The sequence below is a fragment of the Mytilus edulis genome, chromosome 7 (assembly GCF_963676685.1).
Source record: "Mytilus edulis chromosome 7, xbMytEdul2.2, whole genome shotgun sequence".
Lineage (NCBI taxonomy): Eukaryota > Metazoa > Mollusca > Bivalvia > Mytilida > Mytilidae > Mytilus > Mytilus edulis.
The window spans coordinates 27768627-27840715 of NC_092350.1; the positions used below are offsets into that span (position 1 = coordinate 27768627).

At 31.8% G+C, this 72089-nt stretch overlaps 1 protein-coding gene across 1 annotated transcript; it reads left to right on the forward strand.

The window, feature by feature from the left end:
• The first annotated feature begins 3082 nt into the window (after positions 1-3082).
• LOC139481174 (neuropeptide S receptor-like) lies at positions 3083-59030 on the forward strand. The gene is made up of 2 exons (XM_071264328.1): positions 3083-3128; positions 57139-59030. The coding sequence occupies exons 1-2, from the start codon at positions 3103-3105 to the stop codon at positions 58457-58459; spliced, it is 1347 nt and encodes a 448-aa protein (XP_071120429.1). The 5' UTR covers positions 3083-3102; the 3' UTR covers positions 58460-59030.
• The last annotated feature ends 13059 nt before the right edge of the window (positions 59031-72089 follow it).

Sequence of the window (72089 nt, forward strand, 5' to 3'; positions counted from 1 at the left end):
GTAGGTAAGAGCCTTTTGTGTACGGATGTTACTGTTTGTTTCACTTTATGTCTCTTTTTTTTTCGCTGATCACAATTAAACGAACATGATTCATAGCCAAACAATACTCCATTTTATGAGCTTGATATTTTCCAGAACCTCGTCAATGTTTGTTCTTAATTACATCTTTCGATTATGAGTACTTCTGAGAATTTAGTGGTGGTGTCGTATAAATTATTATATGTTAATGTATTCACAATAGCTGAAGACTTATGTGTATCGCTAGATATCAGATAGTTTTTGCTCGTGTCATTTGTTTGTGATTTGGGTAACATTGGGGAACATCTATCATCATAATGCTTTACTTCTACTCTATTTTACTTCTAACATGATTCCAGTTCTGGTCTTGCCTAGATAAGTGAATGTTGTCTTACACAAACATATCATAAACTCGGTCAAAATAAACGTGAGAAAATATCCTGCATTTTGTTTTCATTTAAATGTTTGGGGATAATTGATCTTGATTTATGACCAAGAGATGCATTCATGTTGTATAAATACGTATTTAATACAGCTTTCATCGTTAGATACCAGCAAAGTTGTCTGATCTGTAATTAGATACACATGCATTTTCGTTTTTCGAAGCATTAACTGTTTCATTGAATTAAAATAAGATAAGAAAATATCATCAAAGACTCTGGGCTTATAGTTGAGTATCCAAGGCGTGTTAAGTCTAAATTAGATTCAGCAGTATCACTGGAAAGAAACCCGTATACAATAGTGTTGTAGACATTGCTGTCTCTATATAATCTGTTTCAACTCTTCAAAGATATATCGTCAAAGATATCCTAAATCCTAGGCTTTATACATTATGTTTCTTTTATTCATGTTAAGGACATTAAATTGAAATGTTAAGAAAGCGGTAAACACTCATGAAATTTAGTCAGTAGTTCTGTGCCGATATATCATTGATATGATTATAATTTGAAATCATCTGTTTACAAAACGTTGTACTTTTCGAAATACTGCGAATTATCTACACAAAGTATACATTATCTTACATGCATGTTCATGGCAAACATTTTGGAACTTTTGGTCCTCAAAGCTCTTTAACTACTTATTTCCTTTGTCAATTCTTTTTTTATTTCATCGTCTGGCGTACAACATTTTGATCTTGGTATCTAAGATGACTTTATGTATTAAACTTATTACATTTAAATAATTACATTAGATGTATGTTTCATTATAATACTTTATTCTGATTAGCTAACAGCACATCACGTGTTATTCCGTAAGCAATTGTATCACTCAATAAAACTTTTCATTCATGATAGCACGTGGTCCCACAATAAAGTGCACAGGTGAATTAAATAAAAACAATATAAAATTCGTTTTTTCTTGATCATAGCTAAAAAAATGTAATTATAAGTATTGAATGCTTCTTTTTGTAACTTTATAGGGTTGTAAAAGCGTTGACCATGCGTACATTTTTAGAATGAAGCGCTTCCGCGCTTCATACAAAATGTACTTCGGTCAACGCTTTTACACCCCAATAAATTTACAAAAAGAAGCATTCAATTCCTAATTACACTTTTATTCACACCATTCAAAGTTTCAACCTAATGATAATTAATAATCAATCAGTTTATATTTTTTCAATACTCAATATACACATAAACCTGTGTACCAAGAGTACATGATTGCGTCTTACTCAGGAAGATATTGAAAAAAATGCGACTCATCTTTTCAATTTTGCTCCTCGGTTAAAGACTGATATTTGCCTTGAATGAAACAAAATTGCTTCAAAAACTGCCTCAGCCACTATAACTTGAAATCCAGAAAAATACATATTTCAGACACCAGAACTTTAATTATGCTGTATACCATCCATTTTGTAGAGTTGCAAACGTTTAAGTTAAAAATAAAGCATAATCATATACAGGAATTGTTTAGCTTTTAATTCAGTGAAGAAGCAAACAAATCATTTGCAACATTAACAAATGAATGGAAAAGATACCTTTCTACCTTTAAATTGCAATTGCATAATCAGAACAGTTGATTTTGAAATTCACGGCAGAGTCTGTCTAGTTTACTCCTACCTGTATGTTTAATATGTAATTTTTACTATTTCCAAAATTTGGTAGATACACTTTTGGGAAGAACTTCGATGAATAATACGCATAGTACACGCCTGAATTCCTTTTATTTACACACCTGTTGGACGGAAATGTTCAAACAAATGAATCTGAACAACTGTGTCATTTCAAGTATAGCAGATTTTAATTTTAGATGTAGTTATTCATGCTATACTTGCAACATATTTACGTACTTGTTTTACCAACTGATTAATTCTACAACATTCTTAACCTCATTATAATTTCAGTTAAATAAAGTTATATATTTATTATTATTATATTATGAAAATTAATATATTTTTTTTTAAATGATCGTTTAAATGTGAATGTAGTGCCCGAGTTATTGAAGGTATTGGTTCATTCCAACGATGATGGAAGTGTAAAACGCCATTAAATGGCTTTGCAGCCTTCTCACGGTCTGTATGTTTCTCTAACATTGACAATAACGTCAATTTATCTGCATCTGTTTTATTGTGGACGTTTAAGTTTTTCAACTTACTAATTAGTGGGCAAATTCATCTTCTTACGTCGTTATAAGCACAACACTACCACAAAGAAATGTCTGAGCCAATTATATTTTGACGTACTGTCGATCATATTAGGAACACAATAAGTCTTTTCCACTTGTAAGGTTCAATCTAATACCAAGATGTTTCCGTTATAAAACATCTTCAAATCTTACCATTGTCAAAGACATTAATTTGATATTTGCAAAGCTGTCATCTTTGTTGACCTAAAATCTATTGACATTGTTCCTATTGGTAATTGTCTACTTAACGTCACTTACACAGATATTTGAATATAAATTCTGTTTTATAAGATTAATACAGTTGTCACTCATACATAAAGTCGATCTCTAAGCAAGTCTGCTGAAGTTTGCATTATGACCAATGATTAAGAAGTGAAAACTGCTACGTGTTGATTAGTCGATACTTTTGTTGCCGTAGAAAGAGTAATTTACGTTTTGATATTTTATGAACGGGAACTGATGATACTACACAATTTTGAAGCAAGGTAAATATGTTTTTGTATTTTTGACCCACTTCCCTTATAAAATGGTATTTTATTTGTCAACGCCATTATAAGATTTGATTATACGAACTAAATGTATTATAATCTTAAAATTTAAAAGAAAAATTAAAGCAAAATTGTCTTATAAAACTTTGTTTATATAAATATCATTTAGCACCTCTAAGACCTTTTATTAGAACGATAGATTGTCTACAAACTATTCTTCAATAATAATGTCATTGTTCTTGAAATATATGTATTACTTGTATCATTGTATAAAAAAAAAACATATCTTCTTTCGTCTCGGATGCATTTGTTGACATTCGAAAAAGAGGACAAATCTTTAGGTTGCAAGGATTAAGCTAGACTTTCTTAATGATTCCTACTGTTAATAAACTTGTTTTGATAAGTTAACAGTTCAACGTATTGTATTCCGATTGATGCTTTTCAAGACACTATTTTCGAGTATGGTCTTGATAAACGACGATAGTCAATCGGAAGAGGACGATTAATGGCTGCCTTTTGTTAAGAAAGAACCGTATCTCCTGTATGTAATTGACACCTTTGTAGTTTTCGAAAAAGAGCAGGATAATGCCATAACAAGGCAACATTTACACCCGCGAAGTGGAAAGGGATTAATATAAATTGGAATAACTTGATTCTCAATCCACCATAAAAAAATGTGTTTAAACTTATATTTGTCACCGACTTTATATGGATAGATAACAGGGAATCGAAAGTTACAAAAAGGAACATTCAAACTCATAAGTCAAAACTAGACTGGCAATGCCATGACAAAAACAACAAAAAAAATATACAAAACCTAAATACATAAAGACTGAGCAATACGATCACGCCAAACATAGGTTGTATCCATCTTGTATAAATAGTTAATGTTTATGAGGAAGCACTAGTCTCATGTCCGCACTTCATGTATGGTAGATGCACACAGGTATTCCATACCTCATTTAGAACATTTATAGGTCTCTTTATGCATTTAATTTGTATTTATGTAATATATGATATTAATTAATTTTTTAACATTATTTTTCTAACTAGTCAACAAGTTTAAACCTATCTAATTTGTCAAACTGATTCATTTATAGTCTTTTTTTTTCAATTTAATGTTTAAAACCAACAAGATTCAAGTATTTAGTGAATACTGAAACAATGCCGAAATGTAAAGGTTTTAACCACTCTGTCTCAGTATAATGCTTATGATGTCATGTCAGCGTATGACGACTGTCTTCGCTGAACAAGAAAATCATTTTCACATTATATTACATGTTTTCACGAAAATTTTATATGTTAATGGCTTCAAATGACATTTGGTCATATGTAAGGACCACCATACATTTGTAAGTATGTGTATCTGACCATAAACATCAAAGGAGTAGATAGCGTAAAGCCTTTGAGTTTGTCACGTATGTTGCAAAAAAAGTAATATTATGTAAGCTCTTTAAAATTGAGTTGATATATTTGAAATGCATGTATAATCTTGACACTTTAGTTCATCAAGGTCACTTGTAATGTCACCATAACGTCATGAATATGTCAAACTGACGCATTGGTCATTTCTGGAATACTTTATGACTGTTATCTTAATTATTCCACATTTTTCGTATTTAAAGTTCTTATTCTAGACGTATATTTATTTATATATATCATTCTAGCCCAAAGTGCCACATCGATATCACAAAACAACTAAACGGAACCAATATAAAACTAATCAATACTATCGAGATGGCGTAAATAACAAATGAATCTAACTTTACACAGTGAAGAAAGGCAAATACGACATGAAATAAGCATTCAATTAGAACATTGGTTTATAAGCCGTCATACGCACCACAAAATCACTTTCAACATTCAAAAATGTTTTATTGTCTTTTGTTTTTAATTCGTCCGTATCTTATCAACGAAAAAGTTATGTCAAGAAAACTAATAAAAACGCCAAAGACATCTAAAAGCAAGTGATTGGAAAATTGTATATGAAATATATTTCTTAAGACCAGTATGAAATAGTATGACCTTATCAACTATGAGCGAAACGACTGTTGCCGGAACGCCTGCTTCAGAAGCGTATTATAGTCTAAATATTTGTTGGTCTGGGCCTTAAAAGAGGGAAGCATTATATCAAATGGATTTTTCTTATTGGTCAATGAGAAACTAACAACCACTAAAACAACACAAATCATAGACAACGTAAAACTCAGCTTGTTGTACTGTACACCCTCGTTGTAGTCATCTCCTAAATTGTGTCTTTGTGTTCTATTTTCTAGACATTTTTTTTTTTAATCGATCATATAAAATGGCGGTTTTCGTATCTATAAGAGATAGGGTTCCATTTTGAATGTGAATCTTCTTCATAACAACTACTTGAAAATGTTGAATTCATTAAAAAAAAATGAATTGTCGATGTTTATAAACAAATCCTCGTGTTAAGGGTTGGTCTTCTAAGCATTAAACGTATTTATATTCAAGTAAATGAAATCGAATTATACTCATTATGCTAAAATCTAGGATAAATCTACATAAGATAGGTGGCAGATACCAAGATTAGAAGCGACATGGAATCATTATATAAAAAACGAATAAGTAAGATCAGAAAAACAATTCAATATACAGAGATAGAAAACTAAAGACTGGGTGACACATACCTTAGTATAACTTCGTAGGTACATTTTTAGATTATAATATTTTAAATTTTGATTACCTTAGCTTTTACTTTAAGTTTTAATTTAAGTTATATGCAGAAACAAATAGCAAACATTTGATAACCTCACATAATATAAAATTGAAGGACAAACGAGCGTCCAAGTTTAAACACGTTAACCCGATAAGTTTAACTCGTAATCACTTAGTAAAAGATAAAGTCCTGATTCATTCACTCAATTCATACTAATAGTGTGACCTATTCTAAAATAAAATACATGATAATGTGTGCTAAATCTACAAATATTTAACTTTTTAATGTCAAAATACATACCAGTTCAATTTAAGAACTATGTTCTGATGCAGTAGATAACTATTTACATGTATATTGTGTTCATCATTAGACAAATGGAGGTTTTCAAAATCACATGAAAAATTATACATTTGGTATTTTGGGTGAGTTTTGGTCATAATAAAATAAAATATAAAACCTCATAACTTAATACACTTTACATGATAAAGTCTGTGTTATAAAAGCACATTGTATGCTTAGATTTACAAATTTTACTCAGCTATTTAAATGTGTCCGCAATTGTACCTGTCAAATTCTTTGGATTGTGTTCATGCAAGTTAAATGATAGACCCAGTTGGTTTAAAGTACGTCTTCTGAGTATAACACAATTGATGAAAGGATGTTATATATATCAGGCACGAACTAGTGCACTTACTTTTGAGGTGTTTTGCTCAAGGTTATGAAGCAGCAAATTATCCCTAATCGACTTCTGATTTGCTATTAGATTTTATATAGCTTAAGGCTATACATTTAATCAGATAAATGCCTCGGAAAAATCTTCAATTGAACATTTGTCCATAACTTACGATGAAAATATAAAACGTTGGATCTAGTTAGGTTTAATTGACAATTTTTGTAAATTATAGGAAATACGACGAAATAATTTGAACTAATTTAAGAGCCACTGGCAGTTTAAGTTATATTTTGTTGTTGCTATATTTCATCTAAATAATGAATTTAAACACAAGTAAGACATTTCATTTTGGAAGTCACGTAAATTATGAAGTAGGTTAATTTATGTTTTGTAATTTAAAGTAACAAGAAATTTTTAGTACATCAACTTCAAATGTTGAATCATTGTTTGAAGGTCTAATACTATTAGCCAGATTTTAAACTCTCTCAAACTCCATACAAGACAATAGCAAGAAGAGAGGGACGAAAGATATCAGTCAAACTCATAGATAGAAAATAAACTGACAACGCCATGGCTAAAAATAAAAAGACAAACAAACTAATAATAGTACAGAAGACACAACATAGAAAACTAACGACTAAGCAACACGAACCCCGACAAAAACTGGAGGTGATCATATGTGCTTCGGAAGGGTAAGCAGATTCTGCTCCATATGTGGCACCCGTCGTGTTGCTTGTTACAAACTGAAATTAGACTGTAATACTCTCAACCAACTATTGTCTTCCAACGATTGTTTTACCAACAGTTGGATTGTAAAATTAGTCCTATCAAAAAAAGAATCAATATTTTAAAATTATAACTTCTTTTATATAAGTTGTTACGAATATCTCAAAGTACTATCAATTCCCATATGAATATATTGAGAAAGTCGCGACACATAAATCTTTGCAAAGAATGTTAGAATAAAGAAAAAAGTATAAATGCAATAATTTGGTTAACATAATCACTTTTCTATGATTTGAACTGTAATTCTCACAAAACGATTTTAGTATTGAAATCATTGAAGAAATAATGAATACCAGTTTCTCACATGAACATCTCTGTTGATAGTATTTCATTGCATTGTGATTTATTGTTACTACTTAATTCAACGGTTTAGTTTGGTGTGATGTAACAACTTATTCCAATAATTTCATTTTATTGGTCTTTATTTCTTCCTGATACCAAAAATTAATGTAACAACTGAGCGCTTTTGCTTTACGGATTTATAAATGTTATTTTTTTTTTATTGAACATTTGTTTAATAAATTTTTCTAGTTTGATAAACCAGTTTCAATAGAGATTATTGATAATTTCTGAAATTCTATCATTGGTTTTAAATCGATGAGCCAACATATTTTTGTCAGCAATTTATTACTACGAATTCCGCAAGTAAAAAAAACGGAATTTGAAACTTGGGTCTCCTCTTATATGAATACGTAAAAATGGAAATTGCAAAACAATAATTGCAAATTCCACTTGAAAAAGAATCAATATCTTAAAATTATATCTTCTTTATAAATTTATTGAGAAAGTCGCAAAACATAAATCTTTGCAAAGAACGTTAAAATAAAGAATGTGATGTATGGTTACTTCTTTATTCAACGGTTTATTATGGTGTGATGTAACAACTTGTGCCAATAAATTCATTTTATTTGTCTTTACTTCTGCCTGATACCAAAAATTAATTTAACAACTTAGCGGTATTTTTTTATGGATTTATAAATGTGATTATTTTTATGGCACATTTGTTTAATTAATTTTTCTAGTTTGATTAACCAGTTTCAATAGAGATTATTGATAATTTCTGATTTTCTATTTTCGGTCTAATTTGATGAGCCAACGTATTTTTGTCAGCAATTTATTACTACGAATTCCGTAGAAAAAAACGGATTTTGAAACTTGGGTTTCCTCTTATGTGAATACATAAAAAAAGGAAATTGCAAAACAGTAATTGCAAAGTACTCTTGACAGGGTTATACGCTAAAAAGTATTATAGAAAATAAAGTTGTTTACAGCATAACAAGTCCGAAATAGTCAATTGAGGTGTATAGTAAAGCGGAAAAGTGTTTAGGTACAATGGTAATTGTGTTCTTATGGGAAGAAAAAGGCGATAGACTCTAATTTAACCGAACTGTTACGAGCTTCATTAACAGTACATCAATCAATGTGTTCACTGAATTGAAAATGTACAACATGATATCAATCCCTCCGTGTGTCATTTTGCGATTTAGTTTAACTTTAAAAAGACCTTTTCAACATCTCTCGACACCTACAGTTGAGAACGACTACGACAGGTAAAATGTGAAGGGTCGTCTCAAAAATCAAAAATAATTGAGATCATTATTGATTTTATTGCTTTCAATCATTGACAATAATAAAAACTTTCCTACAGAGTCGAAATGACATGGGTTTTTTTAATTTATTATAAAGAAAATGATAGACTTTAAGTCACATTTCATCTTTTAGACGTTTAGCTTCTAGCTGTTCTGATTGAATTTGGAAAACGAAAAGAACAAATCATGTTTTATTGTAGTTGATATTTATTAGACAATGATTATGTCGGTTGACAAGGGTGGCACATGTCTGTTAGTTTTGGCCTTGAATGCCTCCACAATGTACTCAATACTTTGTATCATTCCAATTCATCAATTTGGTGTTCCACTTGGATTCTGTATATACCAATCACTGCTTAAATGTAACATTAAAACGAGGGGTCAATTATATTTTTTTTCAAAATTCATGAAGGAAAAACCTTACCTCGAACAAGATATCTTGAAGCGGAGAAGACCGTCGTTGATAAAAAAAAAAACAAAAAAAAAACAACAACAAAAAGACGTGATATTTTCCTTTGACCTAAAAAATCAATATGTAATTATGTAGAAATTGAATATGCACATCAACTAAGGTGAAGATCGGTGGAAAAACACAACGTTGGTCGTGTTCACAAGTGTGATACAGACGGACGGTCCAGTATTCTATTTCATTTTTGAAAAAAATCATAAAAGCTTTTACACCAACAAATTAAATCGTTATTGGCATGCGGCAAATATTTGGCGAAAGACTCACATAATCACAAAAGTGAAGAGCAAATGGGTTAGGATTCTGAATGATTGGAATATTTGTTTAATCAATTTAACATGAAATGTCGTGCAGATACATACGAAATAAGAATATTATATGACAGCGACATATGTATGGTGGACGGATGCGGACGTTTCCCCTTTTTGTGTTTTCGGGGAAATCGAGAAATCGAGAAAGCGAAATCGAGAAATTGAGAAATCGGGAAATCGAGAAATCAAGAAATTGGGAAATCGAGAAATAGAGAAAGCAAAAACGCAAAATCGAGAATTAATTTCGCGTTTTCGCGTTTTCGTGTTTTCTCTTACGTGTTTTGGCGTTTTTGCTTTCTTGATTTCTCAATTTCTCGATTTCCCGATCTCATCTATTTCCCAATTTCTCGATTTCCATATATCTCGATTTCCCGATTTCCCGATTTCTTAATTTCTCGATTTTGCTTTCTCGAATTTTCGAATTCCCAATTTCGCGTTTGCAAAATGAAAGGAGAAGTTACGAAAACACGAAAAGGCGAAATAAATGGCCGCATCCGGCCACCATACATATATTTATTTATTTATTTGGTTGATATATATTCTTAAACTATATAGTCAAAACAGTATAAAACCGCCAATCCCATATGTTACGTAATGATAATCATGATGGTTTTTTGTCTTTGAGACGACCCATCCATTTTACCTGTAAACTGTAGGTGTCATTAGTCGGTGTCGAGAGATGTTGGAAAGGTCTAATAGCACTACAACATTCGTGAATGTATAACATTTAAACTATTCGATACAAAACATAAATGTACATCTTTTACAGTTTGTTTTGTGCTATTAGATATGTCAATAATTGTTTTTAGTGTTACAAAATTAGATTGATCATATCGCTCTCATCCAGAATTGATGACCCTTGCATGAAAGATGAATACACCAAAATCTATAACAGTGCTTGGAATAATGTTTTCCGTTAGACCATTCATCTGAAGGTACTTTGTTGCCTTCATTTTTCTCTACAATAACTTTCCAAAACTGATATTTTATAGCACGTCTTTCCGAAAGACAGTTCATCAATTACGCATGAATATTAACTTGATTTAATGGCATTGAACCTGTAATAGGTACGTTCATTTTTGTATGATATAGAAGCAACAGTAATAAAACTATGTTTGAATGGAAATGGGAATATAATATTTCAAGGAATAGTATTGTCTTCTTTAAGTAATTGCAACCACGACTACTGGTTTAATTGTGTCACGCATTTGTTCCAGGAGATATTTTTAGGTCCAATATACGCTTTGCTGTGAATTACTGAAAATCATTTATACATGTAAACGTGATGTCAATTAACTTAATATTTATTAACATTTAAAAAAGTACATAATGGTATGTTACACAATTCAGCTTAACAGTTCGTATTAAATACATAATTGTGTTGGCTTACACCAAACACTTGCTACAGTATCGACAATATAACTGTTTTGCCTATTTTACATTAATTCCAGGATATTTCTATTGATCAGAATTTTAAATGAAAATTCCTTATAAAACACTAACAGTCCTATCAACAGGTGATTTATTATGAATATTAAAACAAGTTTTGGGTTTTCGCAGTGTTGTAGGCTGACATATAGTGGCTTTAGTCCGGTTCATTATGGACACTGTTGGATATTTGTCTCTTTGGAAATCATATCACCACTCCTTTCTTTCTATTAGAAATAATACAAATCGATAATTTAAGTTGTAGTGTTATGATTATCAATTCATACGTTTTAATGACCAAAAATTAATTTAATGTTTACGAGTTATTTTTAATTTAATGTTAACTTATCTCTGAATATTTTTTGGACATAAATCTCTCTAAGTTGAAAACTTAATTTAACAAAATAGTTATTAAAAAGAGGGGAATTTAGGTAAACATACATGGAACTCATTTTAAGCCTATTTCAATAAACCTTGTTAACTTTACACTTTTATTGAAAAACAGAAATAAATACGACAATCCTCTTTATTCCTATATTAATAGTTTATTGTTTCGGAAATCCAGAACACTTCACCATAGCTTTATTTGTCTGGAGAATCCTTATGCACAAGTTTTTGCCATATGTGGAAATGACCAATGTAAGATGAAGACTTGTTTTAGGTTTCGAGAGTTTTAACTGATAAAATTGAAGTGTTTACGTTAAAGATGAGATACTTCATTTATTTTAGGCTAAAGCCAATTTAATTCCTTTATGATTTCATTCATTTCTGTACTTTCATCACAAGTGTTACAAAAATAACCACCAAGACTTGATCTGTCTATTTTGTAAACAATTGATTAAATAATGAAAAAATCTTATACAAATTTATATATATATATATATATATATATATAGTAAAGCTTACTTCAATTGGATTCTCATTTTTTTAAACAAGCATTCTGATGGTTTCTTTAAATGCAAGTACTCTTATGTCGGAATTTGATGTCTATTGTTTTTGTGTTTGATGGGTTTTTTTTCTGTTTCATTCCCATTCCTTATGTTATACTTATTTTATAATTTGTGTTACACGACTGTCTCAGGTTAAGGTTTCCGTACATTATTTGTTTCGAGTGTTTTATAGTCAACATCGCATTGTGGGTTTGTTACTTTACCGGGGTTTATAATAGATCACTACTTCACAATTTTTACTCTAGTTGGTTGTTATTTCATTGGCGATCAAAGTTTAACCATATCTCTCACTTTTATTTGATGTGTTCAAAAATTATCATGAAATCAAATGATTTTATGTACTTTACATTAATTATACATTAAAATATTGAAGGCACAGACGATCGTTGTATAAGTTACAAATTATATATCAACCGAGATTACAATATTTTTAACAAAATGAGTTTGTATATACCAAAGTTCTCCTTTTATGTAATCAACACGCATTACAGAAAGCAGGCAAAAAAAAGGAAATGAGAATATAGAAAAAGGTAATTCCATCCCTTAAATGTAATTACCAAGGAAACATGTACAACATGCTGGCAAGCAAAACAAATACGAATACAGGTTAAACACATACAGGTACAAATACCATAGTATACACATCAACAATAACAGATAATTATAAAGTGCAGATATTTGTGGAAGATGACTTTTTAAAAGATCTTTACCACAGGTACACTTGTGATTAAACTACTCCAGTGTTGTTTTATTTAAAGAAGCATTATGTTTGAAACTTAAAAATAATGAATAATCGATTGTAAAAAACTGAAGAAAAAAAAACCGTTCCCCAAGAGCGATTTGATTTTAGAAGATTTAAGGTTGGTAAGGCTACTTCAAAAACTAGAAGTTTTCCTTTTTCTATAATTTTTATTTATCAATATTAAATTATAGTGACGATTTCACCTTAAACCTGTGTCACACGGTATGCTTTTAACATTCCAATTTTCAACTTTCTAGGTAGTAACATACCCTCTGCCCGTCGTATGACGTTCATGTCTCTTAGTTGATACGTTGAACTCTTAAATATTCAAACTTTACGGTCTTAAGTAATCGGGATCTACCTCTAACAGAAACCTGGTCTGATAGAGAACTAATAAAGTTAACACTTCATAAATTTTAGGATTACCATCATTACGAATTGATTGAAATGGGTCTGTCTCATCTACCAGTTGACACGTTTACGTGGTCGTGCATTACTGGTTACATGATCTATTATACATTTATTAGTTCTGTATTTTCACTGGCGTGACAACGTTAAATTGAGAAAGGAAATGGGGAATGTGTTTCTTTTTGATATATTCGTGTGCTTAGAAGATTGGAAAACTACTGTTGCCTCTAATGTTATTATTCTGTTTCTGCTCTTAAACGTGTTACATGTTGGTTTCCAAAATTATGTTTCGAGTGTACCTAATAAATAAAAATATGTGTCTTGATCAGAGAAACCGGTGTTTTATGAGTTTTACCCCTTGTTTGATGTTTATTTACCTCCAATTAGGTTTAGGGAAATTGTTTACTTATAAGTTTCACCACTCGAACAATACATTGTTAAAATCCAACTTTGATCGAATGTCTCATATGTTGCATTTACGTTTTTGATTATCTACAATTTGACACTTTGTATCAATATGAGTGTTAAATTAAAATTTAGTTTTTTGAAATTTTAAGAATTTTGATATACGTGAATGGATTGTCAGACTTTGTACTTTAAATTTGGTAATACGATAATACAATAGTGATTTCCACTCACTTAAACATTGTTAAACTATAAAAAGTTGTTTTTTGTGTGAGTGTGTATGTTTCTATGTTAATCAATTCAGAAAGACCTTCCGTAACATAAGAGTGCTTAATAGCACTTTGATATACTTATAACACGTCTACTGACTGACTGTACAATAATAATTACATCAGACTAACCATTTCCTTGTTAAATGCATTTAGTCATTCAACTGGAAAAAAATGGACAAAGACAGGGAAAAGACATAATATCAACATCTAACAATAAAATTACTCCTGACAAGAGTGACAAATGACTTTAGCATTGAATCAATAGGATGTTTCAGCGGTTAAATTCTTTTAAGAAAGCATAGGCGGAGATTTTGTAATCCTGAATAAGTATGTTGTGCATATTGGGATTGATCGATCATTCGAAAAATTGTGCAGAAGTGTAAACAAGACTTCTATTACAGTTAAGGTGAATTATGCTTTATATCAAATAATCAGTTTTTTTCTGGTGCTCACTTGCGCCCTCCCCCCAACAAAAAATAATTAGAAATTCAAGATTTAAACAAAAATATATATAACTTTGATTGTAGTTATTTTGATGTAAATATGAAATAAAAACAATCAGAAGACAGCAACAAAATATGCAACTGTAAAATCAATTGATAGGTGGTAATTAAGCTAAAAATAAACGAACTTGACATTCACATAGGCATGATACCAAAATGTTTGCATTTGCTTGCTTCAAACGTTTTTTTCCAGATAACTTTAAATTAATTAAAGCTAAAACGATATGATAAAGAATATTTTCATAACGAAAATTTAATATGGTGTGTCTATGTCTTCATTTTTGTCTCTTTGATCTATAATGTTATATAGAGAGTTTAATTTTTTTATGAATCTTTAAGACGTGTTACGGTACTTGTCTATCCCAAACTCATGTATTTAGTTTAAATGTTTAATGTTATATTTGTAATTCTCATCGGATTTTGTCAAATGTGTTGACGTCTTTTCTATTATATTTATGTGTTATGGAAACAAAAATTAATCACCGCCGTCATTTATTAGATTTAGGTTTGGTCAACATAATCTGTACGATAATTTACGTTTGAAGTTGGATTCATAACAAACTGTATATATTATAGTTAATTGCTATTAATAAGTATTGCAATATGCATTGTGTTTAAATGCAATATCAGTATTTAGTTTTATTTTAATCTTTAATCAATCCTAATTCTATCTTACTTTTGAGATATAGTTTTTCATATGTGACGTAATTTTTCTGGTGTTTCAAAAATTTCATATATTCAAATGTGACGTAATTTTTAATGCCTTTTCACCATCGTATGTGACGTAATTTTTTAAAATGCCTTTTCACCATCGTATGTGACGTCATTTTCATAATTTACTGCGTTGAGGCCTGGACTGAGTCGGGTGTGTCTATTCTGTGTTGGTCATTCATTATGTATTCGTGTTTGTTTTATGAAATGAGTTAATACTTCAGTTTCATTATGTATATCTGTTATATTTATTTGATAAAATTTACTGTTTGCAATAGCATTACTTGTTCTAAATAATTAGGATGTTCTTATCCCAAGCATACAAACTTAGCCGTATTTGACACAACCTTTTTCAACTTTTGATCTTCAGTGCTGTACAACTTTGTACTTTTTTTCGCTTTCGATTTTTTATATTTGGGCGTCACTGGTGAGTCTTGTGTGGACGAGGCGCGTTTTTGGCGTATAAAATTTTAAACCTGATGCTTGTTGTTATTCATTAATCATGTGTTTTTTTGTCTAATACGTTTTCCTATTTATTTGTATTGTAGCCCTGTAATACTATGTTGTCATTTCTATGTTATATTTAACATTGCCATTAAAGTGCGAGGTTTGGCATGCCACAAAACCAGGTTCAACCCACCATTTTTTCCTTTAAAAATGTCCTGTACCAAGTCAGGAATATGGCCATTTTTATATTATAGTTCGTTTCTGTGTGTGTTACAATTTAACGTTGCGTCGTTTGTTTTCTCTTATTTTTGAGTGTAAATTGACATTGCGATAAGACGTGTCACGATACTTGTCTATCCCAAATTCATGTATTTGGTTTTGATGTTATATTTGTTATTCTTGTGGGATTTTGTCTGATGCTTGGTCCGTTTCTGTGTGTGTTAGTTACATTGTAGTGTTGTGTCGTTGTTCTCCTCTTATATTTATGCGTTTCCCTTAGTTTTAGTTTGTTACCCCGATTTTGTTTTTTGTCCATGGATTTATGAGTTTGAACAGCGGTATACTACTGTTTCCTTTATTTACATCAAACTTCATCTGTTTGTTTTCAATTTTGATACTCTATATGAAGCTTTCTGTACATAAGTCACTTAACTTGATGAATGTTTTTCTCTCGCTTTACAATTTGATTTATTAATGTTTTACAGTTTATCATTACTATCGATTTTTCCTACTTGGATGAAACCCTTTAGAGGAGCATCAATAGTGTATTGATCTTCAATCTACGGCTCCTTTACATTAAGACGAGAAAATGTTAGAAACGTAAATAGAGGTTTTGATAGATTCGTCTTATTAAATTTGTTACTACCATTGAACTTATTTACATATTATTTACAATCATGAATGCATTTTAGGGGATATCAAGCTTTGTTAAAAGTGTCCTTATGTAAAAGCCTCATGATAATATAGTTTTTTACACAACTTTTTCGCGATGAAAGACTCAACACACAAAGATTGTTCAAGTTAAAGCCATGGCATTCTTATATAATTGTAAACAACTTCTTAAGGAAATCTAGGTTCGTGATCAGTTGATTAAAAGTGTACAGATATGAAAAACAAAAGGGAAATATAAACGAATAATCCAGTTTTGCTTTACACTTGTATTCATTAACGAAAAAAGACAGAATAATAAAAATACGATTTGACATCATAGTCAAACATATATTAAAAATTTTAAAATCAACTCAATATTTCATGATAATATTCTATAAAAAGCAAATAAACAAACCTTTTAACAGAAACATTCATAAAGGATATAGTTACGATACTATTGTCAGGTCATTAAATTGGCATAATTTGGTATTAATATTGTTTCACTCATGGGATCTTAAGATCGGAAATAAACACATGTATTTATTCTGAAACCAGTGAATAGAATGCTACGGATTGTTTTCCTCTCATTTATTTGATGATGATATGATACTAAACGGAAGGTATTGTGCATCATTTAAATATGTCTAACCCCGCTGCATTATTGTGTGTGTCCAACATCAGGTGTCGACGGCTTTTGATAATACTGTAGGATTTTTATATTTATGTCATTATAGAAGTGGATGTTTTGAAGATTAATGTGACGTCTATTTTCACTGAACTAGTTCACATATTTGTTTAGGGGTCAGCTGAAGCCCAACTCTGGGTGCGGGATTTTATCACTGTGTTAGAACTCATTGATGGCATTGAACTGTTTTCTGCTCTTTGGTCGGGTTGTTGTCTCTTTGACACATTCCCCATTTCCGTTCCCAATTTTTGCTTTTTGACTGACAGATGCTCCTATGCAGAAAAGAACTTTTCATACACTACCACTTATCTTCTACGTGTGCCAATCCTCGGTAAATATTTTTTTTATCATACTATTAAGAGTGAAGTAGGAAAATTTAATGACTTTAAATCTCTCATAGTTACGTCAATTCTAATCCAAATACTGCAGAGAGTTTTAACGAAGTAAGATATGCAACAAGAGTAATTATAAGTTAGAATTTGGATAAATGATATAGTTTCTGTGAAGTAACAAACACAATTTCTCAAATTGCAATTATGGTGGTCTTTAAATTCATCAAATGACTACAAATTAAAGAATATTTTGCGTAAGGAAAAGAGAACCAAACTTTAAATATAACCAGCAATTTCAAATTTGAAACACATCAAATCGAATTATTTTTTTCGATCCCTCCCGAAACGAGAACATATATATTTTCCTTAACAAATACAGGCAAACTAGCACTATGCATTATTCGTTTTAGATTAAGAATGAAAAAATAATAACAACAAACTCATAAGGCATAAAATAAATATGCAACTGTAAGACCCATTTGAAGGTGATTATCTACAATTAACTATACTTTTACAAATAACATACTGATAATATGATGTTTCTATGTCTTAATTTATGTTTCCTCTGTCCTTAATGTTTTATATAGATATTTTGATTTCTTAATAAATTTAAACATCAAACTAAATGTACCTGCATTAAACTTATAAATCGTATATTGTAAGTGAAGCTTTATGTATATTAGTAACTTTACTTGATGAACCTATAGGTTCTCGGTTTATACTTTGATTCAATATACGTCTTCTATTTTCACTTTGATTCGCTTTAAGTAAATGTAACGCAGTTTATATTTAATATCTTTTTCTCTTTCACATGAATGAAACCTTGTAGAGGAGCGTCCATAGTGCATCGATCGAACTACTCGTTTTTTCGTCTTTAATATTTGACTTATTTTCACAAACAAATCGCAGCAATCATTATGCCTTCTTAAATATACCACTCTTATAAATTAAGATTGAAAAATGTCAGCAACTCAAATAGATATTTTTATAACTTCGTCTTATTAAATTTGTTACTAGGTCATAGATCTTATTTACATAATATTTACAATCATGAATTCATTTGAAGGATATTAAGCTTTGTAAAAAATGTCCTTATGTAAAAGCTTCAGGATGAGTATAGATTTTTACACAACTTTTTTGCGATTCAACGCACAAAGACGTTTCAAGTCAAAGCCATGTTTATTCTTATAAAAATGTTTATGACTTCTTAAGGTAAGCTATTCTCGCGATCTTTAGATTAAAATTGTAAAGATATGAAAAACAAGGAAAAATATAAACAAACATTCCAATTTTGCTTTATACTTGTATTCCTTACAGTCAAAACACAGAATAATGAAATATACGAATTTGTATCATAGTCAAACATGTTTTAAATAGGTTTATAATCAACTCAACATGTTTGCAGACAAATGATACGTTATGTTATTTCAAATCCCATCTTGTATGATTATATTCTAAACCAGCAGAAAATGTCGGCCTTCACCTCAAAAGCTAAACAGACTTATTCAGAGGGAATATAGCTACGATATTGTTATCAGGTCATTACATATGTCATATCTTGGTATAATTATCATTTCATTCATGTGGTCTTTGCATCGGAAACAAACACATTTATTCTAAAAACCTGTTATTGGCCTGATACGGGTTATGTCTTTCACATATACTTCATGATGGTATTATACTAAACCTCTAACGTGAGGGATTGTGCTTAATTTTTATAGATGAAAACATAATCTTTCTATTAGATTAGTTGAGGTCTGGAGCTGGCATGTCATTAAATGCAATAAGTCCTTTTTTAATTCATGTATATCTATCCGGATATCGGACGTTGACTCCTCTTAAACTGATTTTTTTTATCATTTGCTAGATGTAAAATGGGAGGGTTGAGATCTAACGAAGCATGTTTAACCCCAACGCATTTTTGCTTCTGTCCCAAGTCAGGTGCCTCTGAATTTTGTTAATCTTATAAGCTTTTTTTACTTTTTGTTCATTTAAACGTTTGAGAGTTAGAGGTACGCTTATTTTCACTGAACTAGTACACATTTTTGTTTTGTGGCTAGCCGTGTCTTGAAGACCCATTCTTTGCCTTTGATTGCACCTTGGTAAGATTGTTGTCTCTTTGGCACCTTCATCATTTCATTTCTTAATTTCATTATTAATACGGTTGTTAAATATTGTTCTGTCGGTCAAACACTTGTTTTGTTCCGTACAATACACACTGTCATTCAATTGTATATTTAAAAGCATCAAATCTTACAACGTTGTAAAATATTGTTCTGTCGGTACTATGACAAACTCGAATTCATTTTGGTTTTATGAAATTCGGTGGCTTAAAGGAAAGGATGGGGACCGATCAATCATTTGTTTTGTTCCGTACCATACACACTGTCATTCAATGGTATATTTAAAAGCATCACATCTTACAACGTTAAAAATTCATGGCAGTAGATATAGGAGTATGTGGCATGAGTGCCAATGAGAGCATTCTCCATCCTAATAACTATTTATAAAAGTTAATCTTCATAGTTCAAGGTACGGCCTTCAACACGAAGCCTTGGCTCACACCGAACAGCAAGCTATAAAGGGCCCTTAAATTACTTGTGTCAAACCATTCAAACGGGAAAACCAACGGTCTAATCTATACAAAACAGACACGTTTGAAGTTTTTTTCATTGTTTACACGTTGAAAAGACGCGGGTGCTGTTAGATAAAATTGGTTTGGTTGGTAGATCTGGTTGGTTAGTTGTTAAATATACAAATAGCTTCATGACTTGAATTTACTCCACCAGATTATCTTACATCCTTTGTTTACATGGTATAGACCCAAGACCATTGCTGATTAGTTATATATGTTTGATTTATTTCATTAGGTTTGTGTGTCACTTCCGCTTTGATGCAGGCTATTCATCTCATTTGGTATATAAAGGTGTTTACTATTAATTTAAGTCTGCATAACAAAAGATGGATATAATGTTGACACAACTGATTGAACTTTGTATAGAATCTGTTATGTAAATCAATTTGCTTTCTGACTGACATATGCTCCTATGCAGAAGAGATATTTTCACAGTGATACTTCTTTTACGTGTGCCAATCCTCAGTAAATATTTCTTTTTCATCATACTATTAAATTAAATGACCGGCAATCTCTAATCGTTACGTCAATTCTAATACAAATACTCGTGAGAGTTTTAACGAGGTAAGATATGCAGCAAGAGTAATCATAAGTAAGAATATTAGTTCGAATCTGAATAAATGCTATTATATATGTGAAATAAGAACATTATTTCCCAAATTGCAATTATCAATTACAAAAAGTACTGAATTTAAAAGATAACCAAACACGACAAATTTTGAACAAACTATTTCATGACCAACTCTCTCTCTCTCTCTCTCTCTCTCTCTCTCTCTCTCTCTCTCTCTCTCTCTCTCTCTCTCTCTCTCTCTCTCTCTCTCTCTCTCTCTCTCTCTCTCTCTCTCTCTCTCTCTCTCTCTCTCTCTATATATATATATATATAATACTATGACCTGATGAAACCTGCACAGCCGGTCGATTTTACTTGCTCCCAAAACTCCATAAAGAAGGGATTCCGGGAAGACCGATAGTATCTGCAAATGGCCATCCAACCGAAAAAATATCTGAATTCGTGGATTACCATCTCAGACCACATGTTAGAACAATGCCATCTTACATTCAAGATACTACAGATTATTTGAAGAAAATGGATTCATTAAACCCCTTACCAAACAACACAATTTTGGTATCGATGGATGTGTCTTCTTTGTACACAAATATTCCCAAAAATGAAGGAATAGTCGCTTGTGAACAGGTATGGAACAATCGTAAGGATAAACATCCCCCAACAGACTGTCTGGTTCAGTTGCTGAGACTAGTGCTTGAAAACAACAATTTTGTATTCAACGACCAGCACTACTTGCAGGTTGACGGTACCAGTAGCAGGTGGCAGTTAGGTCCGCTGCTGTATGCCCTGAGGTAATCGGTGCCCTGAGGTAATCATGGTAATGCGTCATTGATTAAATACGCACGAAAATATAGTTCTTATTTAGATAGATCTCTATACCAAATTTTATTGTGACCAAATACCAAAGATGTCAACAAACTTCCCAAATGATTTTATTATTTGTATTCACCGATCGTTCATTTCGTATGTACGTGTAGGGTGGGGATGGCTTGTAAAATTATAAACTTTTTTTTTTTTTTTTTTATAAAAGTTCAATTAATGATCTGAAGTATTCATTCATGACAGGGTTACCTGAGGTAACCCCAATTATAACAACAAATGCAACCATTAAACTCAAGTCAACTGGGGTAACTTTATATATAATCACATAAACAATACAAATCTATGAAGTCCTACATTCTAAATTAAGAAATTGTGTAATTAAATATAAATGTATACACTAGCAAAGTATGTACTAAAAATTCTTTCATAACAGGGTAACCTGCGGTAACGCAAACAATAACAGTAAATACAACCTATTTAACTCAAGTTAATTCAGATCACTTTTACATATACATCACATAAACAATATAATTTCAATGAATTCCTACATAACAAAAGAAGAAAGTGGTTTATTACAGCATAACTGCATATACATGTACTAGCAAAGTATCTACTAAGTATTTTGTTATGACAGGGTTACCTCAGGTAACCCATAAAATAGCAACAAGTATTATCCATTGATATCAAGTTAACTAAAGTCGCTTTTCCGATATATCACATAAACAATACCCATCTATGAAGTCCTATATTTAAAATAAAGAAATTGTTTGATTACAACATAAATGTTTACATTAGCAAACTATCTAAAAAGCATTCTTCATAACATGGGTACCTGAGGTAACCCCAGACATAATTACAAATATAACCCACATAACTGAAGTTAACTGAGGTCACCTTTACATGTGCATCACATAAACAATACAACTTTCATGAAGTCCTACATTTAAAATAAAGAAGATTGTTTATTACAATTAATGTAAACACTACCAAAGTGTCTACGAAGGATTCATTCATAACAGGGTTACCTCAGGTAACCATAACAATAATAACAAAGATAACCCATCTAACTCAAGTTAACTGAGGTCACCTTTATATATATACATCACATAAACAATACAACTTTCATGAAGTCCTACATTTGAAATAAAGAAGTTTGTTTATTACAATTAATGTAAACATTAGCAAAGTATCTACAAAGAATTCATTCATTACAGGGTTACCTCAGGTAACCATAACAATAACAACAAATACAAACCATATAACTCAAGTAAACTCAGGTATCACTTTTAAATATATATGCATCACATAAACCATACAAATCTATGAAGTCCTACATTTTTAAATTAAGAAATTGTGTAATTAAAATATAAATGTATACACTTACAAGGTATATACTAAAAATTCTTTCAGAGCAGGGTTACCTGAGGTAACCAATACAAATATAACAAAAACAACCTATTTAACTCAAGTTAATTCAGATCACCTTTACATATACATGTTCATCACATAAACAATATAATTTTTTTTAATGAATTCCTACATTAAAAATGGAGAAGTTGATTTATTACACCATAAATGGATATACTAGCAAAGTATCTACTAAATATTCTGCCATGACAGGTTACCTCAGGAAACCCATGAAATAGAAACAAGTATTATTCATTCATATCAAGTAAACTTAAGTCGCCTTTCAGAAATATCGCATAAACAATACAGATCTATGAAGTCCTACATTTAAAATAAAGAAATTGTCCGATTACAATATAAATGTTTACACTAGCAAACTATCTCAAAAGCATTCTTCATAACATGGGTACCTGAGCTAACCCCAGACATAATTACAAATATAACCCACTTAACTGAAGTAAACTGAGGTCACCTTTACATGTGCATCACATAAACAATACAACTTTCATGAAGTCCTACAGTTAAAATAAAGAAGTTTGTTTATTACAATTAATGTAAACACTAGCAAAGTTTCTACGAAGGATTCATTCATTACAGGGTTACCTCACGTAACCATAACAATAACAACAAAGATAACCCATCTAACTCAAGTTCACTGAGGTCACCTTTTAATATATATACATCACATAAACAATACAAATCTATGAAGTCCTACATTTCAAATAAAAAAATTGTGGAGTTACAATACAAAGCTATACACTAGCAAAGTATCTACTAAGAATTCTTTCATAGCAGGGTTACCTGAGGTAACTAATACAATAACAACAATACAACCTATTTAACTCAAGTTAATTCAAATCACCTTTACATATACATCACATAAAGAATATAACTTTAATGAATTCCTACATTTAAAAAGAAGAAGTTGGTTTATTACTCCATAAATGGATATACTAGCAAAGTATCTACTAAATATTCTGTCATGACAGGGTTACCTCAAGTAACCCATGAAATAGAAATAAGTATTATTCTTTCATATCAAGTTAACTTTAGTCGCCTTTCAGAAATATCACATAAACAATACACATCTATGAAGTCCTGCATTTAAAATAAAGAAATTGTCCGATTACAACATAAATGTTTACACTAGCAAACTATCTCAAAAGCATTCTTCATAACATGGGTACCTGAGGTAACCCCAGACATAATTACAAATATAACCCACTTAACTGAAGTTAACTGAGTTCACCTTTACATGTGCATCACATAAGCAATACAACTTTCATGAAGTCCTACATTTGAAATAAAGAAGTTTGTTTATTACAATTAATGTAAAGACTAGCAAAGTATCTAAGAAGAATTCATTCATTACAGGGTTACCTGAGAGACAGGGTTACCTCAGGTAACCTAATAATAACAACAAATACAACCCTTTTAACTCAAGTTTACTCAGGTAGCATATATCTATACATCGCATAAACAATACAAATTTATGAAGTTTTACATTTTAAATTAAGAAATTGTATAATTACAACATCAATGCATATAACAGCAAAGTGTCTACGAAGTATTCTTTCATAACAGGGTTACCTCAGGTAACCCCAAAAATAACAGTAAATATAATCAATTCAAATAAAGTTAACTTAAGTTGCCTTTCCTAAATATCATATAAACAATACACATCTATGAAGTTCAAATTTATATAAAAAAAAAAGTAAATCGTTTATTACAACTTAAATGTATATTCTGGAAAACTATCTACAAAGTATTCTTACATGACAGGATAACCTCGGATAACCATAACAATAACATCAAATAAAAAATACAAATCTATGAAGTCCTACATTTTTAAATTCAGAAATTGTGTGATTAAAATACAAATGTATACACAAGCATAGTATCTACTAATAATTTTTTCATAACAGGGATACCTGAGGTAACCCAAGCAATAACAGCAATTACAACCAATTTAACTCAAGTTAATTCCAATCACCTTTACATTTACATCACATAAACAATATAACTTCAATGAATTCCTACATTGAAAATGAAGAAGTTGTTTTTTTACACCATAAATACATATACTAACAAAGTATCTACTAAGTATTCTGTCATGACAGGGTTACCTCAGGTAACCCATAAAATAGCTACAGGTATAATCCATTTAAATCGAGTTAAGACAGATCGCATTTTCTAAATATCGCGTAAGCAATTTACATCTGTGAAGTCCTACATGTAAAATAAAGAAATTGTTTGATTACAACATAAATGTTTACACTAGCAAACTATCTAATAAGCATTCTTTCATAACAGGGGTACCTGAGGTAACCCCAAAAATAATTGCAAATATAACCCACTTAACTTAAGTTATTTGAGATCAACTTTACATATATACCCCATAAACAATATAACTTCAATGAAGTCCTACATTCAAAATAAATAAGTTTGTTTATTACAATTAATGTAAAGACTAGCAAAGTATCTACGAAGTATTCATTCATGACAGGGTTACCTCAGGTAACACCAATTATAACACCAAATACAACCCATTTAACTCAAGTGAACTCGTGTAACATTTACATATAATCGCATAAACAATACAAATCTATGAAGTCCTACATTTTAAATTAAGAAATTGTGTAATTACAGCATAAATGCATATACCAGCAAAGTATCTACGAAGTATTCTTTCATAACAGGATTACCTCAGGTAACCCAAAAAATAACAACAAATATAATCGATTCAAATCAAATTAACATAAGGTTGCAGTCTTGTTATTGACTACTCCATAGGCTCACATGCAAAACAGCTGATCTTAGAAAAAAATTCATGTTCATATCATCGATGTACCAAAGTGAAATTGTGATTTAATTGAAAAAAGGGGGTCTTGCCACGAAGAATAAAACGTTACGCAATCCTGAAGTCAACTCATTTTTTTCTACTTTCTGTTTGCTATTTTTACTAGATCTCACCACTTCAAGTAAACATGATATCCTTCCACTTTCCTGGAATGATATCCCCAAAAGATGCAAGATTTTTTAAAAAGTCTATATTTATGTTTCCATTCACCATAAACTTATAAACAAACAGAAAAAAATGAGTTCAGAAAAAAATTCAGTCTACTAAATTATCTGTAAATCTCATTTTTGTCTATCTTTATGAATAACCTGACCATGCACAGTAGTACAGTGGTTCCCTGAGGTAACATGACCATGTACAGTAGTGCAATGGTTCCCTGAGGAAACCTGACAATGCACAGTAGTACAATTGTTCCCTGAAGTAACCTGACCATGCAGAGTAGTACAATGATTCCCTGAGGTTACCTACCATGCACAGTAGTACAATGGTTCCCTAAAGAAACCTGACCATGCACAGAAGTGCAATGGTTCCCTGAGGTAACCTGACCATGCACAGTGGTACAAAGATTCCTTGAGGTAAACTCACAATACACAACAGTACAATGGTTTCCTGAGGTACCATGACCATGCATAGTAGAACAACGTTTCCCTGAGGTGACTTGAACATGCACAATAGTACAATGGTTCCCTGAGGTTACCTGATAATGACCAGTTGTATAGTGGTTACCTGGTGTAACATGACCATGCACAGTAGTACAATGATTCCCTGAGGTTACCTACCATGCACAGTAGTACAATGGTTCACTTAAGAAACCTGATCATACACAGTACAATGGTTCCCTGCAGATTAGTATAATGGTTCCCTGGGGTTGCCTGACCATGCCCAGTTTTACAGTGGTTCCCTGAGGTAAACTGACCATGCACAGTAGTACACTGGTTCCCTGAGGTAACCTGACCATACACAGTAGTACAATGGTTCCCTGAGGTAACCTGACCATGCACAGTAGTTCAATGGTTCCCTAAGGTAACCTTAAAATACACAGCGGTACAATGATTCCCTGAGGGACCATGACCATGCACAGTAGAACAATGATTCCCTGAGGAGACTTGACCATGCACAAGAGTACAAAGGTTCCCTGCACAGTAGTACAATGTTTTCCTGAGGTTATCTGACCATGCCCAGTTGTACAGTGGTTCCCTGAGGTAACATGACAATGCACAGTAGTACAATGGTTCCCTGAGGTAACCTGACCATACACAGTAGTACAGTGGTTCCCTGAGGTAACCTGTCCATCCACAGTAGTACAGTGGTTCCCTGAGGTAACATGACCATGTACAGTAGTGCAATGGTTCCCCGAAGAAACCTGACAATGCACAGTAGTACAATGGTTCCCTGAGGTAACCTGACCATGCACAGTAGTACAATGGATCCCTGAGGTAACCAGACCATGCACAGTAGAACAGTGGTTCCTTGAAGTTACCCGATCATGCACAGTAGTACCATGGTTCCCTGAGGTAACATTACCATGCACAGTAGTACAATGATTCCTTGAGGTAAACTCACAATACACAACAGTACAATGGTTCCCTGAGGTACCATGACCATGCATAGTAGAACAACGTTTCCCTGAGGAGACTTGAACATGCACAATAGTACAATGGTTCCCTGAGGTTACCTGACAATGACCAGTTGTATAGTGGTTACCTGGTGTAACATGACCATGCACAGTAGTACAATGATTCCCTGAGGTTACCTACCATGCACAGTAGTACAATGGTTCACTTAAGAAACCTGATCATACACAGTACAATGGTTCCCTGCAGATTAGTATAATGGTTCCCTGGGGTTACCTGACCATGCACAGTTTTACAGTGGTTCCCTGAGGTAACCTGACCATGCACATTAGTAAACTGGTTCCCTGAGGTAACCTGACCATACACAGTAGTACAATGGTTCCCTGAGGTAACCTTACCATGCACAGTAGTTCAATGGTTCCCTGAGGTAACCTTAAAATACACAGCGGTACAATGATTCCATGAGGGACCATGACCATGCACAGTAGAACAATGATTCCCTGAGGAGACTTGACCATGCACAAGAGTACAAAGGTTCCCTGCACAGTAGTACAATGTTTACCTGAGGTTATCTGACCATGCCCACTTGTACAGTGGTTCCCTGAGGTAACATGACAATGCACAGAAGTACAATGGTTCCCTGAGGTAACCTGACCATACACAGTAGTACAGTGGTTCCCTGAGGTAACCTGTCCATCCACAGTAGTACAGTGGTTCCCTGAGGTAACATGACCATGTACAGTAGTGCAATGGTTCCCCGAAGAAACCTGACAATGCACAGTAGTACAATGGTTCCCTGAGGTAACCTGACCATGCACAGTAGTACAATGGATTCATGAGGTAACCAGACCATGCACAGTAGAACAGTGGTTCCTTGAAGTTACCCGATCATGCACAGTAGTACCATGGTTCCCTGAGGTAACCTTACCATGCACAGTAGTACAGTGGTTCCCTGGGGTAACCTGGTCATGTATAGTAATTTACAGATGACCTGAGGTAACCTTGTCATGTACAGTAATTTAAAGATGACCTGAGGTAACCTGGTCATGTACAGTAATTTACAGATGACCTGAGGTAGCCTGTCCGTGAAAAAAAAGAACATAGATGTAATCTGGACTGACTAAGCTGACATAGGGAGTTATGAACATTCAATTGTGGTAACCTGAGGTTTGTAGAAAATTAGCGTTTTGCAAAGTTTATCTGTGGTAACATGCAGCTGGTACAATGACCATGAAGTTGTGACCTTAGGTTACCTCAACATATTCTTATATACAGAGGTATTCTGAGGTTACATATTTATATACAGTAGTTAAGAAATGACATTAGTTAACATGTGCACTTGGCCATGTATAGAAATGCAGAAGTGCCCTGAGGAAAACTAAAAAAATAGTGTTTTGTAAAGTTTATACAAAGTGTGGTAATACAAGTATGTGCAGTAATACAGAGTAACCTCACCATGTACAGCAATACAGAGGTAATATTAGGTAACCTCACAATGTTCAATCATACAGAGGTGACCTGAGGTAACCTCACCATGTGAGCAATCATAGATATGATCTGAGATACAGGAAATACACAGTAATTTAGAGATGACCTAAGGTTATCTGACCATGTACAAAAGTCCACTGGAGATGTGAGATTTTCCCTTGAAAATATCCAACATCTCTCAAATAAGATTGATAAAGACAATTAACATTTTAAAAAAGCAGTTATATACTATATAACCTGTGCTTGTAACTACGTTACTTTCAAAGTAATGTCAAATGAAAAAAAAAATAGATTACTGTTCGTACTACAATGTTTCTCTTTTTTAATACTGGTGAATAAAATCCTTACAGTGTGTACTGGCTGGTCATCATCGCGTATGATACGATTTTGATACTCATACACAGTTAATGAATATTATGCATGAATATAGATAAGATCAGCACGTGTAGCCATAGACTGAGAGTTGTAGATTTGTAGTGTAAATATATAGATGCCGTTTATAGAATACAAAATTAGATCAGAAACATAGTATTTAAAATTGAGAAAGGAAATGGTGAATATGTCAAAGCGACAACCACCCGACCATAGAGCAGACAACAGCCGAAGGCAACCAAAGGGTCTCCAATGTAGCGAGAATTCCCGCAGCTGTAGGTGTCCTTAAGCTGGCCCCTAAAAATATGCATAATAGTTCAGTGATAATGGACGTCATACTAAACTCCGAATTATAGACAAGAAACTAAAATTTAAAATCATACAAGCCTAACAAAGGCCAGAGGCTCCTGAGTTGGGACATGCGCAAAATTGCGGCGGGGTTAAACATGTTTATGAGATCTCAACCCCCCCTATACATCTAGCCAGTGTAGAAAAGTAAAAGCATAACAATACGCACATTATAATTCAGTTCAAGAGAAGTCCGAGTCCGATGTCAAAAGATGTAACAAAAGAACATAAATAAAATGACAATAGTACATAAATAACAACAGACCACTAGCAGTTAACTTACATGCCAGCTCCTGACCTCAATTAAACTGATTGAAAGATTATGTGTTCATCATATGAATATCAGGCACAATCCTTCCCGTTAGGGGTTTAGTATCATACTATCATAAAATATATGATAAGAACATAACCCGTGTCATGCCAACAACTGTTTTTTAGAAATAGATGTGTTTAGTTCCGATTCAAAGACTCTATCAGTGAATCAATATTAAAGCCAAAATATGCAATCTTTAATGACCTGACAACAGTATCGTAACTATATCCCTTTTTAATAAGTCTATTTAAAGGTTTTGTTAGTTTCTGAGGAGAATACTGACACTTTTGTTCTTTATTTAGAATACTTCCATAAAAAATTGGATGTGAAATACCCGAACGTATAAGATGTCTGCATGTTGAGTTATATTTACGAATTATTTCCTTATACTGATGATAAAATTTAGTAAATGTTTTCACCAGTTTGTGATATCGAAAACCCTGGTGTAATAATTTTTTAGTAATACATAAATTTCTCTCGCTAAAATCTAATACGTTGTTACATACACGAGAGAATCGTACAAGTTGAGATATATAAACACCATATTAAGATGATGACAAGGGAACTTCACCATCTACAAATGGATAATTTACAATAGGAAATGAAAAAACATCTCTCTTATCAACAATTTTTGTATTAATCTTCCCGTTTATGATATAGATATCAAGATCGAGGAAAGGGCAGTGGTCATTGTTATCATTAGTTTTAATTAAAGTAAGTTTTACAGGATAAATTTCTTTAGTATACATACGGAAGTCGTTATTATTGAGAGCCAATATATCATCCAAATATCTAAAAGTATTGTTGAATTTTTGTACCAAATATTGTTTAGATGGGTCTTTGCTAATTTAAGTCATAAATTGTAACTCATAACAATACAAAACAGGTCCGCAATAATTGGTTCACAGTTAGTCCCCATTGGAATTCCAATAACTTGACGATGTACGGAATCTCTAAAAATAACAAAAATGTTATCAAATAAAAATTCAAGCGCATAAATAGTATCAAAGCATGTCCAATTGACATAGTTCTTTTGTTTATTGCTACTAAAAAATGATCGCAAAGAGTTTGAACATATGTACTCGCATTCCGACTTTTTAAATGCCCAGTTAATTAGGGATGTGATTTTTTTCTCAATAAGAATATGAGGCAAAGTGGTATATAGGGTAGAAAAATCAAAACTTTGAACAGATCTAAAATCACCAATATATGCATGCAATTTATCAAGTACTTCCAACGAGTTTTTGACACTCCAAAAGTAATTAATTCCACTATTTTCAAAGGCCTTATTTGAACAATTTATTATCAGGTTTTTTATTGTACCAAGTGTACTAGTAAGTAAAACAGACAATTTAGTAGTTGAAAAATGGACAGTGGCGGGTCCAGGGGTGTTCTGGGTATAGGAACCCTTTTTTTTGGAGATCAATGCATTTAAATGGAAACATATAGTTGGAACCCCCTTCTTGTGTCCTGGATTGGGAACCCCCTTTTTTTTAAATGGATGGATCCGCCGCCGCCCCTCATGCAGTCGGACAAGATGGACTGATTTTCATTAACCTATCTATTAAATGTTATCGTTTTCTACTTATGTTACTTTAAAAGAAGTAACCAAAATCAATATATGCGTAATCTGTCCATATGTAAGTGTCATATATTACCAAACACAATGATAGTCAAAGTTTCAACAGGACATTCACGAAACTTAGGCAGCAATCATTTCATTTTCAGGGGGGGGGGGGCTATGTTTTTTTTAAAGTTTGTTTCTAATTGTTCTGCCACTATATGTAATGCTAAAATTGAAATGAAAGAAAAAAATGTTTTCGACCTGTCTCCAAAATATTGTCTTTCGCCGAAGAAAAAAAATCCATACCCCGCCCACGATAATCAAATGTTTGCTGCCTTATGCATTTGTGGATAACTTTTATTCTTTAATAGTTAGTTTAAATAATTATATATACATTTATTTACATAAGTCTCTATGAAACCAGTTTTTAGGTCATTTTTTAGTAGCAATAAACAACAAAACTATGTTAATTGGACATGCTTTGATACTATATATGCCCTTGAATTTTTACTAGATAACATTTTTGTTCGCTTTGGGGATTCCGTATATCGTCAGATTATCGGAATTCCAATGGGGACTAACTGTGCACCACTTATTGCGGACCTGTTTTTGTATTGTTATGAGTTACAATTTATGACAAAAATAAGCAAAGACCCATCGAAACAACATCTGATAAACAAATTTAATAATACTTTTAGACATTTGGATGATATTTTGGCTCTCAATAATGACGACTTCAGTATGTATATTAATGAAATTTATCCTGTTGAACTTACTTTAAATAAAGCTAATACTAACAATGACCACTGCCCTTTTCTCGATCTTGATATCTATATCACTAATGGTAAGCTGAATACTAAAATTTATGATAAAAGGGATGATTTTTCATTTCCTATCGTTAATTATCCGTTTTTAGATGGTGACGTTCCCTTGTCACCATCTTACGGTGTTTATATATCTCAACTTGTACGATTCGCTCGTGTATGTAACAATGGTTTAGATTTTAACGAGAGAAATTTATGTATTACTGAAAAATTATTACACCAGGGTTTTCGATATCACAAACTAGTCAAAACATTTACTAAATTTTATCATCGGTATAAAGACATCATTCGTAAATATAGCTCAACATGCAGACTTCTAATACGTTCAGGTATTTCACATCCAATTTTTTATGGAAATATTCTTTATAAAGCACAAAGGTGTCAGTATTCACCTCAGAAACTTACAAAACCTTTGAATAGACTTATTAAGAAGGGATATAATTACGATACTGTTGTCAAGTCATTAGGGATTGCATATTTTGGCGTTAATATTGAGTCACTGATAAGGTCTTTGCATCGGAACTAAACACATTTATTCTAAAAACAGTTGTTGGCATGACACGGGTTATGTTCTTCTCATATATGTTATGATGGTATGATACTAAACTCCTTACGGGAAGGATTGTGCCTGATGTTCATATGATGAAATCATAATCTTTCAGTCAGTTTAATTGAAGTCTGGAGCTGGCATGTCAGTTAACTGCTAGTAGTCTGTTGTTATTTATGTATTATTGTCATTTTGTTTATTTTCTTTGGTTACATCTTCTGACATCAGACTCGAACGTCTCTTGAACTGAATTTTAATGTGCGTATTGTTATGCGTTTACTTTTCTACATTGGTCAGAGGTATAGGGGGAGGGTTGAAATCTCACAAACATGTTTAACCCCGCCGCATTTTTGCGCCTGTCCCAAGTCAGGAGCCTTTGGCCTTTGTTAGTCTTGCATTATTTTAATTTTAGTTTCTTGTGTACAATTTGGAAATAAGTATGGCGTTCATTATCACTGGACTAGTATATATTTGTTTAGGGGCCAGCTGAAGGACGCCTCCGGGTGCGGGAATTTCTCGCTACATTGAAGACCTGTTGGTGACCCTCTGCTGTTGTTTTTTATTTGGTCGGGTTGTTGTCTCTTTGACACATTCTCCATTTCCATTCTCAATTTTATTTGAGAACTATTATTATAAAAGTTTAAATCGCCATTCAAAAAGTGTTTTCTTTTTAATTATTTTAAGTCATTTACGTTTCACTAAATAAAAATCTGTTCACGTTGCACTGATCACAAATAAACCAAATATTTGGATTTTTTTCGTGAATTATTTGTCGTAACTTATTGTAAAAAATTGTATGTGTTCCTGTTTTCTCCTATTTTTCGCACATATACTGTCAGTCGAAATAGAAAGTACAATGATGTATTTTTAGTTTATTCTATTTTTAGATCATGTTATTACTACGCATATGGGCACTATTGCCACGATTACCTGAGGGCACCGATTACCTCAGGGCATACAGCAGCGGACCTAACTGCCATCTGCGTACCAGTATGGGAACCAAAATGGCACCTTCTTTTGCCAACATTTTCATGGGGAGTCTCGAAGAACGCATCCTTTCGAATGTACCATACAAACCCTTGTCTTGGCTCCGTTATATTGATGACATCGACATCAAATGGAACGAAACTGCAGAACGCCTGCAAGAATTTCTCGATTTCTGTAACAACTTTCATCAATCGATCAAGTTCACATCTGAAGTTTCAAATGAGAAAATTGCGTTTCTCGACACCACCATAACTTTAGAAAACGGAGTCATGACAACAGACCTTCACACCAAAAAAACTGATAAACACCAATTTCTCTCTCCGAAGAGTTGTCACCCGAAACACTGCTCCCGGAGCATTCCGTACAGCCAAGCCATCAGGTTAAAACGGATTTGTTCATCGGAATCAAAGTTAAACCATCGTTTAGGGCAACTCAGACAGCAACTCAAATCAAGAGGTTATAAGAACAAAAGTATTTCAGAAGCTTTCGGAAAAGCAAACGAAAAAGAACGAACAAACCTACTTGAATACAAAGAAAAGACGGCCCAGACAAATAAAATCCCGTTTGTTGTTAGCTTTCATCCTCATCTGACAAATATTTCATCAATTGTCCACAAACACTGGCGTCTTATTGAAAATGATCCTTCCTTAAGCGAGATTTTTCCATCACCTCCCGTTATGGCTTACCGCAGACCAAAAAACCTCAAAGATATTCTAGTATCATCCAAAGTATCTAAACGGGAGATATCAACAATCGGAGGTTATAAACAATGCGGAAGGGGCAATTGTAAGTGCTGCAAAGTCGCCAATATAGAAACCCAGTTCATCAGCACAGTCACAAAGAAAAATTACAACATATTTATAACATCAAATTGCAAAACGCAAAATTGCATTTATGTTCTAACGTGTGGAACTTGCAAATTACAATATGTTGGTGAAACAGAAACCCCATTTAACATCCGACTAAATAACCATCGGTCATTTTATACAAAAGAAAGGAACTGCCCAATTACAAGACACCTTTTAAGAGCAGGACATGATTTTGAAAACATCACATTTCAAATCATTGAGAAAAATCAAAATTGGGATACACAAGGAAGACAAAAAAGTAAGAGATTTTGGATGCACCAGTTACGAACTCTTGAACCTGATGGACTCAATGAGAGAGACGAAAAAAGATTTCAAAGCAAATCAAAACCATAGTTATCTTGAAATCATACAAATTAATTTATAAAAATTCATACAATTAATCGAACATCTATAAATGTGTTAAACTTTTATTCCAACTTCATGTAGTTGTAGCTACAAACATATTTTATGACCGAATTAATATGTTACACCCATCCCTCAAATCTTGTATAGATTAAGCTACAAAAATATTTTTCTGTCATGCATCCGATTTCACCTTGAGAGATGCACACGCCTGATGAAGCTAATTTGTTTAGCGAAATATTGCGTATTTCTATTTAACATCTAATAGAACTTTTTAATGTATCAATTAGTGTGTTTTAGTTATATTCTTAGACATTTATATAATTTTAATTCAGTAACTGTATCAGTTTATTTTCACAAACTGATCCACGCTTAATTAGATTGAATGTTGATTGTTGCTATTTTTAGACATTATATATATAATACTATGCATACAGATTATTTTGATTCAGTCCGAAACCAAACTGAAACACAAAAACCTAACGTCTAAGAGAAAATATTGCTCGTTAACCAACGGCAGACAAACTGGTACTATGATTGTTAGTTTCGCAGACTTATTTACTGGCCTAACATTATTTCAATTTAATTTCAAATGAAATAACCTTATTCCTTAAGATCACGACTTTATGTATAATTCTGAAAAATTATATAATCTCCATTAAACTGATTGATCTTTACTCGTTTCAATAATTTATGAACATTTATAATCTTCAGGAAAAACCGAGAGCATAATATTAATAAATGTAAAAGATTAGATAAATAAGATGATTAACAAAAATATGCAGTTTGCATAAAAACAAGGAATGGGTGACTATGGTTACATAGATTATTGTCTTCAAATTGACATACCTATGTGAAAATAAATATGTTAATACATTACTCTAAAAATAATTTAAGCTGATGTCAGTGTTATGTACTGTTAAATATCCGCTTTAATAATATCATAATTTATCACATTGATGATCAATAAAACAACTTAATTAACAACGCGTGAAATTGAAGTTACACTATGTTTGAGGGCTAAACGTTGAATAATCATTACCTCACTGTCCTGTTTTTATGATAATATCACATTGTCTTATAACCAATTATGTTTTATACTTATGAAAAATTATTTTATGCATTTTTATGTTTATATAGTATCAAATGCGATCACATTGATAGGTCTGAAATGTCAGCTTTTTTTTATTTTTTACAAATAATATTTCGTATAAGTCCAGACGTGAAAGGAGTAGGTCCAGTTAGGACCGATTTTGGCCTCAAATTTCAGGTTCTTCTGACGAACAATTTTTGACACTTTTTAAACACTTAAGTGTCTCTTTCAGTTGACTCTATTAGTTTATGTGATAGATTTTAACTGATTTACTAATAAAAAACGCTCCGATAAAAGCTTAAATATGAAAAATCTATCAAATATGCAAAAAAAAAAAACCACTTTTCAAATGTTTTTTTGTCAAAAATGAAAGTGGCCTCAACCGTGTTCATCCTCAACCTTTACATATGTTATGTATTATCATCAAATACAACTTACATTTCAATATAAAGAATGAACACAAATGCGGCCACTTTCATTTAAGACGGAAACCGTCTAAAATTTAACTAAATTGCTAAAATTTTCAGTAATTGAGCATGACTTAATGATGCTACATGTAGCACCATATATGTGTGCATTGAATTGTCAAAAACAGCCTATATTTATGAAGCAGTAGCATTCTACTTTCCAATAAATAACTGAAAGTTTACATTTTAACAATTTTGTAAAACCGCTATATTTTGGAGCCAAAAAAGAGTCTTAATAGATCTACTCTTTCCGTTGCTAGACTTAAATCAACAAGTAGTAATAATTCAGTGCATTCTTTATTTAGGCCTTTTTATCTTTTTAGCAAATATCGTAAACATTTTAAGTCTGTTATTTATGACGAGTTTATATAGGTCTGCACGTGTAAGTCGTTTTTATTTTGCGCTGCACTTGCTAGAATACATAAGTAAGCTTTATTTAACACAATGAATGTGATTTAAATTACTAAACATCCTGACAATTTCTTTATTGGATGTGATTAAAGTTTTCATAGGAGTGTTAGACATTTCAAGTGCGGTAATTTAAGCACTTTCTTCTGACAATATTCCGTTTCTGATTCTGATAAATAGCATTTTTAAATCGCAGACCAACACATACAGATGGTTTGAAAATTTGCTAACAAATGGCGACCAATATCTTCATTTTGGGCAAGAACAATGAAATAACAATATGTGATACTGTAATATTGTTTCAGATTATTTAGTCACTACTGATATTATTATATTATATTCATTAATGATAATAAACACTTATTTGATTGTCTTAAAAGTGAGTGAGTAGCTCTAGGCTGGCTTCAAGTAAAACATCTTACCACTATGAACTAAAATAACGAAACAGTATATAAGTATTTTGACTACTGATTTTTTTTGGTAAGTTTTCAAATCCTCCCGTGTTGACCAATAACATGACTATCTAACAAATCCTTGTTCATGTTTTATTTCAACTCTACACACAGCAATTTGTATGACAATTTTCCGATAACAAGCAAAGACCCTTAAAACACCCAGAAAATTAAAAAAAAGAAACTAGTCAGAAATCATTAATTAAAAAAGCGGAGCAGTTACTAGTTTTAAAAATAAATTATATCGAGTTTATTTTGCGACAACTGATTGCAATACCCTTTAAATTGCATTGTTTGCCTTCAATACATAGTCAGTATTTCTATTTGAATATGCTGTGTTGGTTTTTCTTTTCTTTGAAAGACTTTTAAAAATCATAGTATGAAGATGAAATTTGTAGTCACATGTTTCTCATTTTCATAATCTTTTTAACCCCTATCTCTAAATATTAACCTCTTCTGACATAAAATCTTCTTTTCGTAGTAGACAAAACTCACAATTTCAAAGCGAGATTAACTTGTCCAAATTATATTAACATTAAACATTGATGATTCGCACCAAAATACACTTCTCTTGCACTGAAACATCTCAAATTTCATTGTGATAAAAATGCTGTTGCACCAAAGTCCAATACATTGAACTACAAATGTCTAATAAAATGTAATAGAAGCAGTAAATTTTAACTTGAAATTGGCTATAATAAATGTTTCTTTCCAGCTTAAAAATGAATAAATAAAAGCCAAAAGAAGGTTTACAATACCATTCATAAGAAGCAATTTACATGTTTCCCGACAATTTTCTCGTCAATTTGGCATCGCAGAATCGAATTTGAAATCGTGTAAGGACAAATGACTTGTTATCGAAGGGAAAAAACAAAAGCACAAATAATATAAATAAAGGCAAAAGTAGTATACTGCTGTTCAAAATTCATAAATTGATAATATTATTCAGTCTACTAGTTTTCATGCTGTTAGGCTACCGGACTGGTAGAATCCTCGGGGCCAGATTGTCCACCAGCAGAGATTCCGGTCCGGTGGTGATAAATAAAGGCAAAAGTAGTATACCGCTGTTCAAAATTCATAAATTGATAATATTATTCAGTCTACTAGTTTTCATGCTGTTAGGCTACCGGACTGGTATAATACTCGGGGACAAATTGTCCACCACAAGAGATTCTGGTCCGGTGGTGATAAATAAAGGCAAAAGTAGTATACTGCTGTTCGAAATTCATAAATTGATAATATTATTCAGTCTACTAGTTTTCATGCTGTTAGGCTACCGAACTGATAGAATCCCGTTTTTGTGATAATATTACCTCTTCTTTTAACAAATTATGTTTTAAAATTATGAAGGATTATTGAATGCATTTTCATGTTGATATAATATCTTCTTTGTGTTCAACCCAAACATTTCCATCTCATGTTTTTTTTTATTGGAAACTTAATGTTAATGTTGGCTCAAATGCGATCATATTGATAGTTCTGAAATGTCAGGTTTTTATATTTTATATTAAGTCCAGACGTGAAATTTGCGTTGCTAGAATTAAATCAACAAGTAGTAATCATTCAGTGTATACTTTATGTAGGCTTTTTATCTCTTTATTCCAGCGTCACTGTTGAAGGAACGCGCACCTATCGTAAACATTTTAAGTCTTGTATCTATGATGATTTTATATATGTCTGCTCGTATTAAGTCGGTTTTATTTGGTGCTTTCTATGGTACATAAGTAAGCATATTAAAAACAGGAAATTTGATTTAGATAACTGAACATCCTAACAATTTCTTTATTGGGTGTGGTTAAAGTGTTCAAAGGAGTGTTAGACATTTCAAATGCGATAATTTAAGCACTTTCTTCTGACAATCTGCTGTTTCAGATTCGGATAAATAGTATTTTTAAATCGTAGACCAACACAAACAGATGGTTTGAAAAAACAAATGGCGACCAATATTTTCATTTTGGGCAAGAATAATGAAATAACCATAGCTGATACTACGTACACAATGTTGGTTTAGATTATTTAGTCACTGCTGTTATTATTATATTATATTCATTAATAATAATAAACACCTATTTGATTGTCTTAAAAGTGAGTGAGTAGCTCTATCTAGTCAGGCTTCAAGTAAAACATCTGACCACTATGAACCCAAATAATGAAACAATATGTAAGTAATTTGACTACTGTTTTTTTTGTAAATTATCAAATCTTTCCGGGTTGACCAATGACTATCTAACAAATCCTTTAAAATGTGTTATTTCAACCCTATAAACAGCACAGTTTGTATGACAATTTTCCGACAACAAGCAAAGATTCAAAAAAAAAGAAAATTTAGAAATGGAAACTAGTCAGATATAATTAATTAAAAAAGCGGAGCAATTACAAGTTTTACAAATAATTCATATCTAGTTTACTATGCGACACCTGATTGCAATACCCAATAAAACTCATTGTGTGCCGTCAATACACATTCAGTATGTCTATTTGAACATGCTGCGTTGTTTTTTTCTTTTCTTCGAAAGACTTCTTTTCGTAGTAGACAAAACTCACAATTTCAAAGCGAGATTTACTTGTCCAAATCATATAAACAATAAACATTGGTGGTTCGTACCAAAATATCTTCTCTTGCACTGCAACACCTCAAATTTCATTGTGATTAAAATGCTGTTGCACCAAAGTCCAAAACATTGAATTACAAATGTCTAATAAAATGTAATAGAAGTAGTAAATTTTTATTTGCGTTTTACTATAAATATTTCTTTTCAGCTTAAAAATGAATAAAGAGAAGCCAACAGAAAGTTTACCATACCATTCATTAGAAGCAATTTACATGTTTCCCGACAATTTTCTCGTCAATTTGGCATCGCAGAATCGAATTTGAAATCATGTAAGGACAAATGACTTGTTATCGAAGGGAAAAAACAAAAGCACAAATAATATAAATAAAGGCAAAAGTAGTATACTGCTGTTCAAAATTCATAAATTGATAATATTATTCAGTCTACTAGTTTTCATGCTGTTAGGCTACCGGACTGGTAGAATCCTCGGGGCCAGATTGTCCACCAGCAGAGATTCCGGTCCGGTGGTGATAAATAAAGGCAAAAGTAGTATACCGCTGTTCAAAATTCATAAATTGATAAAATTATTCAGTCTACTAGTTTTCATGCTGTTAGGCTACCGGACTGGTATAATACTCGGGGACAAATTGTCCACCACAAGAGATTCCGGTCCGGTGGTGATAAATAAAGGCAAAAGTAGTATACTGCTGTTCGAAATTCATAAATTGATAATATTATTCAGTCTACTAGTTTTCATGCTGTTAGGCTACCGAACTGATAGAATCCCGTTTTTGTGATAATATTACCTCTTCTTTTAACAAATTATGTTTTAAAATTATGAAGGATTATTGAATGCATTTTCATGTTGATATAATATCTTCTTTGTGTTCAACCCAAACATTTCCGTCTCATGTTTTTTTTTATTGGAAACTTAATGTTAATGTTGGCTCAAATGCGATCACATTGATAGTTCTGAAATGTCAGGTTTTTATATTTTATATTAAGTCCAGACGTGAAATTTGCGTTGCTAGAATTAAATCAACAAGTAGTAATCATTCAGTGTATACTTTATGTAGGCTTTTTATCTCTTTATTCCAGCGTCACTGTTGAAGGAACGCGCACCTATCGTAAACAATTTAAGTCTTGTATCTATGATGATTTTATATATGTCTGCTCGTATTAAGTCGGTTTTATTTGGTGCTTTCTATGGTACATAAGTAAGCATATTAAAAACAGGAAATTTGATTTAGATAACTGAACATCCTAACAATTTCTTTATTGGGTGTGGTTAAAGTGTTCAAAGGAGTGTTAGACATTTCAAATGCGATAATTTAATCACTTTCTTCTGACAATCTGCTGTTTCAGATTCGGATAAATAGTATTTTTAAATCGTAGACCAACACAAACAGATGGTTTGAAAAAACAAATGGCGACCAATATTTTCATTTTGGGCAAGAATAATGAAATAACCATAGCTGATACTACGTATACAATGTTGGTTTAGATTATTTAGTCACTGCTGTTATTATTATATTATATTCATTAATAATAATAAACACCTATTTGATTGTCTTAAAAGTGAGTGAGTAGCTCTATCTAGTCAGGCTTCAAGTAAAACATCTGACCACTATGAACCCAAATAATGAAACAATATGTAAGTAATTTGACTACTGTTTTTTTTGTAAATTATCAAATCTTTCCGGGTTGACCAATGACTATCTAACAAATCCTTTAAAATGTGTTATTTCAACCCTATAAACAGCACAGTTTGTATGACAATTTTCCGACAACAAGCAAAGATTCTTAAAAAAAAGAAAATTTAGAAATGGAAACTAGTCAGATATAATTAATTAAAAAAGCGGAGCAATTACAAGTTTTATAAATAATTCATATCTAGTTTACTATGCGACACCTGATTGCAATACCCAATAAAACTCATTGTGTGCCGTCAATACACATTCAGTATGTCTATTTGAACATGCTGCGTTTTTTTTTTCTTTTCTTCGAAAGACTTCTTTTCGTAGTAGACAAAACTCACAATTTCAAAGCGAGATTTACTTGTCCAAATCATATAAACAATAAACATTGGTGGTTCGTACCAAAATATCTTCTCTTGCACTGCAACACCTCAAATTTCATTGTGATTAAAATGCTGTTGCACCAAAGTCCAAAACATTGAATTACAAATGTCTAATAAAATGTAATAGAAGTAGTAAATTTTTATTTGCGTTTTACTATAAATATTTCTTTTCAGCTTAAAAATGAATAAAGAGAAGCCAACAGAAAGTTTACCATACCATTCATAAGAAGCAATCTACATGTTTCCCGACTATTTCTCGTCAATTTGGCATTACAGAATCGAATTTGAAATCATGTACAGACAAATGACATGTTATCGACGACAAAAAAACGAAAGCACAAATAATTTCTAGTTATGAGCTCAGGTCACGATCTGTTATATTAAAATGAATGCGATAAAATAAATGAATATAAAAAAAGCAAAAATCTACTGCCAAAACAAGATTCAATCAAAACAAATTGAAAAAAACTATAAATTGACTGCTTTCATAAACTGTTTCTTTGTATGAATTCATTACAATAATAAACAAATTGAAACCATTTGAAAAATATAATTTCTGCTATTTTCTATTTCTCGACACAGTGTTATAATTGAACAACTGTTTCAGCAGCCTTCATTTTTTGAACTTATTTCTATTCTTCTATTAATTTCCTTCGTAGATCATTTAAGACGAATTGCATGATATAGGTTTTGTGTATTGTACAAAATATATATTGAAAACTTAGTGACATCCGCCTTTACTCCTGTTTTGATACGGTTTTTATTTATATAAAAAGAAGATGCAGTTTGATTGCCAATGAGACAACTCTCCACAAGAGACCAAATGCCACAGAAATTTACAACTATAGGTCACCGTACGACATCCAACAATAAGCAAAGCCCATACCACAATGTCAGCTGTAAAAGGCCCCTAAATGGCGAATATAAAACAATTCAAACGAGAAAAATAACGGCCTAATAATGTACAAAAAAATAATGAAAAACACATATGTAACACATACACAAAAGACAACCTCTGAATTATAGGGTCCTGACTTGGGACAGGCACATATACACAGAATGGGGTAAACATGTTAGCGAGATCCCAACTATCCACCTAATTTATTTACGGGTTCGTTTTAGATATTCCATGTCGAATGTTTAGAGATTTTAGAACTAATAACCCATCGGGTATATGTAAATTACATTTTATAAAACGGGATTAAACGTGAAGCTTTGACTTAAATAGTTTTACAGAGAAAAGAATAGTCAAGACAGTTACTATAAGAAGAGACAATACGGACATTACAAATTGAAAAAAATCTCAAAATAGAAAAAGTAAAACGCAAAGTAAAAGTAAAACGGACTCCTTTTTCAATAAAACGAAAGGTGAACGCCGGAACTCTAGGAGGGTAAAACGTTTCTACTCTACCAGTGGCTCGGCGTGCACCTTATTGTAAGCATTAAGGAGAGACGAAATATACCAAGGGGAAAGTATATATACAGTCCGCCAAATGTTAAGCACCACCTAAATATAACTGGCAATATTTTGTTAACTATTGCGATAAAAATAGGTATTTTTGGTGTTATGAATTGCCTTTAACATACACTAAGAAAATTCATTACGATCAAAAAGATTGATCTCCGATAAACCAGCCAAGCAACTTTTTATTAAAGGACATCTGCGCGTTTACAACTACACTGTTTCTCTAGGTGGTCGTGTTACATGAATGTTTTTTTTTCGAGGAATACTTGATTTTTTAAATTGGAAAAAAATTGAATGCAATAAAAATAGGTGGTGCTTAAATTTTTGCGGACTGTATATTAGATGATAAATCATATGCGGTAATATCAAGTAAACAAAGAAAGGGTTGTGGCTATGACAAGTGAAAGTAGCTAACATTTGTTCAGTATTCGCGGATTAACTAATAAACGAATACCTGAATTTGAATTTATATTTGTTGCAAATGCTTAAAATTTGCATAAACACTGTATGCATCTTGTATTTGAATGATTTCAAAGGTATTTCAATCCCATCTGAGACACTGTTCAACAAGTTATTAGAGGACTATGCATAACAAGGTCGCGTGTGTTGATCAATTGAATTCGAAAATATAATAAAAAGGACTTTAAATACTTCACATTCTTAAATGTGCATATAACATTAGTATGTCAGAAGTTTGTAATTACATGTTTTTTGTATTTGATATAGAGCATAGGTTTTATTCACAAAGCGAAAGAAGCACGTCATATTAGAATTGGGCTTTTTGACTTTTTATTTCAGCGTCACTGTAGAAGAAACGCGCACCTGTCGTAATTTCTTTTTAGTATCTATGATGAGTTAATATAGGTTTGCACGTATTAAGTCGTTTTATTTTTCGCTGCGCTTGTCAGAATAAATAAGTAAGCGTTACTTAACACAGTGAATTTGATTTAGATTACTGAACATGCTGACAATTTCTGTATTGGGTGTGGTTAATGTTTTCATAGGAGTGTTAGACTTTTCAAATGAGGTAATTTAAGCACTTTCATCTAACAATCTGCCGTTCCAGATTCTGTTAAATAGCATTTTTATATTGTACACCAACACATACAGATGGTTTGAGAATTTGCTAACAAATGGCGACCAATATTTTCATTTTGGGCAAAAACAATGAAATAACCATAAGTGATACTACAATGTTGTTTCAGATTATTTAGTCTCTGCTGATATTATTATATTATTTACATTACTGATGATAAACACTTATTTGATTGTCTTAAAAGTGAGTGAGTAGCTCTAGGCCGGTTCCAAGTAAAACAGCTGACCACTGTGAACTAACATAACGTAACATTATCTAAACAATTTGAATACTGATTTATTTGTAAGTTATCAAATCCGTCCGAGTTGACCAATAACATGACTATCTAGTAAATCCTTTTTCATGTTTTATTTCAACGCTACAAACAGCAATGTGTATGACTATTGTCCGATTACAAGCAAAGACCCCAAAAATAATGGAAATTAAAAAATGTAAACTGTCTGAAATCATTTTCGAAAGACTAAAAAAAATCGTAGTATGAAGATGAAGTTTGTAGTTCGTAGTGAAATGTTCCTTATATCTATAATATAGTTTACCCCCTAACTCTAAAAATGACCCCCTTCCGATATAAAATCTTCTTTTCGTAGTATACAAACTCACTATTTCAAAGCGAGATTTATTTATTGTTTTAATGATATTAACGATAAACATGTTTAATTCGCACAAACATATACTTCTCTTGCACTGAATCATCTCAAATGTCTTTGTGATAAAACGTCTGTTGCACCGAAGTCCAATACACTGAACTGGAAATGTCTAATAAAATGTAATAGAAGTAGTAAATTCTTATTTGAGATTTACTCTGAATGTTTCTTTCCAGCTTCAAAATGAAGTAAAATAAGGTTTACAATACCATTCATAAGAAGCAATTTACATGTTTCCCAACAATTTTCTCGTCAATTTGGCAAAACAGAATCAAATTTGAAATCATGTAAAAACAAATGACATGTTATCGAAGGAAAAGAAACGAAAGCACAAATAATTTCTAGTTATCAGCTCAGATCACGATCTTCTATATTTAAAAGGAATGCGATAAAATAAATGAATATAAAAAAAAACAAGATTCAATGAAAACAAATTAAAATAAACTATAAATTGACTGCTTTCATAAACTGTTTATTTGTATGAATTTATTACAATAATAAACTAATTGAAACTATTTGAAGCATGTAATTTCTGCTATTTTCTATTTCTCGACACAGTGTTATAATTGAACAACTGTGTCAGCAGCCTTAATTTTTTTAACTTATTTCTATCATTAATGTCCTTCGTAGATCATTTAAGACGAATTGCATTATATAGGTTTTGTGTATCGTACAAAATATATATTGAAAACTTAGTGACATCCGCCTTTACTCCTGTTTTGATATGGTTTTTATTTATATAAAAAGAAGATGCAGTTTGATTGCCAATGAGACAACTCTCCACAAGAAACCAAATGACACAGAAATTTACAACTATAGGTCATCGTACGACATCCAACATTAAGCAAAACCCATACCACAATGTCAGCTGTACAAGGTCCCTAAATGACAAATGTAAAACAATTCAAACGAGAAAAATAACGGCCTAATTAATGTACAAAAAAATAATGAAAAACAGATATGTAACACATACACAAACGACAACAACTGAATTACAGGGTCCTGACATGGAACAGGAACATACACACAGAATGTGGCGGGTTAAACATGTAAGCCAGATACCAACTCTTCAGCTAATTTGTTTACAGGTTCGTTTTAAATGTCCCATGTCGAATGTTTAGACATGTTCAAACTAATAACCCATCGGGTATATGTAAATTACATTTCCGAAAACGGGATTAAATGTGAAAATTTTACCAAAATGGTTTTACAGAGAAAATAATAGTCAAGACTATTAGAGACAGCACAGACAATAGAAATTAAAAAACAACTCAAAGCAAAAGTAAAACGGACTCCTTTTCATTAAAACTAAAAGTGAATGCCAGAACTCTAGAAGGGTAAAAAGTTTCTACTTTACCAGTGGCTCGGCGTGCACCTTATTGTAAATATGAAGGAAAGACGAACGATACCAAAGGGATAGTAATTATACAGTCCGCCTTAATTTTAGCACCACCTAGATATCACTTGTATTATTTTTTTAACTGTTGCGAAAAAAATAGTTATGTTCGGTGTTATGAATTGCCTTTAACATACATTAAGAAAATTCATTACGACCAAACAGATTGAACTCCGATAAACCAGTCAAGAAACTTTTTATTAAAGGGCATTTGTGAATTCACAACTACACTGTTTCTCCACGTGGTCGTGTTAGTGTTCGAACATTGGTCCGTCGACTTCATAGAGGCAACCGAAGAGCAAGTCTTGTTGTCAAGAGACTTGCCCTAATAGGCATGCACTGTACAGTCAAGTTTCAATGGGATAATGACTATCGATCCTAGAACACGAGAAGCTGCAACAATACTCATTCATCAGATGAGAGTCGGTTTCTGTTACGACCAGTAGACGCCATTATACGAATTTCTCGGGTAAATACAATGGACTATGACCAAAACAACATTTGTTCAATGACTGCATTCTGTGCTTGTGGTGTTACAGAACGGGGTTGCTTCCTATACTGTTGTAAACTGTGTTTGCATATTCTGCAGGGTAACATAAACTGACAGATATACAGAGATTTGATGCCTATAAACATTTTTGTCCCTCATTTTGATAATCAATCGCATCTGGACGACAACGCTAGACCATACAGGGCATGGATTATAACCGAGTGCAAAGAGCAAAAACCGTGTATTATATCTTTTCGTCTTCCATGTCTCTATGCATAAACCCTATCAAACATGTCGCAGATTGACGAGAATCCTTCAAAGGAGAAGGTCCGGTAAGACCCCTTTTTGGCCCCAAAATATAAGAGTTTTACAAAATTGTTAAAATGTAAACTTTTAGTTATTTATAAGACAGTTGAATGCTTCTGCTACATAAATAACGGCTGTTTTTGACCATACAATGCACATATATCGGGTTGTAGCACCATTAATTCATGCTAAATTACTGAAATCTTCAAAATTCCAGCATTTTAGGTAAATTTTATACGGTTTCCGTGTAAAACGAAAGTGGCTGCATTTCGTGTTCATCCTTAATATTGAAATGTAAGTTGTATTTTATGATAATCCATAACATATATATAGGTTGTGGATGAACACGGATGCGGCCACTTTCATTTTTGACAAAAACCATCTGTAAAGTGACATTTTTCAGCATATTTGGTAGATTTTTCATACTTGAGCCTGAATCGGATCGTTTTTAATGACTAAATCAGTTGAAATCTTTCACATTAACTAATTGAATCAATTGAAATAGACACTTAAGTGTTTAAAAAGTGGTCAAAATCTTTCGTCACATGAAACTGAAATTTGAGGCCAAAATGAGTCCTTACCGGATCTACTCCTTTGTTTGCTAGGTCTATTTTTTATACTGGTATTGGATGGCATTGACTTTATTTTTGTATAAATCGAATTCAATCTTTTTATTCAAAAACATTCTAATAGTTGGACTTCTAACTGACAAACAAAATCGATTAAAACAGATAAATGTTAATATTCAATTAGGAAGACAAATACAAGTAACATTGCACTTCAAAATGTAAAAGTGTACAAAACATTAATTACAGTGTCGGCAAAGGTACATGTGATGCAGCATGCATTGACGTTACACATAAATATTAAAGAACTGTAATATGTAGATATCTGTTAAACTTGAAAATTGTGTTTATATATAATAAGTAGACTTCTTCAAATTTACTAATGACGGGTTGAATAACTACTGTACATTCAGAAATTATTGCAAAAAATATGTTTATTCTTTACTATTCTTTAATTATAAGATTCTTCGGGAAATGATTTCAGAAAATCAAAATAACAATGAAATACACATTTTAACTGTAGGGTCCAAAAAACGGGCAAACCTCATGGAATTGTATTTATCTTTAATATCATTTTTCTTTTGTTAGAGTTTGCTAAAAGGAATACAGATTATTGATCTAATCGTTGCTTTTTCGAAGAAGAAAAAAAATAGTGTGTTATAAGGCTTTCCTATTTGTAACTCTATGTCGATGTTTCTTTGAAGAATTCAAATAGCAAACAAAAAATTATATGTAACCTCTTTAAGTCTAACTAGTTAAGCAAATTATTTGATAAATATGCGTTTTGACTATTCACAAATGCAATTAATGATGTCAGTACTCTCTTCATTACAAAATTGCTGGAGATATCAATAAAAATAGTGCATATAATTCAACAATCAGATATTATCTTTCTTTTCTGAAGCAATAAGGCTTTCAATAGCTATAAATATTGCTTTATATGAGCGCGCAAAAGCAGTTATTTGAAATATACATGTGGGCAGATGCAATTTAAGTATTGCAAAAAATGAATAAAAGCTAAAAGGAATACAGATTATTGATCTAATCGTTGCTTTTTCGAAGAAGAAAAAAAATAGTGTGTTATAAGGCTTTCCTATTTGTAACTCTATGTCGATGTTTCTTTGAAGAATTCAAATAGCAAACAAAAAATTATATGTAACCTCTTTAAGTCTAACTAGTTAAGCAAATTATTTGATAAATATGCGTTTTGACTATTCACAAATGCAATTAATGATGTCAGTACTCTCTTCATTACAAAATTGCTGGAGATATCAATAAAAATAGTGCATATAATTCAACAATCAGATATTATCTTTCTTTTCTGAAGCAATAAGGCTTTCAATAGCTATAAATATTGCTTTATATGAGCGCGCAAAAGCAGTTATTTGAAATATACATGTGGGCAGATGCAATTTAAGTATTGCAAAAAATGAATAAAAGCTGTCTTCCTCCTGTAATATGTTATTGATTGTCGTTCGTGTGTATTACAAACACTGTCTTTATTTCAGTGTTCTTAGTTCTAAAATTCTATTTTTCTTTCATCAATTTTAAGGATGTAATTAGGTGAGATTTTGGAATTTGTGTTAGATGTTCGGACTCCTCGGTTTTTTTCAAAGATACAAGGTAAAATATTTTGCCACATAACACCCATTTTTCATTTCATATAAGACTCCTATAACTCATAAAAAGGTCATTCATCAAAATTTTATTTAATTTATTGATTTCTTTTCTTTCGGAGACACATATAATACCAATGCAAAAAAAGGTAAAATTCCGAGTTAGCCTTTCCCTGCGATCGTTTAAACCTTGAATGTCTTGAAAAGTAGCTCTATAAATAACCTATCAATATATCTCGCTTACTTTGTTTCTTGAATAATATGCTTTTGACTTATAGTATCAATCATTAATGCCTGATTGTTTTTAAATTTTCACTTAGTAAGTAATACACCTGATTGCTATGTGTTCGCCGTTTCCGGATATCACACAGTTTCCCGTAAAATGTTGACGTTATAATAAAAAATACCTGACGACTCAATGGAAAATTTATTGTTGTATGACGTTATTAGTTGAAGCGGTACGGATTCTCGGGTCAGCCGGGAATAGCTATAAGTTGTATTCTTAAGTTATCTTTAGGTTTATATGGGGACGAAGTCCCCTATTACGGTAGAAAAATCAATAAAAAAAAATTAAATCGGGAAAATTTCCCGAAATTTTCATTCTACTAATGAACTCAAAATCGTTCACTTTTTTATTTTCAGACTTTTTTTAAATCCCCGCATCTGTGCAGAAATCTACTTCCTTTTCCGGTCTTGTTAGCATGAGACTTTGAATAATATATTTATTTATCAGTCTAGTAAAATGTAGGAAATAACTCAATACCAATTCATTTTTAATGATTGTTTGATATGAAAAAAACGTTACATGATGACAGCGTTTCTTTTTAACATTAAATATAACGTCATAACTAAGATAACGTCACAACTAAAATCCCCAACAACAGAATCAAAATCGGAAACGTTACGGTGTTCTTCTTTTTTATAAGATGTTTGGATTAAAAAAAATTAATACAGACTTCGTCCCCTTTCACAGAATGCCTGCGTCATATTATGGGGACGAAGTCCCCTTTTACAGTAGACAAATCAATATAAAAGAGTAAAAAAACAATTATTGTACTAATGAACTCAAAATCTTTAACTTTTTTTTTGTCCCTTTTTCTAATTCCCGCATTTGCTCAGAAAGCCGAATTCTACTTCCTTCATCCGGTCTCGTTGTCATGAAACTCTGCGTAGTCTGGTAAAATAAGGTAACTCAAGGAAAACAATAGCAATTTCATTTTAATAATTCTTTGTCATTGATATGAATAAACGTTACCTGATGATCGCTTTTCTTTGTTTACATTGAACATGACGCCATGACTTAAATAACGTCACAAGTAAAATCCCTTATAACACAACCAAAATCGGAAACGACGTTACGTTACATGTAAGGTATTTCACCTTTTTTTTTAATAGATTTTGAAGTTACAAAAAAAATAATTATACACACTTCGTCCCCTTTCACAGGTAATGCCTGCCTCATATTATTACATATATCATGATGATTTTTGGTAGCGCTTGTACAGTATTGTAAAAAGCCTTAATATTGTCTTCATACCGATTACATCTAGATTTGGACCACTGTTATATTGAAGCAATGATTGGCTATAGCCGTAACAAAAATACGTTCCTCATTTATTTTGTTCTACTTTAAATGGTCATCAGTCAGGTTTATATGAATGCGCGTTTTCCGTTATATTATTAATGTCAGTCAATGGTTGTAAAGAGAAATCGGAAAATCATTCATTAAGATTCTATTGAATCAAGTGTATGTCATTCAAACAACGACAAACTTAAATCTAATATGCAGACGTTTCTTTTGACGCAAAAGTAAAGTAATGAAGTTTGAAATTTTATTATTAAGCCCGGGACAATTTATCTTTGACATCTACAGTTTTAACTGAGAGAGAGGGAGTAACTAGGCTGATTTAATAAAAACTTGCTCACAGATTTGATTAGCTTGTGATAAAGGCTTATCAGTTTTACCATACTTACAGTCTGCTCTACTGTTTCCATGTTTTATTCATTTAATCTCTAATATATTTTTGAAAATCTAAATATATGTATATTAGTAATATGGGCTCTTATGATAGCTGTAAATCGTTTTTATTAATTGTCGACTATGCTCTACAAAAAAGAAACATTTATCAATGAAAAAAAGAAACCTTACAGAAATTATTCTGTAAATTGTAAATTCGTCTCAAGGCTATTAGGGTGTAGTGATGACATTAAGCACGTCATATGCGTAATTAATGTTTGGAGTTTTTTTGCTATAATTATATTATTGAATAGTTTGTAATTTATCTTTTATCTACTCTCATTGATGATTTCTGTTTAGTATATCTTCATTGGTAGTCAAACAAATCGTGGAATTGAACTGCAAGTCACGGATACAATATAAATACTTCATTTCCCCTAGACTGTGTTAATGTTTCTATTCCGTTCTCTCGCACTAATGGGTATATACTACATCATCATTACAAATAAGTGGGATAAAGAAGGATATTCTTCATTCAAATGAACGATGGAGTACAAAGCAATTGAATCATTGACTGTAAAACATTCCTTAACTTTGAATATTTTATTTGAATCATTGGTTGCAACTATTTTTTTGGTGCAATTTTACTTTGTCCTTGAAGTTTAATATTAAATATATAACTGATGTTCATGTACCTGTTTTCTTATCATAACATAAAAGTATGTTAAACAACTGCTTATTCCATTATAGCAAGCAATTATACTTATCTATTATAAAACTATCACATTTCACAACGAACAGAGATGGAAATGTGGAATGTAAACTAGGCATTCAAGATGTTATTAAAGTATGTCCCATTATGTACATGCCTATTGCTAAAGAAACACTTAAACTCAAACATATTCTAGATATAAACGATTGTAAATATATGAAGATCTAAATTGGTTCTTTTTTTCTTAACTTCTTGAGGAATTTACTTTTAAAATTGAGTTTTTGTAACATACCGTATAAAGCAGTGGTTTTGTTATATATGTATGTTAAACACCTATATTTATGTCATAATAATTAAAAGGCTTTGTATGTAGACTTGAACGACATTGACGTCATCAAAGTATAGAGAAGTCACAAGTATAGTCGATGTAAATTTCAAAATGGAGCAAGACCTTGCACGTCGTTGACGATATTCGCTACTCTTTTAAAAAACGTAGCGTGTTTAAGACTGCAAAAAATTGAGAGTAAATACAGATATAACGAAACTAAAAATGCAAAAAAAAATGTGATCCGTGTCCTGGTTTTTTTTCTAAGAAGAAAACAACATTGAGAATATTGCGAAAAATATGTCGATTTTAACTTTTTGCTTTTAAGAGCTTTTTAAAAATGTACCATTTCAAAATATGGCTTTTCCGAGTATCTGTAATGAGATAATACAAAGAAAAAGAGGGATTATCTGGCAAATTAAACTGCACGTTATGGGTAAAACTAGATGATTCCGTATGCCTGACAACAAGTCCAACACATGGGTAACGCACATACTAAATTAATACTTAGTAACAAAGTTATTGAAAGTGTAATGCCATATCAAATACAAAGCAAATCCTCCAACTAATTTGGTTGGATAGATGACGGAGGCAGTCTACGACATTTTTGTTTATGCACTTCTGATAGAATTCGACAAATATTACAGCTTGGTTTTTTTTGTCAACGATAGAATTCAAGCAGTCAAAAGAATTTTTTTAAAAGAGAACAAGCAACGGTTGAAAATTTGTCAATTGAAAATCAATGAAAATGAGATCATTGTTCTATATTAAATGATACATTGAATGAACCAGATGACTTTAACAGTTTGATAACTTCCGATTCTAGGAAACAAGAAATAAAACTTGGAAAAGAAATCGGAAATGATTAACAAATCTATTTACATTTTCAGGAGCGTTGTCCGTCTACGATTCGTTAGTGCAATTCGTGTCGCCATACGTACAAAAAGTTCATCTTTGACTTGTTGTTCATTTCTTTTACCAATCGTTATATATTGCTCTGTGTTTAAAAAAATATTACAGCTGAAATAAGTATACCCCATTAATGAAAGACGTTAATGTCATACTCGGTATGACAATTTATACCTAACTGTACTCATTGTATAAAAAAAAACTTAATCAACATGATGTTGTCGGTGATCCAGAATATGTAGGATGAATTCAAGGGTAATTACCTTTATCATCACATTGAATGAATCAAATATTATTGAAGCTGACAACTTTTTGAAAGGTGGAAGGCATCGAAAGTGGATTTTAGTTTATCAAAAAATGAAAAATAATTTTTACATCATTAGAGAAACAGATTCTTACATAGCTACTCGTGGATTATCGGATTTATCCAATCTCGATAGTTTAATTATAAATTAAAATTAAAAAACTGATAATTTAACTATCTCGATTGGATAAATCCGATCATCTATTGATACCAATGTAAGAATATATATGTAGCCTAACTATTCCTGCACATATAAACATTATTTAAATGAGAGATGTTCATAAAAAATTATTTTTGAAATTTAGTTATCGTCACAAACTGCTATAAAACTTGCGTTATTGTGGTAATGGTAGTGCTGTGTTAAAACTAATATTTACATCAAGCATATTAAACAAAACCATGTATGTACACTTGAACTACTATGTCACAATTATAGTTTGTGTGATTTCCAAAACTGAGTAAGGCAGGTTATTTTAATAGATAATGATGAAAATATTTCAAGTATGTGAAAGTCTCGTGCTTTATTATATGTGACTAATACATAAAAAACATATATAGATCTACAGTTCTGATTTAATTACTGGCAGTAATTGAAAACTAGTTTAAATCATGATTTCAACTTAGAGACCATGCTTTAAATATCAATCAAAGAACCTTCATCTGAATTCATTTAAAAGACATGAAGTCTAAAACATGTTTATGTTAAAGCATTACAGATAAATAGAATTATTTGATCAAAATCCCTGTTAAGCCCGTGGTTTTTTTTTAATGTGGATATTATTGACAATCAAAAATCTAGGCAGTCAAGAGATTTAAAAAAAAAACAAGCAACGGTTTAAATTGTGTTGTAAAAATGATCAATCAAAAAGAAAGCGCTGGTTGTTGTCAACAGATACATGTATATTAATTCAACCGATTGACTTAACAGTTCGATAAATTCTGATGCCGGAAAATTAGAGATAGAAAGTAAAAAGGAAATCGGAAATAATAAACAGTAACATTTATATTTATAATCGAGATCGGATTTGTTTCTTTAGTGCAAGTCTTTTCGTCATACGTACTAAAAGGTCACTTCAATTTGCTGTCCATTTCTTTAATCAATCGTTACATATCGCTCAGTGTTGTGAAGTAATATCACAGTTGAAATCAATATACCCTTTTAACCAAGGTCATAACTTTGAGATATGTCAAGAAAAGGTTAATCAAGTTATCTTCAATATTACTTACTTATAAACATTGTTGTGCTTTTTATTAGTTTTTACACGTACAAGTGTGTCAAAATTATTAACAAGCTTTGTATGTCCTTAAGGACGACGTTGCCATTATTACACTAAAAAGAAGTATGTGGGAATAAACGACTTCAGTAAAACTACGATCCCATCATTACACTTAAAAGATAGTTATCCCATTTACTGTTCGGGTGAATTTTAAGATGTAGCCAGATTGGGTACGTCGCCAAATGCTAAAGGAAACAATTGAAATGAAACAAATGTGTATGAAGTGTTAACATGAGACTTAATATGAACAAAAGACACACGTTACTCGCAAATATTGAACCCTAGTTCAAATTATAATTTCAACTTATATATATATATATACCACAGTTAAAATACCAGTTAAGGACCCTCCATTTTTTTCTAATCATTTTTTTTTATAGAAAAAAAACCAAAAAGCAACATAAATATTCATGCGTATTCTTTTCATAATAATGTTGGTATTGCAATGCAAAAAATCGCTGCCAAAATATAAAAAAATCAACTACATACGGTTGAATGTATGTCAGAATAATCATTGAAAATGAGATCATTCATTGATAATTGATATACCGATTGTAAAGATAGACTTTAACAGTTTGATAACTTCCGATTCCTGGTATTAAAAGATGAAAAGTGGAAATAAGATCGGAAAGTTAAATTGATTTTTAATATGTGAGTCCGTCTGCGATGCGATAGTGCAATTTGCATCGTCATACGTACACTAAGGTCAACTTTATTTTTGCTGTTTCATTGATCCATTTTCAATCATTAAATATGTCTTTTGAAATAATCAAATTTGGTTTATCAATTGAGCCTTCACGTAAATATAGCTGAACGCATACACATTGTTCAAATAAAAGCTGTGTAATACAGTCTGAACATAGACCAAAAGACATAGGAGGTACATGTAGCAATTACTGGTCACCATTTGTATTTTTAACATCTAGAAATCCTAAGCGCAAAGTAACCTGTAAAAAGCATTGTATAATGATCAATCGTGAATAATTCAAACAAGAAAATGAACGGCATGATTTTTATTTATTGGTTCTGTTTGTGATTATGATATTAATATGAAATAACTATTAGGTTTGAAGTCAAGATAATTGTGAATAATTTAGTATGGGATGTAAACGTTAGTTAATCATTTGTTATTTATTCAAGAGTTTAAATATGCAATTTTATGCATTAAAAGGTTTCATTTATCTTTATTCCATAATTAAACAGAGTTATTCTCAAATGTTGGCAAAAACACGACAGTTTGGTAGTAATAACGTATCGTCGATAGTTTGATTGTTTGATCAAAAATAAATTAATCAAAATTACTTCAGTGTAAAATAATAACGCAACATTATAAAATTAATATAACTGTGATTGTCTAATAAAAAATGTTTTCAAATAAATTAATGTACACTATAATGCATTGTTCAAACATTATAAATCGTAGTATTTTTTAATAGTACAAAAATTATATAAGAAATCAAAGATGGAGAGGGAACATAGTTCTATCATTCTGGTTTCATCAGTAACCATGAATGGTGTAAACGAGCGTAAAAATGTGACGTAAATCTCGAGATATTCAATGAATTATACATAATATATTTTACTCCTCATTTGCTATTGATTACCGCAAGAAGGATCTGTCAACCACAAATTAAAGACAGTGACTAACACCAGCAGCACTATTACTATGATAGTAATTGATTATTAGGAACAATATCAACATATAAACACAGGATGAAATTCCAGTCAACAATCTTACCCGCGTCATTGAACAATAACGTTTATAGAAATGAAATCAATCTATTTACCTAATTGCCCATATTGGAGGATGTTTACAGCTTTCGTTAGGACGGCTATTATTTTTGTAAGGTCGGAGTGAACTAACACGGATGCAGTGGGCGATCTTGATCTATAATGCTACCTCAAAACACAATAGTATAAAAAGGAAATTTAAATATTGAAAGTAGGCTCTGTAGATGGATTTAAATTTTCGAGCGTATTTCCATAACAAAGTCTTTATTTAGAAACAGTGTTTCAGTAAAACCATACTTACTTCTTGTAGCGTTTTAACATGATTGCAAAAGACTTAACTTGGTATGTTTATTAATTTTAATATTATTACAATTTTTCAGATATATGATGCTGAATAACTCATCCAGCAATATGACATTTCGGAATTGTTTAAACAATAGTGATACCAATTCAACTGTGTGTGCCTTACCGGAAGTTAAAAGGGGAATATGGACTCCCGATGTCATACAGAGAGTTGTGACACTAGGTGTTATAATGACCCTGACATTTATTGGAAATATGGTTATTATCATTATTTTAACGAAGACAAGACAGCGAAAGAGAAACAGTAGAGTGAATCTTTTCATCATAAACCTAGCAGTTGGTGATCTGGCGGTATGTTGTATAACTATGACAACAGAGCTGTTGTTTGTTGTGTTTGGGGAATGGATCCTTGGTAACGTGTTATGTAAATTATTAACTTATTCACAAGTGGTGACGCTATCTAGCACTACATTTATACTAACTTCTATGAGTATAGACAGATATATGGCTTTGTGCTGTCCTCTACGGTTTTACGCCGGAACATCTAAAGCTAGAACAAAAAGAATGATACTTGTTTCTTGGATATTGTCCTTTGTGTTTTCTATTCCACAACTTTTAATATTTCACCAAACTGTTGAAGCTAGTTTCCCGGATGGAAGTGTTCGTTATGGTTGTCGTAGTCTTGGTTACACTGCTCAATGGCAACGGAAGTTGTACATATCATTTATGACATCATATATTTTGATTATTCCTTCCGTTATAATATCTTTTTGCTATATCAAAGTGGTCATGTGTGTTTGGAGACAAAGTTTTGAGACAACGCTAAAGAACATTCCGGCTTGTAGAAAAACTGTAGTAAACACTGCTAGCATATCAAAGGCTAAAATAAAAACAGTAAAAATGACATTAACAATAATTACAATATTTATTATTTGTTGGACGCCATACTTTGTAACTACATTAATTCGCATCTACAGTGATTACAAATACATGATTCCAAAGACAGTCATGGTATTTTCAGAAACCATTGCCTTACTGCAAAGTGCCCTTAACCCTATTTTGTATGGATTCTTTAACATTAAATTCAAAAGAGGTATACTGGAAATATGTTGTCCGTGGACTAAAATTCGTTTTCCAACACCGACACGCCATACTTGTGTCACTGAAATAACAAATGATACGGATATGTGTACATTTGGAGGTGTTCACTACAGTAATAGTGGGTTGTCTTCAAGAAAGTTGTACGTATCAAATTCTAATTCAGGACTATCAGAAGAATGCAAATCACGTGACGACACTTTATATTCGGAAAATGAGGACAGCAAATTTCTTATGCTTACACCACAACGTATCCGACGTAACAATAGGCCAAGAGCAGCAGATTTGGCTATCATGTGATTGAAAATGATTTCGACTGTGCACATGTTTTAGTGACAGCTGCATGGTAACCTATTCATTTCTCGGGAACCTTTTTTAACAATTACTATTATGTTTTTGTTTGTTTGTTTGTTTCGTTAAGTTATTGTTTCATTGACGTAAATGCATACCTCAAATTTTCTTTTATTTATAATTATTATTATTTGTATTTCAAAGTTATGACATAACAGTGATGAGAAATATCTTCAAAAGTAATCAGAACACGAAACTGCATATAGTAACATTGATAACTACAATAAAAGCGCTAATGAAATGTTATTTGTATTTTAAAGATGTAGAGCATTGCAATTAAAATTACAACACAATTATCTTCTAGTCAGACGTCATACTTTCATGATTTTTACTTAAAATTAATGAATATCACAACACCGTTTAGTAAAACAACAAGATTAAATCTAAGGTTCAGATGTATGGAACAGTCTGGCAAGTTCTTAAACGTCTTAAAAGACATATAGGAACTTTTATATTTTAAAAGTAACACGACGGGTGCCACATATTCTAGAGACATAGATGAAATTTCTTGTAATTTGTGTTCCCAGCTATCGTATGTTTTTGTTTTTCTAATTTTTGGTTGTTGGTTGATACCTTGGAAATCCATTAAAATAGTTTCTAACAAAAAAGATAACACGTGTTGAATCATTTTTGCTTACATTCTACACTACATCAAATCGGCTGACATACATTGTTTGTAAATGTGTGCTTTGCTGTTTAAGTCACGATAGAAGATTTTATTTCAAAACCAACCAATTTCTTATACACTTCCATTTAATTTGTATTTACATTTTGTTAAAAAAAAATGTTATTATGTACAAATCTTTACGTTTGTCATAGTAAACTTTTTCACTAATGCCTTCTTTTTAACCTTGGATACTTTATTTATTTTCTTGAATTAGGAAACATTTCTAAGAAAACGTAACTCGACTATATGGACTTAAACAGCAAGATTCTTAATGATGTACACACAAACTGAATTTACAACATATTAGAACCTACTGAATATTCGAAAAGTCGGTTCAACACGAGATAAAGATCAATTGCAACACATATACATGCATATTATCATATCCTTCTAAAAAGGAATCTCTTTCATTACGTTACAAAAAGATTTGACACAATGTATATCAATCACCAAAGAAATGACTTAATCGCTTAATATCTAGGTATCAAGTAATACATTACAATTTGAATAGGAGAGTTCAAGAAGACATGATCAATGTCTTCCTAGGGTTTTTATTTTAATCTTATCTGTAGACTTCTTCGATATGATAACGAGAAATCATTTGCTAATAATCATGCATAAAATTGAGAATGGAAATGGGGAATGTGTTAAAGCGACAACAACCCGACCATAGATCAGACAACAGCTGAAGGCCACCAATGGGACTTCAATGTAGCGAGAAACTACCGCTGCCGGAGGCGTCCTTCAGCTTGCCCCTTCTTTCATAGTATAAACAAATACATTTAAAATATTTCCGGAAATTATAAGATACGTTCGTTCAATAATTTCGCGTTATTATATTGGTAATACTCTTTAATCGAAAAGTTATAATCGTTTGATTGTTATGTTTTGCTATGTCCGGTCATGCGCTATCTATTTATGTTTAGCAACATTCAAGTAACAATCATGTAAATTAAATTCGATAGGCATTCAATAACTTGCGATTGCAATTGGAATGTTTTAAGAATGATTGATTGATAGTCTTGCTTGCTGAAAGTCTAGTTGAAAACTTTACCAAGATTCTGTCTGAAGGCCGGGACATTGAAACAATACTGTAAAATGACGGTGGGTTGGATATGGTCAGAAATGTTGTCTTGTAATATGTCACTCAGAGTTTGGAACTATGGTTTCATAACGTGCAGTAAAGAAAAGCACACACCCGTCACAAGTCATTGGATTAAAAACTCCTAATTTCGGCCCAACATTGATGGGTTTATCATCATATGTAAACAGAGTTGAACGGACGCCCTATTGTATCACGGGTTTTAATTACTGCTGTAGGGGAGAGTTTATTACACATTTACTGTATTTACTGATAATATTCACTACGATATAGGTTTTTTTTCTCTTTTGTGAAGATCGTATTGTGGCCCATAATTGCTTACTACTACTTATTTGTTTTTAACTCTAGTCAATATTTGTCTCATTTGCAATCAAACCGCATCTCTACATTTTTATCCTTATATAGACTGTCCATATATAGTTAACGTTAATAACCGGAAAGCCTTCTCCACACGTTATGTTTCGAACTCATGATGACCAGAAGTAAAAACGTGTCTTTAACAACACAATTGTCAACACACAAACAAAGCTCTATTGTAACAATGGATTTACTAGGGAATATATCAGACAATGGTTAAGAAGTAAAAATAATGATCTTGATATTGCTGCCGAAAGGGTACAGTGTACGAATGTGAGTTTGTTATTGCAAATAAAAATAAAAATAAACTATACTGTGTCAATAAACTTGTGTTTTAATTGTTATGAATCCACAATGTTGCCTAGCACCTGTACTACATCAACAAACAATATATAAAAACAATTTATTAGTTGTTAGTGGCTTTGAACTAGCCGTCATTTAACTGAAGGTACTCTCAGATATGTACCTAGTGTCTTTTTGCTGTTGGTATGTACAAGTACCCGGCCACGTCCAGTTGTATTTTTGTCCATCTGCTGAGTTAAGCCTTTTTAAACTGATTTGTATAGTTCGTTCTTATGTTGTACTGTTTTACCACTGTCCCATGTTAGGGAGAGTTGGGATCCCGCTAACATGTTTAACCCCACCACATTATGTATGTATGTGTCTATCCCAAGTCAGGGGCCTGTAATTCAGTGGTTGTCGTTTGTTCATGTGTTACACATTTGTTTTTCGTTCATTTTTGTATATAATAAGGCCGTTAGTTTTCTCGTTTGAATTTTTTTACATTGTCATTTCGGGGCCTTTTATAGCTGACTATGCGGTATGGACTTTGCTCATTGTTGAAGGCCGTACGGGGTCCTGTAGTTGTTAATTTCTGTGTCACTTTGTTCTCTTGTGGAGAGTTGTCTCATTGGCAATCATACCACATCTTTTTTTAATATAAATAAAGCTAAAAGCAATACAGTTATTTTAGGCTTAGTTACTTTACTTTCCTTCACTGAGTTGTATGCCAGTTTCCTTTTTATTACATACTAGTCTGCGTCCTGTTGGTAAATATACAGAGCTTTCTTATATTGTGTGTTTTACTTTCACAACACATGTCGTTAGTTTGAATTGTTTGACATTTGTGATTTTTGGGCCATTTATAGCTGACTATGTTCATTCTTGGAGACCGTACGATGATCTATATATGATAATTTCTGTGCCATTTGGTGTCTTGTGCAGAGTTATATAATGACAATCATACTTTAATTTCTTATTTTTATGTTTAGTTATGCAACAAAAGAAACATATGTTTAAATACCTGCAACATATTGTGTTCCGTTACATTTGTAGCGTTTCAAACTATCGGAGTATGTTGTTAGTTACCATGCGTCATGATGCAATCACATGTATGTACAAAAAGTGTAGTGGTTTTACCACTTATCATATAAATAAGGGTATTTTACTCATATCAGCTTTAAGTTCACTGTAAGCTCTCCGACAGAAATATGATTTATCTTTTCCGATAATCTGTCACCAAATGACCGCGAAAGTTTAACTATCTGTAGGCGAAATGTCCTCAATTAGTCTTATGTTCGATAGATGTCCTCGATACTGTCATCAAACAACTAACGCTAACGTTAGTAAAAATAATTCTAAAATTAGGAAAAAAACCACTTTAGGGTTGTTTTCTAAACCCCTCACTTTTTCTGGCCTCTCATAGTACAACTTTACAAACCTAACGCAAAAAACAAAATTGACTGCACAATTTAATGTTAGAGATGTTAGATCTCGAACAATGCTTACCTTGACAGTCCCTTGATAGGAGATTGCTGCTTACAAGGAAAATATTGAACCAATTTTAAGGGTTCGAAGTGGTAATGTATAAAGTTAAATCTGTCTCTATTATTTTTTTTTATTTTACGAACACCATTATAACTTAGATATATGACTATGGGTATGTCCCACTTGTAGTAGCCAAAATCCTGTAATGTTTTGCTCTTGAGTGACATAACAGAATACGAACTATCATTATAGGCTTTGCCATACATAACCAGACGGATGGCTTATTGTTTTCTTTCGCGTTGGTCAAAATTTCGTTTTATGAAGTGTTTTGACTGTTGACGTTTGCATTTTATATTGTATTTGACCAGTTTATAAAAATAGATATGCGACACTCAAATACCCTTTCTGTGTTATTTCTTCCGCTATTTATTTTGACACCAACTGCACTAGTTTCTCATACTAACTAGTATGATTTATTCTCCATTTTAATTTATTGCTATAAGCAAGACAATTACTCTATAAGGAACAGATTGACCATAATTGTATAGTCTAATTGAATATAATTATAGTTAGAACACTATTTTGTGAAGGAATCGAACGCTAAAAAGTTTAATAAATCCTTTATTTTAGAAACTGATTACTGTCTGACAGAGTTTAATAAAGGAAACATTGTTGGAGTGGCAAATAGTTTGTTTTATTTGATTTACTGAAACAGACGTTTTGTTTATTTGAAAATTAATTGAGTGATTTCCCAGCCAATATCATTTATTCATCAATTTAAACACAAGTGTGTTAACCTGGTTTGATTGTCAAATGCCATACAAAGGTTAACACGTGCTAGTTTTGTTATAGGGTTGAGGAATATTTCTATACAGTTCATGACGCTTCCATCGACAAATCTCAAATTCATGTACACAGTCAGGGGCGAAACGCTCATTTCGAAACGTGTATACAGGGGTTTATCTATCAAATTTCTGACAAGAAATTGTGATGTATCGCTGGGCCAAATTCCTCAAAGTCTAGAACCTACATATATTAAACCAATGAAGACATGCACGTCCATGTAACTGAGTCAAAACTAGTTAAACATATGTCCTTGACCAAATAACGCTTAGATGATTGCCTATTATTGTATAATTCAATTTTTGTTTATTTATTTTCAAATTAAAAAAATTGTTATCGAATTAATTCGAATCAATAACTTTTTTTTTGTATTCAAATGGGGAAAGTATCACCATACATGTTAATTGTACTTGCCAAAGTATAAGAGATCTGGTATGATTGCAAATTCGACAACTAACCACAATACGGCCTTTCACAATGAAATAACCCCGTTTACTCTATATCTGCTATTTTCATTAGTTTACGGTTTGTTTACACTGGTTACAGAAGAGAATGAAATGTCGTTCCTCGACGCAAGAAAGATAACTTAGATCACGACCGATAACTCTGTATATCAAAAGTCTGCAATAGCCGAATACCAATGGTACCAACATGAAAATGCGAAACATTTTAAATGAGAAAACTAACGGCCTGAAAAAGTACAAAACAATTTACGTTAACTAAAATATGACAAACATGAACCAACAAAAAACAACTGAACTGCTTTGGACAGACAAATAAAGAATGTAGCAGCATTGAAAATGTTTGTTAATCTCCGATCCCCCCTTTACCTGTGACAGTGATGTACAATGTATGTGTAGCAGCACAACATAAGAATATACTGAAAAAAATCAGATTCGATTGGCTTAAGTCAAAAGATCGGTATGCGGCACAAAACAACCAACACGAAGCATTATACAAAAAGAACCAAAATATGAGTACTGTAATTACTGATTTGATCGGATAAATGTGCCGTTGCAGTTAAGTACTGTAGTTATAGAATTTTGTTAACATGAATTCAAACCAGGTGCCTGCTTTGTTGTTCATCCTTACCATAACCAATTCTGCGTGTGTATATTATACAATGTACTAAAACGTTCATTCGATAATTGGTTTCTAATAATACTAGATTTATGTAAGATCTCGGTGAGACACACACACAACATTTTTCGACAACCTGTCTCCACATTACGCAAAAAGGTTAATTTACTACGTGAAGTTTACAAACAAACGCTAAGAAAACAGACATCAAAAGTGCATCTCGAGTTAATATTTTAGACTCACAATCTAGGAGTTTGTTTATATTCATAGAATTTCACATTGATTTCAATATGTTTGTTGTGGATATTGTCATGATTTTGGTCTGGTAATTTGTTGGCAAGATTCTTTCACCACAAATGTCTTTTGAAAATAAACCATTTGGAATTAAGATTCATGTCTCCCTTGTGCATATGTCTGACCTCATGTTATTATGAAAAGAAGAAAAACTCGTATCATGACTGCCAATGAGATAACTTCCCATCAGAGACTCGTGGATATAGAAATTAACATCTATAGTTCACCGTAGTCCCTGCAACGATGAGCAAACCCTATTTATCATAGCAAAGTATATTGTTCTGTATAGTAATATTTTTCGTCCTTTTCTGTGATATTCATTCGTCATCGTTGATATTTGGATTTCATATTTCATATTTTGTGACCTAAACCATTACTGAAAGACATCAATTGTCGAAATGCCTGTCTATTTCGATTAAATCGGCGCCGTTTATTATTAATTTAATACTAATAGTAGTTGTATTGAACTGTGCATGACGCAATGGTCATTGTGCAATGAATACAATTAAATCGTATCTTTGATTTCTGTCTGTACTTTGGCAGTACATTTAAAGCTTACTGGAGCAATTGTTCGCGATTTTATGTTTTTTATTATTTTTATTTTGTGTGATATCGGAGATCCTCTTGGTCATTCCGTGTTCTATGCTTTTAGATTGACGAGCGCAGAAATATAGAATAAGTACACTGGACAATAAATGTGAATATCCTTAAGGCAAAAGAGCCATATACGGAAGGTGCCACCTGCTCCGTGATAAATAATTGAAATATCTAACAATGCTCTTCTAGTGTTTCCAGTAAAAAAGACCTCAGGCTGTTTTTCACCGGATTCAATTTAACGATTTTCTTTTTGTTATGGTATTGTCAGATATTTCTGATCAGTGGTCTGAGTCATTTCTAGTTTTTTTAACGATTTTGTTAACGTTGTTTATATTCAATTTTCTAAACTCTTGTGTTACATGTACATCTATTTTTACGTGTTTCTGTGTGTTTTTACATGCTTGCCAAGGCTCCGTGTTGGAGAACGTACTTTGACCTATAATAGTTAACTTTTATAAATTTTGACTCGGATGGATATTTGTCTCATTGGCAAGCATACCACATCTTCTTATATCTATTGAAATAGTTCTTCTTCTTCTTCAATATACAGTTCATACCACCATCTGGTGTATTTTTCGACATTGTTCTCTTTCACAGGTTACATTACATCAATCCACAATATACATGTTATTAACTTTGAACTAGCTGTCAGTAACTGCGAGTACTACAAATGTACCAGATCTGTATTTAGTGTCGGGGTGTATAAATACCCTTCTACGTACACTCTGTGTTTTAGTTGGATGTAATTCGTATTTCTCTTAGTATCCAACTGATGAGTTGAGTCTTTTTTAACTGAATTTGATAGTTTGTTTTTATGTTGTACTACTACACCACTGTCCAAGGTTATGGGGGGTTGGCGGCTTCAAACTAGTTTACTCCGACATATTGCATATGTGCCTGTCCCAAGTCAGGAGCCTGTTGTTGAAAAATGGTTGGTTGCTCTTGCTTGAGATTTGTCATTTCGGAGCCTTTTAAAACTGACTATGTGGTATGGGTTTATTTCGATATTGAAGGCCATACGATAACCTAAATTAGTTGTTATTTCAGTGTCATTTGGTCTCTTTTTTCTCATTTATATTTAGTTTAAAATGTTCAAGATAACTTGGTGAATATTTATTGTTATAACATGATTATTTTTCAACATTAATTAAGATTTATAATTAGACTATAGTATTTTCTTTTCATTGTTTGTTTCAAATCTGTGATAGAGAATAAAAGTATACCAAAGGGACATTCAAACTCATAGGTCAAAAACCTGAACTAACAACACCATGGCTAAAAAGAAAATATCCAACAGACAAACAACCGAGCACAAAACACAACCTATAAAACTACAGACTTAGGAACACTAACCCCACTAAAAACTTGGGTTGATCTCAGTTACTCATGAAAGTTTGTTGATTACAGCTCTGCAGTTTATGTATTTTTGCATTGCTGTCTGTTTACATAATTATAATAATTTTCAATTATAATTTTTGGTTAATTAGTACCTTTACATGTAGTAGGTTCTTTTCTCTGCTTTTCAAAGGTTCCAAGACTAAAACAAAAATGTTTTTGGTTTTTATGTTAAGTTTTGTATCTCTATTTAAAAGCTCAGAAGCCCTGTATTATACCAAGTTGTCATTTTCAATATGTACTGGTCTCTCATACCAATAACGTTAGTTTTATCTTCAGCTTTTTGTTTTCCTTGTTATAGAAAAGTCTTTACAGTCAACAACTTTCAATTAACATTACATAAAAAATACTATAAAAAGATAATAGGAAATAATTTATCCAATGCTAGACAAAGCAATAAAAACACTTTGCAGATTTTCAAAATGCTTATTGTATTTTGAAATAGCAAGAATATTTAACCTGAGCATAAAACTAAAAGGAATAACTTCATTCTACTCCTCATCCTGTAAACATGTGTCATCTAGGGGTTGGTCGCTAGCTTGAGTCTGGTTCATCAAGTCGGTAATATTTCACCATTAGGATTTTGAGATTCACCTGAATTCATTTTGTTTAATATAACACAAATAAGAGCATCAGTGTAATTTTTGGCGACTTTTAACAGGAAGTGTAAGTGTATTGAAATTGATATTTATCTGATTATCCATCATTTACTGTGCTATAACAAAAGAAACAAAACAAAACAAAGCAAACAAAAAACAAAATAAAATTCGAAACAAAGGTGAAACTATTCACAGCACATGTATCCAGAGAATTTCAGGTGTAACGGAAAGTTATTGGTTGACCGTTAAATAATAGCACCTAACAATCATTCAAACAATCATAACAATAAGTAAGAAACAAAAATATTCATTATCATATATCATAAGTACAACGATGAATTGTTTACCATTGTGTACTTAGCAACAGAGGCGGATTTAGAGGGGGGCCAGGGGGCCCGGGCCCCCCCTTTTTGGGAAAAAAATTGGTTGCTTATATAGGGAATCACTGAAGCGTGACTGGAGCGGGCCCCCTCTTAGGTCAGTCAGTGGGCCCCCACTTATGAAAATTTCTGGATCCGCCACTGAGCAAGCACAATACAATTTATAAAATGTTAAACTTTAAGATACTAATGGATACTATCAACTTTGACAATAAGTTAAAATATTGTAGCAGGAAATATATGTTTAGATGGTTGGATGTTTCGATATAGATGATGTGACTTACATCTAGAGAGTGACAATGAGGGTCGGTTGAGAACAAACGTTCACAAAAAAGTGATGATTCAGCTTACCATTTACCAACTTTCAACTTCTATGTATCAACATTCCAGCAGCGCAAGCAAATGGAGTATAATATATATATATATTACGGATTACAAATGTGTCGAGGTTTCTGATTGGATAACATCTCAGAGATGTCAGTATATATTCAGCAAACTGCCGGGGTACAGTTGGAAAGCAGGTCACGGTTTGACCCCAAGTTTATCAGCAACAATAGAGTCACGTGACCGTAAAAATTCAGTAAAAAAACGGATGAGACAAACCTCATTTTAACTCACTGAATACTATTGTCGTAATAAAAACTTATTGACCTAACCAATCTTGAGTATCCATAGTTTATTCTCGTCAAAGCTCACACATCAAATCAAAGTCCTTTATTCTTTATTTATCTGCAAACCTGGAGTTTGGGTGAAAATTGTCAAGTCTCCCGAACGAAAAATCTAAATATTTACGAGGAAACTAAAAATGATGGGCTGAATTTAAATTTAATAAAGCATCTCATTAAGACAAACACTCGATATGAATATCTCGGCAATAGAATGTTGGATACGCAAACGTCAAATTGATTTCAAACCGAAGCGGTGGTTTTTATGCCGATTTGTGCAAGTGAATCGCAAGTGGTTATCTCCCCTTAATATCACCAGTCAAAAATAAAAACCCAGCAAAATGCATAAAAATTAAAAAAGGATTTTACTTTACAAAAATTAGAAAGAAAATAAACAAAACTCGATTTATAACTATGTTATGATAATATAAAAAAGAGATACTTCCTCCTATTTTTCAGAGAAGGACTAAATGTAAATATTAAAAGACAAAATATTACTGCAGTAAAAAAAAAAACAATTCAGAAATGTGGATAATGACACCTACATGTAAAATTAAAAACCAAGCTATATTGAAAGAAATTAGATCTGGCGGATGAAATATACTACATGTAATTTTTATATGTGGGATCATTCCTAGCAGAATTTTTTTTAACACTTCTGATTATATTTAATGCAATAAAACATAGTTTATACAATTTCAATAATCTTTCTGAAAATTGATATAATTATTAAATAAATAGTACTGATCATATATATTTTTATATTCTATAAAGTGTGACCAAGAGTCACAACAAATTTATTCAAATTAAGAGAGCCTTTAAACTCAAGCCTATGTTTCTTAGTTGAACAGTAAAATACAAAAAAGGGATTTATAAGTTTTATACCAAAAATCATTGAATATTGACAGAATTAAATTCTGTAAAAAAAATATGCTTTAAATTATAAGTGAAAGTGACACAATTTTGAATTTCAGAATCATTATTATTGTAAAATTAAACTATTAGATTAGCTTGCACAGTCTTATTTCTCAGGGTATTTTATAGCCTATGAAAGTAAACTTTTTGGGAAAAAATTGGGCTTCTTCTCTTGAACAGGTTGCTGTATCATCTTCTTTAAATAATTACATATTTATAAACAAAGTATTGTATATATACTTTACCTGAATACTAGTAATAGGAAATGAAATGTAACTGGTGGGACAAATTTTGTGCATTTTACTTCAATAATGATCAAAGATGCTTAAATTTGACAAGAATTTGCCATTTGAATAAATTCAATTTTGTAAGAACACATCTCTATGAATAAACTTCTTGTTTGGCTGACTTGGCTCAAGTGATAAGCTAAGTAAAGAGATAATAATATAAGCAAGATTTTATTAACTGACCTTCATTTTCTTTTTTCATATGTTTTTTTTCCTACAGAATTTTCTTTGCAATGCATTTTCTATTGCTATTTTTGTGCTTTTGTCCATCCATACAGTAGGCTATCAATAATTTGTCAGATCTGTCAGAATTTTTCCAAGAGGTTTAGCTTTAAACGCAATAAAGAAGATCTTTGTTTGTTGTTTCACTTTTCCAATGTGTAAATTTTTACTATGCACATGACCCTGACACATATTTTGTTATAAACGTTACATGACGTATGTTGAAAAAAGAAAACAATGTCACCGTCAATTTGTGTAGGGGATCGAAAGGGGTTTTAGTTACTTTAAAATACAAGTATCGTATGGAATTGTGAAAATCCACAACTTTTAATCAAAATTTCATTCATGTCTTTAATAAAATCAGTATTTTAGAGCACTTTGAAACAGGTACAATGAAAAGAAGCTAAACTTTACTGTTTTGAAGTAGAAACGTAGCTAAAACCAGATAAAAATTGACATGGCTGGTGGTCACTAAAATTGATGTATAAAAGTAAAAAATGATGGCTTCAAAACAGTGTATAAATTTGAAATAGGTTTCCCGGTTTCATTTAAGATTATAACCGTTCTTTTCTGTATTTGGATACGCAAACGTCAAATTAGGAAAAATCGATTTTTTTTGGCGAACAAAAAAGATGGCTATTTTTTTTAGAACGGACAGGAAAAAGGAATAACAATAACAAGCTATTTTTTGTAATGTTTGTATGTCGTTAAGAAATTATATTGGTCACAAAACCTATTAATTTTAAAATTTAATTGTAATAAAAGCATGACAAGTTGCAAAAAATACTTTAAACGTCAATCTTTTAGCCGATTGATTTGGCGGACTTTTTGACGTTACGGACGACTGTAGCGCCACCTAATTAATTCCCCCTGCTATTGTTGCTGATAGAGCTTGACGACAACGGCCGTATCGAAGGACTTGCTTTCCAACTGTATATACGACGTTTTTATCCCCAATTGGAACCTCAAAAACGTCATCATAACACCGGTTACTATGTGACGTAGTCAAAAAAGCTATCAGACTGTCAGAGGCTCACAGAGGGAAAATAATGACGTGCTTCAGTCAATAATACATTTTTGATACAAAATCACGCATTTTAGACTTTTAATACTTAAATTTAATGTTAAAAGTGTTATTATAAACTATTACATACACGATAAAATTATGTTCACAGCAAATTAGAAAATCCTTCACGTATGCCGAACATATCAGGTTGGGTTTTTCAATATATATGTGTTGTCAACAAATACCTGCACTGGAAAATAACATTAAGTCAGGGGTAATCCGTAATATATGTGTAATTCAGGTCTCAGAAAGGGTATATACTGTGACATTCCCGGCTTAGAGCTTATATCCCCTTCGCCTTCGGCTCAGGGGATATAAACTCTAAGCCGGGAATGTCACAGTATATACCCTGTCTGAGACCTGAATAACATATAATATCCCAGTTGATGACAACGAATTGTCTTCAACATAATCCTGGCCTCTTTTCCTCAAATGTGACCTACCAAATTAAATTTTTTACCAAAATTTATAATATCAAAAATGATAAAAACAAAAACAAACAAAAAACAAAAAATGCATGTAAATATTTTTATCAATTATTTCAAAAAAAAAATTAAAGAAATTCCTTTAAGATCACAAAACAAATGGTCTGATGATTTATGTATTAAGATTGATGATTGAGGGGAAATCTATTTGAGGGCATTTCAAGCAACAAAAAACACTAAACTTCAAACTTTTCAATTCAAGTTATTACATAGAATTGTATACACAAACTCTTTTCTTTATAAATGTGGTTTAATAGAAACAGAAATGTAAACTATTAGCACTGAAACCATAGAAAGCTTATTGCATATTTTTTGGGAAAGTATATACAGCAAAAATATTTGGATAGCACTTCAAGATTTATTATTAAAATGTGGATTTAGCCTAAAACATATAGAGGCAAAAGATGTTATTTTTGGTATTGGGGAAATTTTTGACCCATATAATGTAGTACAACATATAATGTTGATTTTAAAATTTTATGTTTAAAGCTGTAAAAATTCAGGAGAAAAACCTTCTGTGGAAGGCAGTATTGCATATTTTAAATACTGTATAAGAAAAGAACAACATACAGTACATTTCTTATCGCCTACACAAAAAGAATATATAAATAACAAATGGTTGGTTGCCATTACAATCTGTCCTACGTGATTTAAATATTTTATAACTGGTACGAAAATTATAGTTATATTTTGTTTGATGTCTTGCTATTTAGAGTTCTCATATAATAATAATATCTCTAAGACCATACTTGAGACTGTACATGTGTGTAATCCTGCTTGATTGTTTTCTGTCTCTATGTCAAAAATAAACAAATAACAAACAAAACAAAACACGAAGGTTGCCACTTGTCGAGCCGA

Bases quoted from the DNA above. Each gene is read 5' to 3' on its own strand.
- LOC139481174 (XM_071264328.1), top strand. From the start codon at position 3,103: ATGATACTACACAATTTTGAAGCAAG. The intron at 3,129-57,138 runs GTAAATATGTTT...ACAATTTTTCAG, and splicing joins CTACACAATTTTGAAGCAAG to ATATATGATGCTGAATAACT.